General features: G+C 38.3%; 1 protein-coding gene across 1 annotated transcript; it reads left to right on the forward strand.

The window, feature by feature from the left end:
• Window positions 1–3,946: 3,946 nt before the first annotated feature.
• On the forward strand, window positions 3,947–23,063 carry LOC139697319 (anoctamin-6-like). The gene is made up of 13 exons (XM_071595991.1): window positions 3,947–4,405; window positions 8,735–8,949; window positions 9,036–9,202; window positions 9,812–10,038; window positions 12,295–12,318; window positions 12,385–12,459; window positions 13,171–13,314; window positions 15,175–15,335; window positions 15,740–15,891; window positions 16,566–16,771; window positions 19,431–19,536; window positions 21,639–21,811; window positions 22,928–23,063. The coding sequence occupies exons 1-13, from the start codon at window positions 3,947–3,949 to the stop codon at window positions 23,057–23,059; spliced, it is 2,241 nt and encodes a 746-aa protein (XP_071452092.1). The 3' UTR covers window positions 23,060–23,063.
• Window positions 23,064–72,089: the final 49,026 nt, after the last annotated feature.

Below are 72,089 nucleotides of genomic sequence, written 5' to 3' on the forward strand. Positions count from 1 at the left end.
AGTGAATCTTCATGTTGAGGCCAGTAAATTCTCAAGCAACTCTCGTATGAGATATGCAGTTTCAAAATTTATATTCTGCTGTATGTATAGCCTGTAATTTTTCATTTCTCAAATCAATACGTTCCTTCATTAAAGCAGATCCAATAAATGAGAGTAAGCTTATATTTTTAAGTATACTTTTAACTACACAGCAGTCACTAATGTAGTTCACCAGGGACCCATACGACATTAAATGGCGATGCTTCATTATTATTATTATGTTATGCGCTTGAAACTTGCCAAGGGAATGCCACTGGTACAGATCTTTCAACAAATGAGTGATCTTTTCAACAAACCCCGTTCCAGTCCCTCAGGGATTAGCCTAAATTTGATCACAGCTGCGTATAGTTCAGGTTTTTATGTAGCAGTGCCAAAATATTTTAAATTTCAGCCTCAGCTGGCCCACTTGTTCTAGCTGATGTGATGACGAACTTCTTGCCATAGAATATTACACATAAAAGAACCTTTCGAATACAAAAATTCTTTCTATAAATTTACCTATTATAACTATTATTCTGGCATCCGCCGGCGCCAGTGAATATTCTTTGTGAAAATGTGCGTACCATTTGAATGAACCTGTCTGTATTAATTGTTAGATTAAACGATGCAAAAAATATTTCTCCATTGATGGTCTTAAGAACTACCCAAGTAGCATGTGAAAGATCAAGAACCGTGGGGGCGGAATAGCAATTTTGGAAATGAAAACTGAGAGTTCACCATTGTAGTGTTCCACACGTGGATCTTGTAAAATATTTTATAATTTTTATATTTAGTTCAGCTCTTTCGGTGGTTAGTGTTGTTTGCTAATGAATACCGTATCGTGGTTATTCTATGATCGCCGTGGTCCGAACCTTAAACTGAGAATTATTATATCGCTAGGCTATGTCATGCCACATCGATTTGGAATCATTGACATGACCCCGAAGAAGATAAGTGAAGGTACATTCAATTTTGTTTCAATAAATATATTAGAAATACTTAAAGATTTCATAGTCGCCTCCATAAATTTGAAATCTTAAATGATTCGTCATTTTTAAAGATAAACTATCATTACGTTAACATAAATAAGTTGGGATTTTATTTTGAACTCGCTACTAATAATTAATATTGACATCGGACTGGTATGACCAAAAAATAAGATGTCTTGTGTTTTTTTATATTGGTGACTTACTTACCTTGTCCATCTTTGATGAGTAATGAATGAGGAATCCCGGGATCTCCTGGAAGTTTTATCACCTAGATGTGTTTGAAAGCCGAGCTCTTGAACTCCTTCAAACCATCTTGAAAGTAAGGTCAAGGTAGTGAAGCGACTTTGTTCAAGTATTCCTATGCTGGAGAAAAAACGTGATAGCTTGACTCCCGAAACGTTTTTTTGAAGCACGTTAACCATTTCGACACTTGCGGGGAAAATGTTTCCCCACGCCGCGGGTTTTTTTCCTCGTCCTGTCACGCCATCACATTGACAGTAAACTGTGAGGATGGATAAATAAAGGGAGCATAAAGGAATATCCGCAAAGATAAACAAGAGGAGTATGCAGATGCTCCAGCGAACATGTGATTTCCAGATCATGTCGACCGAAATTTCATTCGCACCCCATTCCGCGAAAGACGTGAACATCAGCTTGGCGGAACTGTGGAGCTGTGGAAGAGGGGACATGTTTGTGGGAGGATCGGTCCTATCACACTGGTCGTGTAGAGAGAGAAAGAGAGACTCTGCGACCTTTATACTTGGCTTGTCTGCTGAAGGAAGGAATCTCCTCACCAGGAAGCTTTCCTATTGAGCAGTCCGGGGCCGATTCGATCAAGTCAGAGAAGTCCAATTTATTTTCCTCTGCATGTAAGTTCATTTCCCATTTTGAAAATTATTAAGGGATTTATTTTCCTCTTGTCGCCATCAATGCAGCGTAGTAACCTATTACTAGCAGAGAGCTTGGCCTCTAGTCAGAGGGTCACGGGTTTTTTTCCGAGTGATGTCTGGACACATCCGAATCGAAATCAATTGTGAATTTTTGGGTGAGTGTTTTTGCGTCAATGCCTGCAATGTATAATGGTACTCGTAGTCTAAATAGTAAATTCTGCCAAAAATCATCTTTATTAAAATTCAGAATTCAATATAATTTGTGAATACGAGTATTTTTGTCATTTTTATTAGGAGTCAGCAAATTTTCCTGCACTTGAAGCTCATATTTCAAGCACAAGAATGGGCTGATTCAATATTCAATTCAATAAACTCCCGAAACAGTAACAATTTCAGCGTTTCTCTCAAATATTTATTAGTATTTTTACTTAAAAGTACACCCATTGGGGTTCTTGGCGCTTTAAAGAGACGAAAAACCAACTTAACTCTGGATAATCACTAATGAATTTTAATAATTATTATTTATTAACATTAACTATTGATTATGCAGAGGTCGATGGGGTAACGCCCTCGCCGAATGTTCCAGAGGTCTCGTTTTAGAATCCCTCTTAGGCAGGTGTTCCTCCACCTAGGTCTTTGGTGCTTGCAATTTTAAAATATCTTCCCTCTAATTATTTTAAGCTTACCGTGATTCACCATATCCAAGCGGGTTCTGAATATCATCTTATCAATCATCGCTCTCTTTTATCTAAGCCTTCATAAGCAAAATGTTAAACGAGTAAAGGCTTAATAAAATAAAATTAAAACTCCTATTGCCGTAATAACTTAGTACGACTATAGGAGTTTCCATTTTATTTTATTAATTTAAGAGGCCGTAGAGCTCAATTTTTCATGACTAAAGGCTTTCCGAAATGCCAACTCTAATAGCACCTAAAAAGGCATCGTGCGTCATCAATTATCTATTCTGGGAACGCGTTAATGTATTCTGGGACTAGGAACTGAAAGTGACTTAAACCTGAACAATGTACAAGTTTTTATTGAACTTGAAAACATCGTTACTCGTCAATGCCGTACATGTAGGTAATTGATTAAATTGTTCTCACTTCTTTAGTGCTTTCTTGTTGCCTGCAGTTGGCGCTTTCCATAGCGAAAATTTTAAAATGGGCCCTTAAAGCTATTCTAAGACATAGGGTAATACATTATGTGAAATTTTTCTTCGCAATTTTAGGTTGTGAAATTTCCGCTCTAGAAACATGTCTAAGGTTGATGCGTAAGGCATCTTTCATCGGCCTTTGTCGAGTATTTGCCGAAAAGTCGGCGAATAATTGTATTAACAGATACCATTGACAGGATGCATTAAACACTAAATTGTGCGTCCATTATTCGATCGTTCGTCTTGGAACAATCTGGCCTTTACAGCTTCTCCCTCTAGTAGGTACTCACACATAACATGTATAGATCGAGAGTATAATCGATTTTTAATCATATCCCTCTCTAAAGTACCCCCTAGTCCGCCGAGAGGGTGTATAACGTTTTGTGTCAAGATACCAACCATAAACTGTACGACCCCAGTTCTCAGAAAGACAAGTGCCGGTGTTTGTAACGTACCTGGATACCAGACTTCATGTGTCAAGAAAAACAGCGTCAACCTTGCGATAGAACCGATGTCCATACTCAGAAAATACCTTCAATCGTTACAATATCCTCTGCGCTCCATTTGTGCTACTCTTTATGCTATGCACCCTTTATGCTACCACCAAGTTAGTCAGATTTCATGTGCCTTGGTTGTTAGCCTACAACGAGAGGGTAGAGGTATTTGTTTTTTGTCGTAGAACAATTTTGGAATAAGGATACTAGATATATTTGTATTCCTTTCATCGCTCCACGAATCCAATCAATCCTCCATGCTAGATTCCCTACGCAAATATCAGCGAGATCCTATCTCAGAGGCGACACACCTACAGTCACCTCTATGTAGCAATATTTCTATATTTTGTTTCCTTTGCTCTTAATAGGATGAAGGAAGATGCCATGGAAACCAAGATCGAAATGGGCGAAGGAGGGGAGCGTAAGGAGGAGGAACCAATTAAGCGCGTGGACTTTGTGCTGACTTTCGATGATACAAATCCTAACGAGAAGGAAAGGAATGCCTTCGAAGATGAGCTGAGGAGGATGAGACTGGCGCTTCACAAGCCGAAACGTTCAAAAGACAAGCGCGCTGACGACGTCAGCTATCTCTTGGTATACGTCCCCTTCGAAGTGATGGAAGAGTACGCCGAGAAGCTCTACATTCGCAAACCTTTGAAAGAGCAATCAAGAGGAGACAATGATGGTGCAACAAGAAATAAGTGGAAAAGAAAAGAACCGACTTACCATCTGTCACCGTATTGTAAAAATACCAGTCACCTCTTTGACATCCCGGATAAGGAAACGTTCTTTACATCATCTGAGAGGGCCCAAGTGATATGGCACATCATGAGGTGGATCGATTACGGTAAAAAAAATGAGGTGAGGGTTGAAATTTCAAAATGATCCGTTAGCTTGTATCTTTATTATTGTTGTATTGAAAGCCAAGTCAATTGGCATGAAGGGGGAGAAAAATTAAAATATATTTCTAAATGTATTCTTTATAAGGTATGATGTGCAAACGCGATCTTCTGACCTTGAGGTAAGATCCAAATTGCCAAAATAACTTTCTTATCTCTGAAAAAATATTTACAGATAGTACCTTCAATTAATCATGAAGTATTATTTGCAAACATGAGCGGAATTAAAAAAAACATATCCCTTCATATATATTCATGTAGTTATCATTCAGAGATAAGTCATTTAGTTATGATCTACATCTACATAATACCCCGCAAGCCGCCGCAAGGGCGTGTGGCGGGGGGTATGATTACACGAACTAATGCCTATCCGTTAATTGTTTCCCTTCACAGCGTTCGCTTTATTTACCCCAAGATATCAGTTCTTCAGATTCCATTGGGGTGGCAATGTAATATTGATAGCTGAGAACAACTAAAAAATTATTAAGTAATTAAGGGGATCTATTCGTACTTAGTTTTTCGGAACATATATTGATAATTAATTATCCTAAATCGATTCTCTCTCGACCTCTTTCCGAACATGTAAATTTTCTACGTCAAATATGACCGCAGAAGCGTAAAATTTCTCTGTGAGCGTTTTTTTTATGTATTCGTTCGAATAGAGTCTAAGCCAGTACGTCCAAATCATTCGTGTCAAAGCGTCATCACCGACGTTTCATTGACCCGCGTACTGGGCGCCATCGTATTAGTACCACGTATGCGACAAACCCGGGCACCGGAATCTGACGCCTGCAATCTCTTTTCCCCATTTTCAACCATATAGGTTATATTTGGGAGAGATCTCTGGCATTACTCTGTGACTAATATTTTCAGAGGCTCGTTGCGTAAAAATGTGATCTTTTAATTTTTACCATTTAGAGAGTTAATTTTCATAGTTAATCGTCGATAATATTGGGCATATTTAAGTCCCTGGGTCAGCATTTTATGTATAATTTAGTTCGTTTGAAGTGAAACTCCGTGATAATGGAAGAAGGTGCAGTAGAGAGTCGAACAGCGGCGAAGGGGAAGTTGTATGGGGGAAAGAGGGGAGAAAGCTATTACAGATTTTGGTAGGGGCGAAAAATTAAATGTGGGAAGAAAAATTAATACAGCTCTCGAAAATCCTAAAATCCTTGAAGAGGAAAGAGATTTATCACTGTCTCAGGGCGCCACCTGCCTTCTCTTATCATCACATCTCCAAGAGTTGACCAGTAGTTTATTGGAACGAGAAACAATCAAACTGGCATTTAGAGCTAATAGTACATCTAAGTTTTCACAGTTGCTGCTCTTGTCCATTGCAATGTTCAAACGACAAGGGGCGCAGAAGGCGAACTGTCAGGGTAATTTCGGAGGAAGGAACAGGGGTCGGGGAGGAAAGCCAAGTCGCTGTGTTCAGCAGATGTGCGAGACATCCTTTTTATCCCATAGGCTAGTACAGTCCCTGAGAAGAACCTTCCCTCTGATAGAAATTCCAGGGAGCCTTTATTACGCGGACGAAAAAAACAATATTTACAGAGCGCTTGAAGATCTCTTGGATACACCTTGTTGTTGATTGTCGCAATTAAAATTCGAAACCATAATACACTACATTTTCTTATATGCATTCCGAAGTTTCTTAAGGTGGAAGTGCAAAGATAATTAGTTAATTTTTTCCAAGAAAAGTATAGCCCGGTAAGTCTCTCAACATAACTCCTCTTTCCTCTTCCCTCCCGATTTCATTCTCGACGACGAAACTAGACATGGAAGATGAATGCCTTCCCTTCTCCTAGCATATCCGAAGCCTTAGCTTTAGTTGGTATTTCATTTGCCTCAGGATTGATATCTGGAGGCAATTTGATTAGTGAATATGAGCCATGTTTCGGCAAAAAGTTCGGGGGCAGCATGTTGTCACCTGCCGGGGAAGAGGGCGAGGGAGTAAGTCCTCACGGTGAAGCACCGCTTAATACCTGGTGGCCTGGTGCGTAGGAAAAGAGCGTGCCATGCATTAGCTTGGCCTGCGTTAGAGTTGGAAGGGATATGGAGCTCCAAGCCTCGCCTTCAAATCATCACTACTTTCTCTTCTCCATAATGGGCTCCTCTGTCCTCCCAAGGAGGGAGACCTCACCTCTTCCCTTTTTCTTCAACACCCACTTTCGTTTTTCTTCCCAGCATCGCCCCAAAAATCATGATTACACTTGATTATGCTCCATGTGAATGGTCTCTATTTCATTAAAATATGCGGGAAGAGTAGAAAAAAATTAGAGAGATACTACTTAGACATTTATTCATTTAGAAACATGGATTTAGGGAACTTCATGGTCCCAAAGGCTCCTTTTAGGGAACTTCATGTTCCATGTGGATCCTTCTTAAGGGAAATAACATGGATATACTGGAAAGGGAGAGTAATTTGGTACAAGATTTCACGTTTCTTATATCTTGTTGGCAGTGGTTATGATAGCCTTGAATAAAGTAGAGCAAAATTCCATGTATAAGTATTCCATTGCAGGAATAATGTATTTTTTCGTTAATATAATGCTTATATATTTGGCCGTTCCTGTGACTCTCTTTTTGGGGATAAGATAAATAAATAAGTCTATAAGTTCAAGTGTGAAGCAATTGACGGGCGCTCATTAAAGCAATGAAATTTTATTTCTTTTTTTCAGTTGGGCATCTATTACCTCCTAGAGAATAAGACATATTCAAGTGCCTTCCATCTGCATCATAATTTTTCAAAGGAAGATAAGGTAATTTTTTGGCATTGAAGTAATGACTTGCTTTCACCTTATATAAGCATTGAATTCATGTGTAGTAATTACCTATAAAGTATCCTTATTTGTTGATGATCAGTTATACATATGAAACCTTAAGTATCAGAATGCATTTGAAGCTTAACTAACTCTAGAATGTTCATGTAACATTTCATATTTATTCATGGATGTTCCAATCTCTTATTTCGTGACTTCTGATTACACTGCTCTAGCATGGTCAACTTGCTTGGTCACTTATAAGGAATGACACATATCATAAATCACTCATACAATACATGTTATTGACCACATAGCAGTCTGAAGAAGTGGTCTTTAGGGTGGAATCAACAAATTTTTCCATGTCTTCTCATGAAAGGATGGAAAGAATTGGGGACTCTATTTTGTCAGTCGACAATTAATATTTAAGCCACAGGGATATTTAATAAATATTAGATGTGAGAAAGTTCATTGACTGGCAAAATTTTTCTAATTATTACATTAGGCTCAAGCAATAAAGGGAATTATAGATTAATTTTTGGATACTTTAGATATATATTTTTGCCTTCTCTTATCTCAACATTCCAAATTTACCTTCGAAAATGCTAATTGCATATATTTTTCCATTTTTGGATTGAAGATATCTTCTCCTTCAAATTGCTGCCATATTATCTGAAAGAGGTCTCTGCAGCCATTTTTGCTTCAATAATAAAAGTTGCTTGGGAGGCACCTGAAGCAGAAGAACATCTAATAGTACATAAATCACGTGAACATTTTTGGATTTATATGCTGCTGGTTGCATACTATGCTGGTCGTATCTACATCCGACAGTCATAATCATGTTTTGATGTTGGTAAATGTAGACATATACAGAGACATCCTTGATGTGGAGTAGGCCTGTGACCATGACTACAATACTTTTTTAAAAAGGGAACATTGTTAACAAGACAGAAATAGATCACAGCAAAAATTAGCCCTGACCAAAGGCCAACAGAATGACTTACCTAATGGAGCCAAGATTCAAAAATGTTCCTTCCTAAGCAGCGTTTACAACCTGCTTAGGAAGACTGACTGGTCAAAAAAAAGCAATTAATGGAATAAAGCATAGAGACATTAATCAAATTACCTCTCAATAGAATGCCCCCTTGTAAGAAAACCATGTCTTTAACTTTGAATATGTTCCTGTTAGTACACATTCCTCCACCCTCTTTTAAATTTGAAAATAAAGATATTGAAGTTAAAGATTGGCCTGAGTTTTCTGAAAATCTTGGCCAGTAGAGCATTCAGACATGAATATTTCTCGTGATTGCATCCAATCAAACAATCAGGTAAATGAGACCTCTTTTAACATGTGGAGGAAAGTATTTACCTTTTCCTAGATGACTGCATGACTTGCATGTATGGAATTTCAAGTATTTCAATCAGCACATAACTCTATGAGTATCTGTAAACATAATTATTTTAATATTTTGTCTCTGGCATTGCCTCCCTATGGTAGTGTAAATAATAATTACCATGAACTACTTTAGCTAGGAACTAATCTACTGAAGGACTGGGCAAGACTAAGAAAATGGCGTGAAAAACAGCCACTCAATGATATCCGAGACTACTTTGGAGAAGAAGTTGCTCTATACTTTGCCTGGCTAGGAACATACACTGAATCACTAGTACTTCCAGCTTTTGTAGGGATTTGTTGTTTTCTTTATGGACTTCTGCAACTGAATGCATCTGAGAAAAAACCAATGTAAGAACTAGGGTAATTTTCTGTCATTAAACAGCACTTTAAAAAAAGCATAGAAAATATAAATACCAATTATTTTTTATTTGAAGGGAGGAAGTGTGCTATGGAGAAATAGGATTGGAAATGATGTGTGCTCACTGTTCAGATGCTTCATGTTCTGAAGAAGAGCTGAGGTCAACATGTGGAACAAGAATCCTGCTTCTGATATTTGATAATCTAGCCACTGTATTCATGGCCATATTTACATCATTCTGGGGTGAGGAGCTAGCTTATGTTATTCTCCTTCTGTGTCACATAACAAGAACTAAAAGTGTGTTACTAATATTACTAATTTGAACTGAGGACCTACTTTTTTTACACATTAATGAATCATAATCAATATGTGTTAATATTTTTGGGAATGTGACAAGTTTTTCTCAGATTAAGGTTCACATATCTTGGGAAAGATTTGCTTTGAAGTATATTATGTACACTCATTTTGTTTGCCAGTGAAGAGTTTTTTGTAAATGCAATTAAAAGTTAACAACTTATGATTTCTGTTAAGCAAACTAGGCTATCTCATTTTGCTCCTTGAACTCAGGGTCAACACATGCTTACTGTCCCTTCAAGTCCACTAAAGAATGTCAAGTTCTACGGTCCAGGTATAGTCCTATAGAGTTTCTAAAGCTTGACCACACTGCAGGAAATTAAGCTGCAAATATGCACTATTTTCAACTCACTCTGTCCTAAAAACATTTATTTAGTAAGTTTCATTTTTGAGAGAGGGGAGAGGGATATCAGTGATTTTATCAGTGAATACCAGTTTCCAATGCTCAGATGAATGTTATGAAATGCGTGAATTACATTTAAAAAAATTGTATTCCAGCTGCTGGTTTTTTAATGCATTGGAAAAGAACCCAGGCCCGCCTCAGTTTACAGTGGGGAGGGGAGGCAATGCTGTCAGCGGGTGGAACTGACCGGGACACGTGGGAAATCAGGCCTGAATACAAGTACCCAGAGAAAAAAAGTTGCCAGGGAAAGAAAAAATATTCTGTTCCCCGTTGGGAGAAATTCTTGACAATTATTGCATCAATGTCAGTTGTTTTATTCATGGTAAGCAATTTTAATGCCAGTTGGTTGTCTAAAATTATCTGATGATTTTATTCCCAAACTGTTATTCAAAAACAGATACCTAATGAATTAAGATTCAACAGATTTTAATTGAAGGGACCTATTTTAATTTATTTTCCAAATATTTCTTGTTCACATTAGAATGGAAATAAGCCCTATTTAGTCCTTTTGAAAGTTTAACTGACTGAAATATTTTTTAATCTGTTGAAAATCAATTTACCTCTCTTAAACATATAACACAGCTAGATAGGCGGAAGATTTTGTAAAGCTCATATTGGTGCCTGAAATTGTGAAAGCTAGTTAAGTACTCCTTTTTCCCTTCCTCAAATATTTCTGGGTGGACAAAGGATGAGGGTGTAGCTTATTAATAGGAATTAGTGCATTCATTCAGGAGAAAATCTAGAAACTGAAGTTTCAAATGTCAATTAATGAGCAGCATCTAAAGAGGCTAACTTGGTAAAATAGTGAAAAGACTGGGCCATTAGCTGTTATCAAATGAAGACGTTTTGTTGGTTTTCATAATATTTGGAAAAAATCTTAACTTTTTGCAGCATTCAAAAATCATAAGATTGAATATAAACCTCTGAATTTCAGCCACTTCTTGTAATATCATAACATGTAGCCCCAGCCATTGGCCATATTCACTAAATAACCTCACAGCTTTAGGGCATTTCACTTTGTGGTCCAAGAATAGTCTTATCAGCCACTTGATGAGAAACAGTATTCACACTGAACATCTGAACCTTTAATCTACAACCCTAGTTTACTCATAGTATTTTTTCCAATATTATTTCTCATAATACCAATAGTGTATGATGTTGCAACTTAAGGATATCTAGTTTAGATCCATTCCTATCGTACTATTTATTTTTTGAACTTGAAACCGCCTCTTAATACATTTTCATAATTAATAAAATTGTTTTTGGATTTGCATAATAAGTGTTAGACTGTTTTTTCTGAAAATTAATAAAGATTTAGTTATTAGAATGAGAGAATATTTTAATGCATGTGGTTTGGGCAGAAATGATGATAAGTCAATCCTGGCTTTGAATGGTAACCAGTGTGTTAAATCTGTAGCCAATATTAACAATGAGTGCATAATGCAATTTACAATTACATGCAGGCAAGAGGTAAAATTTGTGATTCAGAATCTGATTCTAGACGGGCATTCCTTTAGTAGTGATACCGGAAACTCTTTACAAAATAGATATAGAACTGGGATGCATAGTTGGTTTATCATTAGATTTGAAATATGACAATGAAAAACATTAGGATGTCAACTAGAAAACATGAGTGAAAATAATGTTATTTTGGTTTCTAAAAATAGGGCAACTCTGAAGATACAGCCAATCATTTGGGTCTTTATTCTGTAGAGACCCATCAAAGTAGTGGTGTGAACCATTCTTTTTTTTGTCAAAGAAATGTGAAATATTTCAGTTTGTCAATTGTACTTGGTTTTAATGTAGTTGCCTGTGATATTTTATACAAATACTGATTCAGTTGAGTTTATTATCATTGTAAAATCTCTATTTTTCTGACATATTTAGGCTCTGTGTACTTTTTAACTATGTTAGCACCAATTTGGAAGCTATTACTGTTTGCCTGATATCTATAGGAGATGACAGGTAGCTGGGGATATACTAAGTTGGTAAGTTGTAACCTAATTGTAGGTAGCCACCATCACCAATTTGAACTATATTGGGAGATGTCATCAATTGCTACCACATCAGCTCTAATAAAGTACCTAACTGTAAGAGTGTAAACATAAATACTGCGCTGGATATCTCCAGCTATAATCTCTACTCTCCTGAAGTCTCTCCTGTGATTTCTTATCAATAGTAAACCAATCCCAGAATCCTCTTTCATGAACAATCTTTAATAATGGTGAGCAAAATAAGAAGGTGACATGACCTTTCATCGAAATGATCACACTTAGAATATCAGTTTGGATTATGTTGCTCTAATTTGTTGTATAAAATTGAGAATTAATTTTCATAATAGTATTATGCAAATCCTTATCAATAACGTTTGCAAAATTTTCTCAGCCCCACCCAATGAAAATAATTCTTTTGCAGTTCTAGGACTGCAATGTCAGCCATTGCGGAAACAATATCAATAGACCTATGCATGACATATAATGACAAATTTAAAGTTATGTAGATATTAATTGTTTACATTTTAATTCCATCTTGTGTGCAACAATTTTTACATTTAATTTTGATTTTCTTATTATTTCAGTTGGCTATTGTAGTCAGTGCTCTGGTAGGACTGATTGTGTACTCGATATCATTGCGCTCATCTCTGTATTTCCATGAAAATAATTATGTTAAAAATAATTCAAAAACACTGACATCATTTACTGCTGCAATCATCAATTTGGTCATCATCATTATTCTCAAGTGGGTATGTACCTATTTATCCAGTTCCATCAAAATATAGTGTGAAAAAGCACTTTTCCTTAATTACATTGGATTGATTATTTAATTTTTTTAACTGCAAGGGGCTAAATCTTGTGACTAGGTAAATTTATATGCCATCTGTTTTTTAATCAGTTCATACTATTAACTAGTCCATGTGTGAATATGTGGTATCAATAATGTAGCTACATTTATCTGGATAAGGAGGAAAGTATGATAAGCACAAACATTTGTATGACCAAATAATGAAATAGTCAATTCATTAACCTAAACCTCTGTTTTGGTGTTGATAGTTAGTGAGCTGGTTTGCTATCTGTTTAATTTAGCAAGCACATTTTATTAACTTTTTACTTTTATTGTCACATATTGCACTGATGTAAAGGAATGCCCCTTTAATGCATATAAATATATGAAAATAAAATATAAAAAAATAAACATTTAAATTAATGATCATATAACGTGACAATCATATTGATTAGCTTTAGTAAGCTGTTTGACTGGCTACCAAAATAGGCCTGGGGTATTATTCTGGGACAACCCATATATCAACTTATATGTGCGGGGACATGCCAGTCATTTCGGCCCTTTGAGCAATTAGCCTCTGGGAAACTCCCGCTAGTCCAGTCTGCCCATTGCCATCAATAATTTTTAGACACTATATATCAACCATAGTATATTCTTTTATTTCTCCGTACAGATCTATGCCCATGTTGCCATTTGGTTGACTAATTTGGAAAATCCAATGACCCAGGCAGATTATGACAAAAGCTATATCATGAAGGTTTATGTATTTGAATTTTTTAATTGCTATTCATCTCTATTCTACATAGCATTTGTAAAGGTAAGTCGCTAATCTATCATTCATATTTATTTGCTTACTATTATGTTTTTACTCAATCAGTTCATAATTACTTCTTTGGTCTCCAGTTGAGATTACCAACTATCTGTTCATGCATGGCATCTAAATGAGCAATTGCTTCTAATGCATGATTTATACCATTGCATTTATTAAAGCACTTGGTCTTTACTAAAAGTTTGTTTTATTGCATTGCATGGCTCGATTATCAAGCCCAGTGACAAGGTGGGACATTAAGATCATAGTATGTATGATGTCTGAACTCAGGTCAAATTATCCTCTTTCAACCAAAGAAATCCTAACATTATATAGCCTTGTTTAAATCACATAGGAACCTATCTTTTGCTAGCAAATGGGAAATAATATTCATTAAATATCTCCATATTTCAAGTAAAACACAGCTGAAATAAAGTATTAGAGAAAATTACAAGAAATGCCTACTGATTTACATCTATTTTTACTTGCTGCAAGACAATAATCTTTGTCCTTTTTGATGCAACCCGAGGATCCGGGTTTGAATCCTGATGACGGCAGATATTTTTCAGTGGTATTCCGATCCTTATTTGAGGTGGTTTGTGGAGGGAACTTTTAGTGAGTATACCGCCTGTCGGATGGGACGTTAAGCTGCGGACCCCTTGGTGACTTTTGTTAAGAGTAGACTAAATCTGATGCCAGGTTTCTCTCCACCCTTCATCCTTTCCTGTCCATCCCTAATAGTGCAAATTACCTCAGCTATTGGTTGCCTCCCCTAAAAATTACAAGCCCTTTTTAAAGAAAATATCGTCAATGCCCTCCTATAATGTTGGTGTGGCTTAGGTTTCTTTGCCAATGAATTTTTTCTGCACACTCAATGATAACAAGGTAGATGAAAGCAATTTTTTGGCCTTAGATATTGCTGGCATGAAAAATTCTTATTCTCTTTAGATGAGAATGAATTCTCTGAATGAGGATCTGAGATGGGAAAAATCAGAAGTAGGCACCTAATTGTGCAAGTTTCTGCATCTTAAAAACACTACTTTTCTGCATTCAGAGTAAACAAAAAGTTCACATCTTAAATATATCTTACTTTAAGCATGATAGTACCCATTCATACCTTGAATTATTGAAACTGCATTAGATCTAAAAGGCACAAGAATGCAATTTTGAAGTGTTTGAAGTGGCAACAGCCAAGTTATCACACCATGCAATACTATGCTCCAAGTCAAAGTGTTTGCTAAACTTTTCCAAACATCCTTTATCAAAATCTTTATCATCAACTCCCTCCTGCTTATAAAAGCTTCTTTACTAATGTTAGTCTGAAACACGTCCAAGGTAGGTAAACTGTGCTAAATGTGCCTATGTCCTTTAATTTTAATGATTAGCTTAGCCCTCCACTTTCACAAAAACCTTAACCTTAGTTTTTTACATCGATTCACATCCAATACCTGTCACACTGTTTTTCTTATGAACTCTACAATGATATTACTCCTTTGATTGATTGGTTGATTAATGCTTGATTATCCAAAAGTTGATTTTATGAATTCCCAACACTCTTTCATTCTTTATCCAGCTATTCTCATGTCTCATTTCCTCCATATAAACATTGAAACGAAGAGGTTCTCATATTTATCTTTAAATGATCAATAAGAAACAAACAGCATGAGCAGTGAATATTCCAATGTTTAGAATTACACTGAATTAATAATATGTGAATATTGATAACTTATCAATTTAGAAAAATAATGGAAATTTTTTTAGATAAAGCTATAAAAATGAAGAGAAATAATCAGTCTTCATTATGGTAAATATTCCACTAAGTTGAATGGAAACGCACAGGTCTTTAAAATTGGATGATATTTCTTTCAGGGATACTTGTACACATACCCAGGTGACCCCAAAATGTCCACTACATCTCTAGCTCAAGATACATGTGACTCAGGTGGCTGTATGGCTGAACTCCTCATTCAATTACTTGTAATTATGGGTGGAAAACAGCTTTTGAACCTTTTCATGGAAATAATTTTGCCGTGAGTTACATTGCTTTGAATAATTTTCCTCCTTTCATTTCCATTCATTATTGCAATTTATAATGCACAGTTTTTAAAATCATATCATAAATTCATTGAAAATATCATTCATGCCTGAAAAACTATTTGAACAAATCCTGTATATAATATTTAAAATTATTGCATACATTGTTTAAAGTGTGCTATTTTATCATACCTAAACTCCAAATACTAATTGTTGCTAATGCTGCTCATTCTAATTTGACATGCCCTACACTAAGTGAGGAATTTTTCTGTTGTAGTCCTTGGATAAATAGGTTAATATTATTATTAATTCATATCATTATGATTAAGAATCAATCAATACAGTACGTTCAGTATTTTTTGAACTGTGCATGGTTGCAAATATTGTCTTTTTACTTCAGTCGACTAGGAAAGTGGATGAACAGCCATCAGCTTGTGTGTAAAACTTCTGGAAACAAAATTGAATGCATCCATGATAAAGAAGAATGGGAGAAGAATTATCATTTATTGCCTGAAAATTCCATCACCTTTTGTCAAGAAATCCTGGAAATAGGTAAAATAAATTTTTTATTCTTGCAGAAGTTTTATACCAGAACATACTAGAACTTCATACTAGAACACATAGAAGTGTTCCATTATAAAATTAGATTATTATTGTGTGCGCATAACATATTGTGATTCTTTAATTAATCACTAATGAGAAAATTCATGGCTTATTTTTCCTACCCTGAGGGTCAGGCTTTGAATCCTAAAGTTGGCATGATTTTTCAGTGGTTTCTATTTCTCTTCTTGGTGTGCTACGTGGACAGCACTTCAAGTGGAGTATGCCATCTGTCAAATAGGCAGGTAAACTGTGTGCCCCTCGGCACCTATCATTTTGAGGAGACAAATGCTGATGCCGGGTTTCTCTCCATTCCACCTTTATTTCTTGAATATCCTAAGCCTACGGCATTACCCAACAATCCTGAATGGAGCAAATGACCTTAGCTCCCCGTGACCTACTTCTAAAAACTACTACTATTTCTTACTTTTTTCAAGAGTAGTGATTTTACGTTTGTTGAAACATATATGCAGGATTTTATTATTATTTAATTTGATACACTATCTGAGGGGTTTTTTGATCATGTATTTTAAGTATGATAATTAATGCAATACTTAAATGCTCATGTAAACATATGGGGTAGAGATTTTTCCCTGTGATTAATTCAGTTTCCTTTTCCTTTACAGTTATCCAGTATGGTTTTGTGACTCTTTTTGTGGCTGCATTTCCATTGGCTCCTCTTTTTGCCCTCATCAATAACATTGCAGAAATCCGAGTGGATGCTAATAAAATGTTGACTCAATACAGACGGGCATTACCTCACCGAATAAAAAAATTAGCCTCTTGGGACAGTATTCAGCAAGCGATTACATATTTGGCAGTTGCAGTGAATGTAATATTTTATTTTAATTTTTTTGATGGATGGTTGGTTATGCAGAAAGGACCTGTTAAATGTTTGTTTTTCCAGTGGGACCTCTAATTTCTAGCACTATCATTAGAGGGCATCTCCACATAAAGGGCAAGAAATACTTTCTCTGAACTGAGCCGTTAAATATCTACATGAATGAATGTACTTCTCACTAATGACCCCTATACTGAGGAACAGACCACCTGGACTATCTTTTGTCTGGCTCCTAACCTTCAACCTATCTGGCATGGGTGACCCTACCAGAAGCAATTATCATTACTCCCACCAGCACAGCTCTAGGGGTCCAATCCATCTATTTCTTCTTTGCAGTAGAGTTCTCCATATGGTTCTATCCTCTTCTGCTCTTCTATATACTTCCTCGTTAATTACTTTGCCTGTCCATTTAATCTTCAGCATTCTCCTCCAGCACCATGTTTCAAAGGCTTCTATTCTTTGCTGGTCCACTTTTCCAATGTTATAAGTCTTGGAACCATAGAGTGTCATGCTCCACACAAAGGTTTTGATGAATTGCTTCCTTGTTCCAGCTTTAGGTTCTTTGAACATAGTAATTGCCTCTTCTTCATGAATGCATTCTTAGCTTGGCTATTCTTGGCTTGATGTCGGTCAAACTATTCCATCCCATGTTATGCTGCTGCCCAGGTGGATGAAGGATTCCACTTGCTCTAGTTTCACCCCTCGAATGGGGATATCTGCATTCAGCTTCTCTCTTCTGCACACAAGGATTTTAGTTTTCTTCTTGTTGATATTCATATTACATTTCCCCAGTACTTGATCCATAGCACTTAGAGTTGCTTGCAGGTCCTCTCGCATTCCCGCCAATAATGTGATGTCATCTGCAGACCAGTGCATGTTCATTTCTTCTCCATTTACCTTGACTCCTTTGATACTCAATTCTTGTGTTTCTTTTTGCCTCTTCTAGGTATACGTTGAATATTGCTGGCAAGAGGTTGCAGCCTTGTCTTACTCTTTTGTTTATTTTGACTGCTATTTTTCTTCTATTTTTTGTTTGCATTATTGTAACCTGATTCATGTAGAGGTTATGGATAATTCTTCTGTCATTGTAGTCCAATCTATGTGCTTTTAGTATCCTGAACATCTTGTTACATTCAACTTCGTCAAAGGCCTTCTCTAAGTCCACGAATGCCACATATAATGGCTTATTTACATGTCTCATTTTATCACCAGAACTCTCATGCTGAGAATTGCCTCTCTTGCTCCTTGATTTTTCATAAATCCGAATTGGTTTTTTGAGAGGTTTCCTTCCATCCTTCCTTCTGTTCTTGGGCTAATTATCTGAGTAAGGATTTTTGATGCTTGAGTCACCAGGCTCAATGATCTGTGTTATTCGCATTATCTGTTTTTGGTTTCAATAGTATTGCAGTCATTATACTTTTCTCAGACCCTTCTGGTATCTTTCTGCTGTCATAGCTATCTTTGATTATTCTATAGAGAGCATCCTTTGCTTTGACCCCAAGTGCCTTGATTATTTCTCCGTTTATTTTGTCTACTCCCAGTGCCTTGTTGTCTCTCAGGTCTGCTGCAGCTCTCTTGAATTCACTTCTTAATACATATCACCGGACCCCGATTGTCTATACCTAACATGCTTTCACCTTTGATTAAGCCATATTCTGGTGGTTTGGGAGCTTGATAGAGTACTTCATCATCTATTAGCATTTTTCCATTAGTGGCTTGGATGTTTTGGGATTTTGTTTTTCTTTCCCTCTACCCAATATATATATATATATATATATATATATATATGTACCATATATATGTGTGTGTATATATATATATATATATATGTACCATATATATGTGTGTGTGTGTATATATATATATATATATATATATATAGGGTAGAGCATTGGACTGACCGGAGGGCTCAGGGTCAATTCCCAGGCAAGCCTCTCTGGGCACCTTCAGCTCCACCCAAGCTATGTGAATTTTTGGGCACCAGATCTTCCTGGGAAACCATAACCAGCCCAGGGAAAGAACTGGCCCCCCTACCCTGATGTGTAAATTTAACAGGCCATCGGGTTTAGTACTGGATGAACTCATCATCACCTACCAAACCAACCTTCGGGTTGATTACTGTGCTAATGGTTTTTCTTATATATAATGTATAAAATTTAGCACTAGTGCACACAGACAAAAACAAAAACACACCAAAAAGAGACTCACTAAGTTTCGTACTTTTGGTAGTTGCAGCCACCTTCATCTTCCTTGATGAAGGTGGCTGCGACCACCGAAAATTCGAAACTTAGTGAGTCTCTTTTTTGAGTGTTTCTGTGAATTTTTTTTGTCTGTGTGCACTAGTGCTAAATTTTATACATTATTCACCTCCATGAGACTTTCAAAATGTTCAAACGAGGGTATCTTAGTAAAACATGGGAATAACTTCACTTCCATTCCCAATATGGTCCCTCTCTCGCTTATCTGCCTATGTAATACAATTTTGAGCACTAAACTTAGTTAATTTTTCTACATAGTTAATATTAAAGGGATAGAAGGGATAATTTATTGATTAGAATATAAAATTAGAAAAAATTGCTTTCTAAAATCTTTACCCCTGTCATTATGAAATATCCTCTAATTTTATTTTTGATTTTTCCTAATTTTTCAGGGCTGCATTATTGCATTTACGTCAGAATTTATTCCACGTTTGGTTTATGCCAACACTGTGTCTGAAGACCAAAGTTTAGCTGGATACATTAACTTCTCACTTTCAGGTACATATCTATCTAATAATTTTTGGGACTCTTCACATTAGTAATTAGTTGTTATTGGTATACATATGCAATTGTAGTGGAAGCCTGATATGGCATATAATGGTAATCTTAATAAAATGAATGATGCCCAAGGTACAGATAATTGCCCTATGATTTGAATATTAAATAAATTAGTAATTTGACCCATATGCATATCACTCAAAGTGGTCAATCGACATTATGAGTGATTCAACACTTGGGTAGACATAGGAATTGGAAAATTGCATATTTATTTTATGATCAAAAACACATTTTCAGCCATCTTGGGCTGCCCATTCATTATTTGTGGGTAGGCATGCTTTTTGTTGCTATATTTACTATCTATGAGACAACATTTCAGTCATTTGATAGTTTTGCCGTTATTCAGAAATGGACTCAAATTAAAATTCTATGTGTCTCAGAATCTGCCTTTTTCAAATAATTTTTCCATTAGAGGTTAGCAGCTGGAATGGCATTTGATACCAGTTACACAACCAGCATATATAGGCCTCTAAATAAGGTGAATGAGATCACATCAAAGACAAGCAAAATATTCTGTCATAACTTGTGTTAGAGAAAATTATGGTTTGCTTGCCAAAGTCTGACCCCAATCCAGAGAGGTTCTTTAAAAAAATATCATAAATATTGTTAAAAAAAGGAGATTAAAAAACTATTCTACAAACTTTTCCTACCTATTTACTCTCTGGATAATATTCCATTAAAAGGTGGGGGCATGGAGGATTATGGCAATGTCCAAAAAAACAAACATTCCACTGTACACCGTTGTATTTATTTTATATTTCCTCTTAAAAGAAATTGGTAGCAAGATGGGCATAAAAATTTCTTCCAAAGTTTGTGCCTGTAATCTTTGCCCATCATTGGTCAGCAAATTGTATTAAAGAAGAAACTTTCTAACCTAGGGATCTGAGACTTGAAATACTACGGACGTTTTAATTTGCTGATATGAGTTTTTTTTAGCCCTACAGAAGTTTGCATATGAATAAAAGTTTTCATGCCCATTTTAATTGACTTCTCATTAGCAAATGTAGACCATAGGTAATTTTTCCCAGGAAATATGGCTGCAAATATGCCATGACAACAAATTGTCTAGTAAGAAATTTAAAAATATTACAACATTTTACATGTAATTAATGCATAGGAAAAACCTACATTTTAGTCTTTGCATTGAAAGATTACATTCCCAATTCATTTCAAGATGCGCTGTATTACTTCTATCCAGTGATGCACCATGGTCATGGTTTCAAACATGTATTCCATGGCCAGGTATGGCCAAGGTATAGCATGTTATGCTGCTATGAAAATACATGCAATTCAAGTTCTGAGCAGTGATAAAAATATATAATGAATCATTTTTGATAGTTTCCCAGTCAATATCCTTATACCAATGCTCCATAATACTCACTTCTATTATCCTAAATAATATTAATTGGTGGCAAATGGAACATCAGTTGTAATAATGGGATTGCATGTAGTGAGAGATTTTGTATGGACTGCAAAGTCCCATTATATTGAGATTCTACTTGATAATTGATATTCAATACTGGCATATTCTTTGGCATGCTTAGATTAGTGCCCAGTTCTGATGACAAGGACAGAGCTTATTCATTGAAAATCAGGTATGGATTTTTTATATACAAGTTGTGCAATTAAATTATACAATTGACATGACACTTAAATATTTCAATCTCCCCTGTTTCAAATTCCTAGACCATTTTTAAGGATTAATGATTTAAAAGATTAAAGGCCTTATTAAGAGTAAAAGGATTGATGAAATGAGATATACATACCTTTAGAGTTTAAACAAAAAAGTCTGGGGATGGGATGGATGAACCTGAGAAGTACCAACAAAATGTTTTTGCACACATTTTGGATGCCAGGGAATATAAAAGACTTACCCTTAAATATCTGGCAAAACTCTTGTTATCCTTGATATTTACTGAGTTTTGCAATTCTTCAACTTCTCTCAGAATTTCAGTCAATGTAAGGTGATCTTAGCAGTTTATAGCCAAAGTTAAAAAATTATTTTGATGCTAATTCCCCAATGTGCATTTTCTTCATTTCAGTTTATCGCAAGAATGAATCTTCAGGATTATTTTATAGTGATGAAGGAGATAATCTTGAATATTGCAGATATAGAGGATTTCGAGAACCTCCAGGAAGTGAAAATGAATATTCCCTGTCATCTGCTCACTGGCATGTGTTAGCATTGCGGCTTTTATTTGTAGTTGTATTTGAGGCAAGTATTTATTCTATTAGCAATAAAATTTTTGACCTAATATAGTTATATTAATCTGAGGTGAACATAGCCTGAGTTAGCCTTAAATAGAATAATCAGCATATAAATGATTAGATAATTCATGTAATGCATATTTTTTTTACTTGAGCATCACTGGGAGCAGCAATGTTAACTTAGACTAATGCATACCTACTGAAAGCAAGTTTTATTTTGCTCAACAATGCTTCTGGTGGCCTTGTGGATTCCTGGGACCCAGTGGATCCAGTCTTAGTTAATTTATCAAGTTCCCTTTGGCCCGGAAGTACTGGCTTTAAATGACTACCATGCCCAGGCTGAAGCAAAATACTATTTTTTAAATCTCATTTTTCAGGTTATTTTCTCAAAGTCTCATGCCAAGTGGGTTTTTTTACTTACCTAGTAGCATGTTCTGGTTAAAAATAATATTTGAATTATCATTTATTCATGTGATATATTTTCTTAGATTATATGCATTTTTCCTGACATATGTTGCTTTCTTAATGAGGAAAAGGGGAATACGAAATTGCTGAATGTGAAAGAAACTACAATTGCACAGCAAAAATTTTGTATGTAGTTTTCACTTTCATTTCAAGTCATTTGGATTCATATGTTATTCCTTAATAGGATTTAGCTCCCTTGTAAACATTGGTTTGTTGTTTAGATCATTAAGTATCAATTGTACATTCAATATATATACTTTGAGGTCTGAGATACACATACCTGGGTTATCTGTTGAACTTGTGACCATGGGGTGAGCAAGTTGGGGGATTAACCATTGGTCTAATCCAGTCAGAAAACAAATATTTCTCTGTTAGAATAAAACATTATTTACCATGAAATCAGTTACTATTGAAAAGTATTTTTCATATGTATAAAATAAATAGATTACAAACAAATTCACTAATTTTAATCTAGGAAAAACAAATTTTAATATGATATTTAACTTTTCAAGCCTTCCTCAAGAATCATAATCTTCTAAGGGGTAATCTTCCCTTAAGAGACTTAAGATTTTATGTGAGAGGGTATTGCTGAAATATTCAAGCAAACTATGTTGCCCCATTTTAATGATTAATGAGAATATGATGCATATTGTTGCAGCATGTGGTATTGGGCATGTCTGGCTTTGTTGCTTACTACATTACGGAGGTGCCAAGGTCAGTTGAGATGAAAGCCCATGAGGAACGAGAAGAGACTAAAGAGATAACTGCAGAAATATCTACATCTACATGACTCCATAAAGCTGCCCTAATTCTGGTTCTGAAGTATCAGAATTATGACTCTCTCAGAGAGATACTGATTTTTTCTAAAAGTTACTAAAAAAATAATAAATGGAACTGATCAAGAATGAAAGATATGTGTACTTGTCTTATGCCTTTTACTTAAGATGAACTCATTGATGTATATGCATATGTATATATACATATTTATGTGTGTATATTATATATATATATATATATATATATTTATATGTATTTATATTTATATATACATGAGTACTTTGATGTGGTGGAAGGGCTTGTGCATTCCTGATTGTATTCTATACCAGTATTACTCTCGATTAGTAATCCCATTACTGCAATGACATCACATGTGCCTCTCCCTTTCCTAAACCGACACAGATCATCCCCATTTGCCCTAACCTCTATCCTTTTGTTGATGATCCTGAGAATCACTTTAGCTGCATGGGAAATTAAACTTATTGTTCTGTAGTACTCACATGATGTGGCCTTTATCTTTTTGGGAATAGGAACTAACACTGATCTCACAAAGTCTTCCTGCCAGATTCCTTCCTCATAGATGCTACGAATTAGTCCATAAAGACTCTTTCTTTCACATTTTCCTAAACCTTTCAGTAATTCCTTCCTCTGCCAACTTTTCATATCCTTGCATTTTGTCTTCTACCTAGCTTCTTTGGCTCTATTTGTCACCCATCTTAATTTATTATTTGATTCTTTATATGCACTTCCTTCCACCTAACTGTGTTTACATTCTTCAATTTCCTTCTCTCATCCATCTTTCAAATCATCTCATCCATGAGCCATAGTTTCCTTTGCCCATTAATGGTTCCTATAGTTTCTTTTGCAGCTTTTGGTATCCCATTCTTGATACATTTCCATTTTTCATTGATTTTCTCTGCTGCCTACTGATACTCTTACCTAGTCATACCAGTTAATGCTTTTAAATTCCATTTCCTAACCTGCCTTTCCTGCCTGAAATTGGATGCTACACTTCATGAGCACTAAATTGCGACCAGAATCTGCATCGATTCCCGGGAAACTGTGCCCATCGATCATGCTGTTCCTAAACCTGTGTCCAACCATAATATAATCTGATACATTTCAGAGTTACCTGTCATTTCCCATGCATACCTATGCCTTTTATGGTTTCTAAACCAAGTGTTGGTGATAACTAATCCCTGTATCCTGCAGAATTCAATTGCTTTCTTCCCGCGGTCATTCCTCATACCTAAACCATAGTCCCCCACCTCATCACCATCTCTTCATTTGCCTACTGTTGCATTCCAATCTCCCATCATTATCAAATGTTTCCGTACTGGAACACGCAATTATGTACTCTAATTGATGGTACACCCTATCAGCTTCTTCTTTCTTGTGATTGCTTTTTGGGATGTGTAACTGAAAAAGGACCAAGCTCGTTGGTTCAGCTTTTATTTCTAATATTGAAATTCTATCCATTGCTTGCTCTATTTTGATTACACTTCTTCTATAGGTGGTAAACTCCACCTAAGACTGAATATGGCCACGATACCGATAGCGAACAAGTACTTTGAGGGAAAGTTGAAAAGCACTTTGAAGATAGAGTTCAAGAGTATGTGGAATCATTTGGGAGTAAAAGGGTAGTGCCCAAAATTTTATTATACATGGATATTTAGAAAAGACTCGTGAAAAATTTGATATTGAGCGTAGCTATGTACGGCGCGGAAACATGGTCATTGAAGTAGGAGGATAGACGTAGATTGGAAGCTTTTGAAATGTGGGTGTGGAGAAGAATGGAGAAGGGGAAATGGACCGAGAAGGAAAAAATGAGGAAGTACTTGGTATGGTTGACGAAGAGAGGGGTTTGTTGGAATAAATCCTATGGAGGCAGGAAAAGTGGATGAAGGGGGTATTGGCCGGCAGTGGGATGTTTATGACTGTAATTGAGGGGAAAATGTTAGGCAAACGAGGAAAGGGAAGGAACAGGATAGGGATATTGGACGTGATGAAGGGAGGAAGGAAGTACTCAGAGATGAAGAGGGATTTGAGGTAGAGTAGGATGCGGGATTTTGTGTTTTGTTAGGAGTAATAAAATATTTATTTGGTAGTTGTGTCCATCCAAAAACCTACCTTAACAGGTACATAACCTAATAATAATAATACAGACACATACATAAAAAAACACACCTACAAACATAATATGGGGCAACAATACTATAAACATGGTGACTACTCCACTTGCAACATGCAACATAAAGGAATACCATTCTCTTATTTGTTCATTGAGAAAGACTTAAGGAAAAAGACATCAAAATTCAATGATAAATGAAAGTTCAGCATGGTGATGCACATCCAGTATGCCTCTCCAGCAGTGAAATATGGACCAGGAAATCCCTGAACAGAAACCCTTCTGTAACAGACTCCCCTTGATCTGGTCAGGCTCTCAGAGTATTGATGCTAGAGGCCTTTGTAGAAATTAAACCAATGATTTTCTAGAGGTATCAATGAACTTTTGCAGAGTTCAAGTGCTTCTTTTGCATGTCATTGAGGCTAAATGAAAAAATGATGAAAAGTGGAGACCTTTGGTATTCATGGTGTACAGGTATGTTGTGTGTTGTGCAGGTCATGGTGTACAGGTATATTGTACCTGTGTATTGCATGTGGTATTTGGAATGTCTGGCTTTGTTGCTTACTACATTACAGAGCTACCAAGGTCAATTGAGATGAAAGCCGGATGGGATAGGATACAAATTATTTAAGTTTTAAGGTTTTCATTTTACTCTCCCTTCATTCTTTACACCTCATCTTGTACGTTTAGCCACATTATATATTTTCTTAAATGCAAATATGCCCTGCCTTGGTACTAGGAGCACTCCTCTGCATATCCATATGGAACATCACCGGAGCTTTGTGTATCCCCTCTTCCCTGTCTGCCTTGCCTTCCTCTCTTCATTTGCCATTAACCTCCCACCTCTCCCTCTTTTCTTTCCATCCCATAATTTTTCTGTCAAACCTCTGCTCACCATAGAGATGTTTGCCATTGTTTCTGTGCAGTTACCTGGAACAATATGAAGCATAATTATTATATTTACTTAGTTTATCTTACACAGTTCCTAAAATCTACATCATGTACTTTTTCTACATCTGAACTTGTGGCCTAACATCTTAAACCATATAGATCATCTATGCATTCTTTCCATCTCCCCTAAATATTTCCTGGCCCAATTAATAATATTCTTACCATATCTTTATGAGTGTGAATGGATTTTCCCTACTGACTTACTGATAGATCTTCACCTTCCTGTAAAGCACACATACTTCACCCTTCCATAAGTCCTAAATAATATATATATCTATAACAAAATGTAGTCTTGTTTCTCTTGTGTTCTTCAATATTCTACCAATGATGATTGGTGCTACTTTTGTTGCATGCAAAATTAAACTTAACATCTTAATATCCTCACATTCAAACGATTTTTGTTATTTGGAAATGGTGTTAAATGTTATCTAATTACATCTTCTGGGCAATATCTTTATTAATCCTATGACATTACCAAAAACTCGCTCTTCCAAACCAGTTTTTCCCTAAATCCTAGCATTCTAAAAAGTAAGAAATATTCTGGCTGCCTAGTTCAACTTCAGTTTGCATTGATTTTTATAGCTTGAAATATTCATTCCTGAGTTATTCACATTACATTCCTTTTCTATGTGCCTTAATACTTCATGTCTTGAGTAACAATGTACTTAATCCAAGTCTTAAATAAACTTATTTTTTTTTCAATGATATATTTAATCTTTTAATCATTATTATCTGAAATTATAATAATTTTTAAACCTGGCAATTGTTTTCTATCTTGTATCCTCTTTTTCCTGTCTTATTTCTGCATACCTTTGAATTACCGTTTCCCCTGTACGTATTGATTCACTTTCTATTATTTTCTTGCAATAGTTTGCTGCCTCTTAACTCCACTATCTACCAATCAATTTCATTCAATTCTTTCATTTATTTTTCTCTTTCTCCCTCCTCATAATCTCTCCTGTAGTTAATGGTTCCCAAATTCTTATCTGATTCTCTATTCCTAACTATTTTACTTGAAACTTAAGCAAATTAATTATGGCATTCCTTCCCTTATTTTTCTATTTAATGCATCTACATATCTTTCGCAAAAGTGCATTGTACACCGATTTATTTCTAATAAGTAATCATTAATATTGTAGAAATTTTCCAAAAATTGAATGCTTTCAGACCTCCCTCACCGTATAGACCCCGAGAAGCCGCAATAAAAAATGATCAGGGCAACCACATGTCACGAGAATTGCGGCAAATTATCTCCCCTTCTGGAATTCCTGATCCGCGACCACTGCTCCTCGGCGGGCAGACAATCGTAGCTCACATAAAAGGTTACACGCTCCTGTTGTAAGCAGTTTCAGATCTCACGCGATGGTTTTAGTACCGTCGCCGTAGTTTTCTCATTTTTGTTGTCATTATTCCTGAATTGAACGCTATGATTCGCAGACGGTCCCGAGGAAGGGCGGGACCGTGCATCCTCAGAATGAATGTCAGTCGTTGGGAGGGTGAATAAGAATGGGGGGAGGGGGATGGGCGGATGACCGTCGGGAAGAGCAGATGGAAAGGGAGTCAGGGAGGAAAAAAGCGAGCACGGAAGAGGACGGAGCGGGGGAAGGTGGCGGAGGGGAGGGGGGAAATGGTAAGATGAGATGTGAGGTATCTCCGAGAGGCGCCCTCGAAGGAAGGGTTCAAGGACCGGCCTCCGGAAGGCCACGGCTGATGCCGCTGAGTGAAGCGGAAGGCCGGGGGAAGGAGAGGGTAAGGGGATGGAGGAGGGTAAGGGGATGGAGGAGGGCAGAGAGGGAGAGAGACAGAACAGGGTGAGGGTGGATGCGGAACTTGGGGGGGGGGGGGGCTTGGCAGAAAAGGGCTCTGGTGTGACGTGAGGGGGGGCGGAGGAATGAAATGGGGAAATGGGTGGGATGGAACGAAGTTTTGGGAGGAAGACATAAGAGGGCCCGGAGGAGGGAGGGAGCAGTGGGATGGATGACCGGCAGAGTGAAGCCTACGACCATGGATTTGCACCTCACGGAGTCCGAGGGTCCGTTGTACGAGCTCCGCAGGGACTCCAAACAGAGTGACGACAAATCGCGTGCTTGTAATCACTCGAAGAACTCAGATGCGCACGCCGATGGGAATTAATCGGATCGGATTCACTCGCAAGTTTAAACGAAACTGTTAAAACTGTGAAATATGCACGTGATATTCTATTTTTACACAAAACCACAGAAGGATATTTTCCTGGCCTTTACTGCTCACGCTCGTTTACAATAGAAAGCATGACTGCAAATTGATAAGGACGCAAAACAGAAAAGCTATAAGGGGTGAGGGAATTAACACCGAATAGAAAAGAATACAGGGTTCCAGTAAACCAATCTTTGACTGATTTCCTGATGATGAAGAATATTCCTTGCACTTTACGCAACGGTATACAAGGGTTCCAAGCACCACTGAAAGGGAATTGTGCTAGGTAATAGGGCCTAGGGATTCGATTAGGATTGCAGAAATGAGGCTATTGAAATGTGGACCAAGCTATTTTTGAATTAACTTACTAACTATCAGTATTTGTAGATATGAGTTTGAAAATAAAGTTAATATCTTGAACATACACCTTGCAGAAACAAGGAATCCGAAATCTATAATTTTTTGGCCGCTGTTTATCCAATTTTAAATTGATCTTGATCCTATCGGCACAATCTGTCGGACTACCGTCAAATGAATGTGCATCACAAGATTCGAACTGCATGTGGAGACACTCCCTCGACTTTCAATGATTCCGATCAATCGTTTGATCTACTTACATAAAATATTTTCAAATGATGTTCTTAAGGTCTTTCGGTGATATTTTTTTCATTTGATAATATCGTCTTCAACGCATTCTCCTTTCAGAGCGGAGTGGCTGGAAATGCAAAGACGCAAAGGAGCGGAAAAACGTGCTTTTTCTCCGATGGGGAACTCTCACGCTCTTCCTACCAAACCAAGGCCCTACCATGCACACCCGAAAAAAATAAATGCATTCATCCACCCGTTTCCATTCCGGATGGGAAATCTTTTGGGAGCCCTGGGCTTCCTTTGTTGGAGCGTGGCTTGGTGCGCGGGAGGATCGTGAGAAACCTCTCTGTGGGGAGTCGCGTCGCGTACTCGGTTTATTGGCGCTCCGGTCAGTTTGACCAGATGTTGCGACATTTACTGATAGTAGTGAGGACGATCTGAGGGGTCGACTCCCCCACGGGCGACAATAAAACAAACCGGATTCCTAACGATGTAGCCCCGGAAAACCTGAAACCACGTTGATCAATCGAATCATGCTTACATAACATTCAATTTCTGAAATGAAAATGCAGAACATTCATCGCATAATTTGAATCGTAACCATGGGGCTCGCTTTATAGAGAGGGCAATAAAAATGAATTTTCTAATGAATATTGCTCTAATCAAATTTCTTCCAAGGTTATTTATCAATAATCCACGCAAGAATGCGTTATTCACTTGAGAGACGTGTACTCCTATGCGTGGTGGAGAGGTTTCGTGGGGACATTAACCTCCTTAAATCCATCCCCAAGGTCTATGAGAATATTTCATTTTGATTCACAAAAGTTTCCTTTTTTTACTTTATCCCACCCACCCACGTTTCCACGAGGCGATTCCCTCTGGTTTAGTGGTCTCGATACGTGCTTGCCTCGTCCCAGCTGAATTTTTTTTGTTAATATTTTCTCCAAGTTCTGCATTGAGGATGGACACTACACTGAAGAGTAGCGGGATCTTGATTAGAATGATAAAAGTGAATTGTGGTACTAGATTGGTATTATTACAGAAATATTAAAAAATTTATGGTATCCATTCCAATATGTATACGCAATTATTTTCAGTTCACCAAAATAATCCCATAAGGATGTACCGAAATAGGTTCAAATTGTAATAGTAGTTATATCAATTATAATAAAATTATTTTAAGTTTGTACCATTAATAGCATAGGGATTGAATTGGTAATTATAAGAAGAAATTGGTATGCAAATGTGGGCCGCCATAAAATTCTTCGAATTGGCTAACGTTTTACAAAACATTTATTTTCTTCATTTCATTAAATGTTACCTATAGTAAGTGTATAACTTTGAAAAATGTTATGGCACACCCGTTGAAACAATTTGTAAAAAGGTACATAGAAGTGAACAATGACGGAAGGTAGGGTATTCCAAATGCTTTTCACTTTCCCCATGCAGGGGAAAGTATGTTTTCATTAAAAATTTCGACTGCCAGATTTAAACGGAAATACGTGAACATGTTTTTAGGACCTTTGAACCATGCTAACCATTTTCCATGCGTCTGCCTGTGTTCACATCATAGTTTTTCTGTTCACAAGATTACCCAGAAAATATTATCAATAAACTAATCATCATGAAATGTTATATATTTAACATTTTTATTCATAGTAAATGAACTGGTAAGATTTTGGCCAAAAACCATTCCAACGGAAATTACCGCTTCGGACTTTTTTTCAATTCTTGGGCGTGTCGCCACCAGAAACATTATTTTTCGCATGAAAAAAGAAATGAATTAAGTTGATGGCGTCGGTTCTGAAGTTATTATTCAGATAAGGGATTAAATTTTCATATTGTGTTTTCAATTTATCGTATCTCGCCTGAAAAATTTATGAAACGTTCTTATTCAGATTTTGAGAGTATTTTTTAAGCCGTTATGAATGCAGTCACTCTAGAAATATCATTTTCGCCGCAGCCTCATTACCCTTAGCATAAAGATTGCCGTGTTCATTTCGCTCGGAATAGAGGGGATGTATAATTAAACTAAGTAAATAAGATGAAACTGTAAAAGGGAAGATTTCAAGAAAATTCTATAATTTTTTCCTGCCGAGGAATAAAGAAAAACTATTTAAATACACCGGAGTAATGCAATATGCTAACGCTAATTGCAACTAATGTTCTTATGATAGAAACAAAACCCTTCTTGGTAATTTTCCATACTTTTGATTACAGTACTGAACAGTCACGACAATTGACTGTCTTCATTAAGGCACAGCAACATTGATATGCTCTCATTTTTGCATGAGCGAAATCTCAAACTTAATGCTCTGTATTTGGAGTAGAAAGTTGTTAAAAGGAATGTATTGGGAACGGCACTTCAGCTAAAAAAAAATGATCATCATTAACATACTAACCAAATTTATGACCCTGAAATCATATTTTGAATGCTCTGGCCAGCCCTTAGTTTATTTATCCATGGGGCAATGGTTCAATAGTAGCAATGCAAGTGAGAGAGAGAGAGGGAGTGTCAACCATTCCCGCGATAGGCAATCTCATCTCATCCACCTATACATTCGACCTCAAGGTACTTCATGGTCTTCGGACCTCATGGTCTCGGAAGGGTTTACTTACGTATACCCTTCCGAGATCATGGAGACGGGCAACACTTATGAATGCTGGAGATTTCAAATCCATTGCTACAAATGGCACACTAACACCTGGCAGAATTGAGTGGTCCATATCTTACTTAACTGCAGCAGTCAAATTCTATAAGTTGCATTAACCTGTGAATGTGTGGTGAATTTCATTCCTCACTCGCCACCATCTTTCCTCCTGTGTATGATGATGAAAATAGACTTCAATTTTGGTGAAGTTGTAGTAGTATTTTGTGGGAGGTGACCGACAGGTGAGGTCATTTGCGCCATAGGGGATGGACAGGAAAGGATGAAGGGTGGAGAGAAACCCGGCGTCGGCGTTAGCCTACTCATAACGAAAGGCGCCAAGGGGTCCGCAGCTTAACGTCCCATCCGACAGATGGCGCACTCACTCAAAGTGCCCTCCACAAAACACCTCGAGTAGGGATCGAGATACCACTGAAAAATATTCAACACCGTCGGGATTTGAACCCGGGCCCTGGGTGGGAAGCAAGTGCGATAGCCACCGCACCATTGGAGAGAAACAAGTTGATACGTACAAGAAAAGTATATTAATCGTTACGCCTTGAATTTTACAGATTAAGTCAAATATCCTCCTCTTGAGCATGTTCACGCCAGAACAGAGCTTTTTTGCGGTTTTGTTGTTAGTTGTTTTGTTTTATGCCAGGGAGTTAACCCGTTCCTTGACACCATAACTTGAAGTTTACAGCCAGAGAAAGAAATCATTACTTCATGACGGTAGGGTATTTGATCAGATCCTATTGTTTTCATGTCTGTGCAGAGGCCTCGGCTGAATTTTTTAAAACCAGAGATTTTTTCTGAAATGTCACGCCCATGTTTGATTGGTGGAGAGGAGTTCAAGCTCGATGGAATTTCCGTTGGAAAGGACGCTGAACGCCTTCCGTAACTTTTGCGGATGAAATGGCCTGTTGTCATTCTTGGTACTGCAAACGCTCTTCTCAAGTTCTTTTGTTCCTACCTCAAAAATAACAGCTTTATTCGCACCTACATGCCACCGATGCGTGCAAAAGGTGTACCTTGCCCAGCTTTTTTTAAAAACAGTATTTGATTTCTTTCTTCTACCCTCCGCGAAAAGGCATTTTTTCTTTCTTATAAGATTTGTCCGTTATCTTCAAATGCCCTGAGTTATATACCCAAGTGTGAAGTCGGGGGAGTATTCTTTCCAGTAACTGCGGCTTAAGAACTCTTATTGAGCTTTAGGCATAAGCACCCAAAATAGATATCCTGTAAACACTTATTTGGACCCACAATGCCTGAGAGTTGATATTTTTTAGTTCTACCATTACTATACGTAGTCGACCGTGTAGTAGTATGTTTTAGAATGTCCCTGAAAACTATGCACAGCCTAAGGAACGTCTATCGCCTCATTCTTCTCCTTGTTTTCCACGAATTTTTTCAGCCACTTTCCGCTATTTCCTTCCCTACCTTGTCCGTTCGACATCTCTCTGCCCGATATAGGTTTTTTCATCATTCTTCAATTCCACGTTTACGTTTGAAAAATTTACAATCTACATTGAACCCTTCCCGAAGCATATGCATTCTCGAAAATAGCGAGTCAGGGAAGACCCTGCATGACTGCTTTTTGCATTATTGGGCGAGTAACTCGGTGATACGAGTATTTTGTGTTTGTTGGCAGCGATGTGAAAATTGAGAGAGAGAGTCATCTTTATAATTAGCCTCTCTTAAAAAGAAAGGTGAAAATTAGAACGATCCATTGTACGGACTGATTAATGCTATCCACAATACATGATCGACACCTACGAGGGAATCGCAATGCCAATGAAAAAATACGGCTCTGCCCGGCGATGGGGTTGAGAGTTTGGCGTGGGAGGTCAGGACATAACCATCAATCCCGTCATCTCAGAAAGTCAAGTACTACTACGCATATACTTCGTGGTGGTTGATGATATGCGATACGTTGGTATGTTAATTGAGATAACAAACAAAATCAGTTTAAACAGGAGAGCAATGGAATCAACAAAAACACCTTACTACGATCTACTTGCTTGTGATCATGGGAAACAGCATTCGAGAAGAAAAAAATGATGGTACGGGTTTTAGTTTTTCGAAGTCATCCCACCCGGGAAAAATTTTTTTTAATGGTGAAAAAGTGCGCAAAGCTTCGAAATTCCCATAGTGCGCGAATCCACATTTCTTAACCCTCGCTTACAGCCTTCTGGGAAACCTCTGGTAAGGTCCTACACGCCCAAGTTAGGTAAGAAATGTTCATCCAGATGACTCTTATCTCGTGCCATCGGCGGAAAACCGCGGGAGACGCTGAGGGAGGGGGAGACGAAGGGGGGAGGGGGTAACGGCGAGAGGATCGAAGGGGGGAACGGGACCCTTGGGCGTGTGTGTGTGTGCATTTTTTTCACCTTCATCCTCCTCTCCCTCCCTCGAGACAATGGGGGTGGCCGCTGCAGGACTCCTCTCCGCCACCCAACTCCTCCATTGCCTCCCCCCCTTCCATCTTCCTTTGGAGAGGCGACCGCAGCAGTGGGCGTGCTTCTTCTCCCTTCCCTTGCCACGCTCCAGCGGCTCTACCCGACGCGCGGCGGGCGGAAGCGAGAGGGGCAATCGGGTTCGCTCCCGTCCATTTGGGACGTTCCTCGCCGCAGGAAAAAAATAAATACGACCTGGGGGCGGAGAGGGAGGATTCCTGGAAAGGAGTATTTCACTCACCCTGGGAAATGCCGCAACGCGAGCTGTTGGTGGCGGCGGATCGAATACGAGTGTGCCTCGAGAGATCTTGGGTTGTTTGTTCGGGAGGTTCCACTACCCCATCGAGTTAACAGTTAGCAGAGAGATGAATGTGCCTGGTCCTGGATTTGAAAAAAATATTCTGGTCATTTCGTCCCAAAGTGCGTTTAAGGATACTGCTGTAGCTTTCCTAGGAAGAAAAGAGGAATCATGTTACTTTTCTCAGAAATTGTTTGAGAAGAACTGACTTTGTGGTAACGATCGGACGTGCCACGATGCCGCCCACACATTTTACCATTTCCAAATGAGTGACCAATGCTACCGTTTCTTTTCACATAAGGAATTACCATTATGCTGTCTAAAACCTGCTCTGTTATGAATAATAATTTGTAAATTTATCAAATTGCTTCTACTAGCAATGAAATGTATTTGCTGAAATCCCCGTGTTTAAGAAATCCTAAAATTTCTGTGCTGTACTATTTAATGTTGCATGTTAAAGTTTCGTGTTTGAATGTAATTTTCCAAAGACAACTCAAATTTGGTGCTAACAAACAGCGGACTAAACAGACATGTAAAACGGGCAGAAAGGCATAGTAGGCTAAACATAGTTGACTCAAAAAATATTCCAAGGAAAAACCAGCTGATTCCGTTCAATATATTTATAATAAACGAAAATTTCTTTTTAAATGTGTCTATGAATACCCAAGTTAAAACAACATGGCGAAAGTAATCCATCCCACTATTTTATAAATTATTAGATTCATTTTAAAATTAATTTATTTAGGTGCAAGCTCAAAAACACAAAGAAGTTTATAGCAATGCTAAGCCGTAACTATGGGTAATTATTATTATAGTATCAACGTTTGCAATGCTGTTCCTGTCATCATGATTGGTTTCCAGTGGCTGCTGATTTTTGTTCAAGACCATTTTGTGAAATATAACTTAGGGTACACGCTCCTTGTATAAAGAGATAAAATTCCACGCGAACATTTGTTAGATATAGGACGAGCACTCCTCATTAATTAAACAACAAAAAATTCTAAACTTGTTCTTTAATTCAATTTGTGAAATTTTAGATCCTTTTGGCTCAATAATTTGTTCAAACTATGATTATCAAAAATGGGAATGTATCAAGAAAGGGACATCGAAAGCCGCAAAAAACTATAGGATCCGGTAGTAGGAAAAGGACAAGGAAAACGTGGATCATGGAGTAGATGATTAGAAAGATGGATGAGAGAAGGAAATGGAAGAATGTAAACACAGTTAGGCAGAAGGAAGTACAAAGAGTTAAATAATAAATTGAGAAGGGCAGTAAATAAAGCAAAATAAGGATGGTGGAAGACGCAGTGCGAGGATATGGAAAATTTGCAGAGGAAGGGTGAAATTGGTTTGCTATACAGCAAGGTTAAATCACTATCGGGTAGTTAGAAGGGAAGGTCTATGCTAACGGTTAGAGATAAGTCGGGAAAGATAATAGTTGACACAGAAAAGATCCAAGAGGGATGAAAGGATTATATAGAAGAACTGCATGGTAAAGAACTTAGGCCAACAAGCTTCAACTTAGAAAAGGAACATGATGTAGATGAAGGTAGCTTAGGTCCAGGAATACTCGACAATGAGATATAAAGGGGATTAAGGGAGATGAAACTAAATAAGGCCGTGGGGGTGTATAACATTCCTGCGAAACTTCTAAAAGGTTTAGAAAAATGTGGTAGGAAGAGACTATATGGACTGATTTGTAGTATCTATGAGGAAGGAATCTGGCCGTAAGACTTTGTGAGATAACTGCAAGCGCTTATTCCGAAAAAAGTAAAGGCCATATCATATGAGGACTACCGAACAATAAGTTTGATATCCCACGCAGCTAAAGTGGTTCTCAGGATCATCAACAAAAGGATAGAGGGTAGGGCAAATGATTACTTAGGGGATGATCAGTTTGGGTTTAGGAGGGGAAGAGGCACGAGTGTTGCCATTGCAGTAATGAGATCACTAATCGAGAGGAATTTAGAATACGATCAGGTTGTATATACCTGTTTCGTAGATTTCGAAAAGGCGTTTGATAGAGTGAATTGGGAACAACTAATGAGTATATTGCGGAAAATAGGAATAGATTCGGGGGACAGGAGACTAATCCGGAACCTGTACATGTCTCAGTCTGCTCAGGTGCGAGTGGGGAACAGAGAGTCCGGATGGGCAGCACGTATTAGGAAGAGGTGTATGGCACGGTTGCCCATTATCACCGTTGCTGTTCAACGTATAGGTGGAGGAAATGATTAAAGAGGCATGGGAAGAATTGGTGGTAGGAATGAAAGTCGGAGGGAAATTCGTAAAATCAATTAGGTTCGCTGATGACCAAGCTCTAATTTATCAGTCAATCAAGTGGCTAAAGCATTGCTGAGTGAATTGGAAATTCAGTGCGGCAGATATGGGATGAGAATCAAGATAAATAAAACAAAGGTTATGCGATTTTCCAGAAAGAAAAAGGCTAAGCTAACCATTAAAATAGGAGGGCAAAAACTATAGCAGGTGGAACAATTCACGTACCTTGGAAGTGTTTTGGACCAACATGGTCAAAGTAGTAAGGACGTACGGAGAAGATTTGCTCTTGGGAAAGAGGCTTTCACTAAGAGGAGATAATTGATGACAGGAACGTTGAGTAGGGAAGTTAAGAAAAGATCATCAAAACTTTGATTAGAGCGTAGTTATGTACAGCGTTGAAACATGGTCACTGAAGCAGGAGGATAGACGAAGATCAGAGACTTTTTTTTTAGATCTTGAAATGTGAGGAGTAGGACGGAGAAGGTAAAATGGACGGATAGGTAAAAAGACGAAAAATTGCTGGGAATGGTGGGCGAGGAGAGGGGATTTTTGAAATAAATCCTAAGAAATGTGGGTGTGGAGAAGAATGGAGAAGGGGAAATGGACCGAGAAGGAAAAAATGAGGAAGTACTTGGTATGGTTGACGAAGAGAGGGGTTTGTTGGAATAAATCCTATGGAGGTAGGAAAAATTGATGAAAAGCATATTGATCGGCAATGACATGTTGATGACTGTAATAGAGGGAAGAATGTTAGGTAAACGAGGAAAGGGCAGAAATAGGATAAGGATATTGGACGGGATGAAGGGAGAAAGGAAGTACACAGAGATGAAGAGGGACTAGTAGAGTAGGATTCTGTATTGTGTTTTGTTAGGAGATAGTTATTTGGTAGTGTTGTTCATCCAAAACCTACCTTAACCGGCAGATTACCTTTAAAAAATTATGTTTGTACCTGAGATCTATCAACGGTATGCCATTCTCATTATAATCCCCTTGATTTGTAGGATTTAGGCTCCATATTAGTCTTGGTTAAATAGCTTATTAATTATTCTCTTTGTCACTGAAACCCACGTGCTTTGCAGGCTGTCATTTCATGCTTCGTGGACTGAGTAAAATAAGCCGCAGGGTTTCTGGGCCTCAAGAACACTCTTTGACGGTTTGAATGCAGCGAATTATCGAGTCCTTGGCGTTAGAGCTGTCGACTTCCTGAATTACCCAACGAACCCGAGTGATGGCGAGCGATTCGGGCATTTGGATGCTTGAAACGTTTTCGCATCAACGCTGAATCCGCTGCAGTACCGAAACTTTTCGTGAATACCGATACGTGGCTAAGGTGTGCGATGTCCATGGTTGCAATGACCTGCTAGGCTCAATGGAGTGCTCTACCATTCATTTTCTCTTGCGTCGCCATTGCATTTGCCACTTAAAAGTACTTAGGTGTAATCGAATGAAAGCTGAAGAAAATATTTAAAAACTAATTGGCTTAAAGTATTCACTGTGGATATTTTCTTGCATTGACCCTTCTCATACCGGATAGTCAAAGAGTGTACATATACGCTCCACATTAGTGATAGTTATTGGTTGAGTTCTATGAACAGTGAACACTCATCGAAGAGCTGAATCTGGATAAAGGATTTGTCAGTTTCAAATTTCACGGCGGGTTGGAGCCTTCTTACCTCCGGTCATCGCCGGTGAAATCAACTTAAAGAAGGAAGAAGCATCGAGTTTCATATGTCACCAAAGGTAAATAACCTTAATCTCATTGACGAAAAGTCTTTTTTCTTCCCTTCTATTCATTTTATAGAAATTAAAACCATTTTTAGTAGAATGAATTCAGCTAAATTCTTCAATTTCGCCGTAAGTGTTTTCTCTCTTTCTAAATGTTCAGTTTCCTCAGCTATACGCGCGCAAAAATAGCCATAGAACAATGACGGAAATTAAAGGCAGCGTTTGATTTAAAAATGGACGCTCGCAGGTAAAATGGTTCTTGGTAGTCTTCTTATAGATGAGTTTTGACGGTCATTATTGATTCATAGGGTGCAATAGGACAGATGCAATACTGATATTGAAAACTAATGCATCTTTGATTTCCTTGCCTCACTCATCACCGGGATTTTTTATATCCGTCCGCAGTTCCTTCCCTCATCCTTGAAGTGAATCATTGTGAAGAACTTAGACCTCGCCCTTTGCAATTTTCATCAATTTCCCGTGTCCGTCATCTACCCGCACCTTTCTGAATTCGAATTTGTGGGTTCTAAAATGTTTCGGGAGAAGAACATTAGTAAATGAATTTACTGTGTGTAGTATTTGTAGTTCGTATTTCGTTTAGAATGTATTAAGCATTAGTAGGTAATATTTATCTAGTAGTATTTTTATTCTAGGATTAGTAATAGTATTTAGGAGAGGCTACCGACAGCTAAGGTCATTTGCGCCATTAGGGATGGATAGGAAAAGATGAAGGGTGGAGAGAAACCCGTCGTAGGCGTTAGCCTACTCTTTACGAAGGGCGCCAAGGGGTCCGCAGCTTAACGTCCCATCCGACGGACGGCGTACTCACTCCAAGTGCCCTCCACAAAGCACCTCAAGTAGGAATCGAGATACACTGCCGGGATTTGAACCCGGGCCTCGGGGTGCGAAGCCAGTGCGATAGCCACCGCACCATCTCGATCACCTTATTCTAGGATTATTTTGTCTTCTAATTATTTTTGGTCTGTAAACAGGTTAATTCGTAATTTCGAAAAATTCCACATTTGACGTGACGTTTGAGGTATCCGTTCATTTCAATTACCACCCCTTGAAATTTTCTAGTATTGAGAAAGTGAAAGTATTTTCTTCACGAATTCTAGTTTTTACGAACTTCTCTTCTGCACCTCTTCGAGTGTATCTTTGTAATCAACGAGAATGAATTTTCGTATGCTTAAAAGTATGAATATTAAGTACATTAGTTCCTGAATCAAAGAGAAAAATTTCCAGGACGATCAGATTTTAACCAGCCAATAAAAATTACCCTGTCAATATTTTCTTGTAAAAGTCATCTGGGGGTTCGTGTGATTTCCCACTGCCTTTCTCTGACGCTAATACCTTTCACGCCTTCCCCTCGTCGCTCTATGCTAACCTTTTTTCAATCTTCTTACACTTTAAACCCATCCCCATCTAGTATTTCATATAGACGCTGAGTAAGCAACGATACTCGAAGAAATCTTCGCTCCTCGTTCGCAGGCATCGCGTTTTGCATCACTGTCATGGCCGACCGGATGCATGGCTCCATTAAAATTCCTCGCACCCAATCTTCTCCTCCATCCTGAGCCCCTATGTACTCACTCGGATGAAATGTACACTTCCGCGTGCATAAAGCGTTCCTCGCTAAAAGCACCAACAGCCATACATACCCCGTCGTATACACCTATTGCACAGATACTTCTATTAATCACCATGCCTTCCACCGAGAACAATTAGGTCTCCGCATCTGCGCCGGCAGGTGCAGACATTTACCAACTAGCCAAACAGAATAAGCAAAGCTATCAGTTTCAATGGCATATTTTGTCTAACAAAGCTTGACATATTACAAAATTTAACCGTGAACTGGACTTTAACCATGAACTTAAAAAAATGGTTAATTATATGCATTTCTCCACAATTCACGATTTTAAGAGTCGTAAAATATTGAATTTCACTTCTTCAATGCAAAAATGGATTGGAGATGTGCGCAGTAATCAAGGGGGCTATAGGTATCGTAAGCCATCCGATAGATTAATTTATTTCTAAGGTCTGGGATGAATTTATGTCAAATAAAGTTGGCCATCGACGCTATTCCATCAGTCAGAAAAAGTGTTTCATCTCATGCTGGTTGTGATTACATGATTTTTCCAAATGGCAATTGTTGATAGATGCTGCTACTTTAGTGAAGACTTCACGCTTATTTTACGCTTAAGAGTTATTTGGGTACTCATCAATACACTGGTTGGACTCTAGTGAAAACTGATAAAACCATTCAAGAAATAAGTGACTTACATCATCACCTTCTTTAGTCAGCTGTGGGTAGTTCTTTGGGTTGTAGAGGATCTGGAATTGCGCTTGATAAATGAATGCGAGCGGATTCCTAGTTTCGTCAAATAATTAACATGGGCTGATTTTATTTTCTATGTCTACGATCAATCAGGGGACGTGGAATGACATTGACATTGATATCTTATTTAGACTCACTATACCTTCGCTGACTGGTTCTCTGGGTTTCTCCAGCAGCCCCAGGGTGAAGATAACACCAATAACAGTAACGTAACACCAAGTGAACGCCAATGGGAGACGATTGCACTGCACTTTCTCTCGCTTCGTTCTCGCTTATGCCAGCCCTGACTCCGCCTGCCATCCAACCCCCGGGCAAAAATTTTGAGTCCGCTTAAATATTTCTAAGCTTGAGAGGCAGTTGAATTGGGAAATGCTATTTTGCCTGGTGATGGAAGACTGCTTAGGTAGAAAAGTGAGATATAGGATGATGAATGAGTGGATTATGATAAAATGTGGATTGGATATACACCGGTTAATAGAAAATATGAAAGAAGTGTTCTGTGCTGTTATGTTAAATGCTAAGAGAATGAATTAGAGTTTAATCACCAAGAAAATGCATGTGAGAAGTCTAAATGGTCTCAGAGGAGGAGCTGGGCCAATAGATTCACTTCTACATGCATAGAATACCCGTGTGTACCTATGTGCGTAATTTTTCCCGGATAAAGGTACTTCTTTGGAATATTCAGCGATGCCTCGTGATCATTGTTCCAATAGTACGCTTGCAATGGATGAAGGGAACACGTTTCTACCATCTTTAAGAAAATGTATATCGAAGGGTTTATTTTTTGCATCGCTCAAGTTCATTTTTCTGAAGTGAAAGAGGCAGAGGATAGGAGTTGGCTGTCTAGGTAACATAAAGAATTTCATTATTCCCACTCGTTGGTCGTGCGCGCGTCTAGTTGCATCGGAGGCGGATGGAGAGATCCCATCGCCGCCACCACCCATGGGAGCGGGATCGTGTCTCCCGGGCGCTAGAGAGTTCTTCCACCTTCCATATTCTCCCATTCCCTATCTTTCTTCCGCGCAGTATTTCCTGCCGCTCATATGAATCGCGCCTTTTCTTTTCGCCATTATGCGAAGCGATCTTCCGCGTAGATATTCGTTTTGGACGCCATTACATCCCGGTGGCTTGAGAGTTTATGGGCACAGAGAGCAAGAAGATGTCTTCCCAGCATGGAGAATACTCACCATTGTCGGGTAATATCCGCCATATTATTAGAATAAACAACATATATATAATATGGAGGTGGTCTTCCTTATCGCTCTGAGATTTACATTTTCCTTTTCTCAGAACTAATAACTTAGAGTGATGCGCGTAGTTGAGCCACCTCTGAGCATTTTCCTAGAACTTTGCATACGGACATTTTACAACTGTCTCTCTACTTAACTGTACTATTAGATAGTTCGGGACCAAATCTAGAGGCTTTGAAGCTAGCTAATGTAAATTAAAGATTGATACAGCGTAAACCCACTTCATGAATGCGAGATATATACGCAAAGTTTGCTCAAGTGCTGTGCTGTGCGTGCGGATTTGATAAATATCAGTTAATTAAAAAAAGAAAAATTTCACGTTCCCAAATCAAATATTTCCGTTTCTTTTTCATGTTTAGACTCCGAAATCGAACTCACGCCAACTAAGACATCTCAGTTACGGCAGTTCTTCATTTCCATTATCTAAATAATTGAAATGAATTACTTAAATTAAACAAATCTTTATAAAAACATAACTTTCAAATGCTGTGTCATAGGAACGCCACATATTTCACAAATGAACGTGGATTCAGATGAATATTAGTTGGTTGTTTCGCATGATGAATTTTAGGCGTTTGCTGCCTGATAACGTGACTGCATTAATCAGGGAATGAAAACTGAAATTAGATGTTGTATACCGCTAGTTAGTAGTAGTATTTAAGGGGGCGACCGACAGCTGAGGTCATTTGCACCATAGGGGATGGACAGGAAAGGATGAAGGGTGAAGAGAAACCCGGCGTTGGCGTTAGCCTACTCTTAACGAAAGGCGCCAAGGGGTCCGCAGCTTAACGTCCCATCCGACGGACGGCGTACTCACTCAAAGTGCCCTCCACAAAGCACCTCGAGTAGGGATCGGGATACCTCTGAAAAATATTCAACACCGCCGGGATTTGAACCCGGACTCTCTGGGTGAGAAGCCAGTATTACTATTATTATGGCCTTTAAAATGTACATCATAATATTTAACTTAAGGTAGTGAATAATAGTGCCGTATAGGTTTTAGCGAAAGCTGCTGTTCGTAGTGGTAATCGAAAGAAAAAAATTTCTTACCATGTACATGAGGAAGCCAGAGATGAAAACACAATTTTCAAGCAATCATTTCTCAGGAGGACAAGGTTTTGCGTGTACACATAGGTGGAATTAGGGAGAAGAAACTACGATACTGTAATTTTTTGAAGTGCTTCCCGATTGAAAAGGTGAAAAAATCATTATAAGGAGGCCGAATTTGAAAGTATTTTACTCGTGAAACTATTTGTCCGAGGAGTTCATCTGAAACGAATGCATTCAAAGATTAATTATCTCTGGCGTATTTGAGCTTCAAGAACATTTATAAATACGTGTAAACCACGCCTCGCGAGTGCGTGTTGGATGAAGTTAATGTACCATTAACAACATCCAACTCGTCTTCAATCTCTTTCGGTATTAAGCCTTTTAGATAGAAGTTTGTAATCACTGCACGAAACTGATTACCATCCATTTTTCTAATTAAACACAGTTTTTTATTTCCATCGACTATGGAAATGAAAACACGCAATTGACGTAACTTGAACTTAAATAGCAGTATATTGAGAGATAAAAATTACGAAAAGCAAACCTTTTCCGATACTACCAATGCCTTTTCTTGGTTTTTTAAAAGACTTATTGAAGGACCTACGTACTTACAGATTTTTTAAGAAACGACGGAACAACGACTGTGCATCAGTTGGTTGTGATAACATTTTTCATTGTGATTTTTTCCTCATGATAACCCCCTCGTGGCGTTTTTCACCGTAGAGTTGGTCACCAGCATTCCAGACGTCTTGCTCTTCTTCACGACATGCAATGGTCACCCAAACGCTGAGCGCACCCATTAATTTGCTTTGCTAGGATGGATGGGCCAAACCGGTGGATGCATCGGCGACGCGCACCGAGGTGCATCCGGCCCTGTGTTTCCTACGCGGCGCCCCGAGGGCCGCTCAGGTTGATCGACCCCCAAGGGGACCTTCCCCAACAACAGACTGCCGTATCCGGCCAGAAATCTTCCCTCCACTCCCTCCCTGACCTCCTACCACCTCCACTTTACTCCCGAGGCGGGATTCGGAGACGCGGGAAATGGCATCCTTTGTACCCCTGAACAACCAACCATCCGCGCACCCGACCCCATTAATTTTCCCACCACTCACACACCTACTTCCGCTGCGATACAAAATCCGAAACGCTGTCTCGCAGGTTATATACCATCTACTTACGGGCATGCATGCACTCGACACGAGCACTTTTCCTCCTCTCCCGTCTCTGTTATTGCCTCGCGTGTTCATGTGTGGTTGAATGTGTGCACCCGCCTCTCTCTCTCTTTCCCTTACCACACGTCCTCCTTCACCCTTTCGCTTGTTTCCTCTTCTCAAGTCCCGGAGCGGATTAAGAGCATCATCACCATTCCGCCGTTGTTGATCACCAGATTGAAAAATTAATCCTACTTTTCGAGGACGGGGTGTCGGGCGGGAGTCAGTTTTGCCGTCAGCGCGCAAGCCGTAATTGCCGGATAACCGGGTCTCCCTCCGAGAGAGACTTCTATTAAGAAAATGCGGAGACGCAAAAAAATTTACTCACTCTTGGGGAATAAACCACGTACGCATGATTATCCTCGCTGTTTCTTCCTCGCCACCGGTCGTCCTCTCTCGGCGGGGTTCATTCCTTCCTGCGCCGGTATCTCTCATCCCTTGTGCAAGTGACGCTTACTCCCTCCATCTCCACGGCAGGTGCGTTCCGAGACTCTTGTGGCTTCGCGAACAGGTTGAAAGGATGAATTGCCTGTGGGAACATTCGGCGAATAACCATTAATTGGCACTTTCGATTCAACTTGCCAATGGTTTGGGTGAGGTGAATGATTAAATAAAAATTAGCAGCGTATATTCTTGTGTAATCGCTATTTGGTCCTCTGTAGCGAAGAGTGGAACTCAAACGAGGCGTCACTGGAAGATAATGCTAACTATCACTTGTGCACGAGATGAATATTAATGATCTGTTTGTAGAGCTGAGAGATTTAATGATACACAATGAAGACAATGAGAATTAAATTCAAATGCAACAGCAAAACATAGCTACTTCCCACAGTTTTCCAATGCATTATACTGATAGTATTTTAAAACACGATCTTCTGCGCATAACTAATAGCGGCAAACACTACTCGCATGTACATAAGGAAGCGGTTCTAAACATCTTTATACATGGAGTTCACTTTTCTACGGTTTTGAGATATTGGCGATAGGAACAGCAGAGGAAAGACTAGAAGCGGTGGAGATGGTGGAGGAGAGTCATAAGAATGGATGAAAATGAAATCGATCGACAAAGTGACGAATAAAGAAGTGCTTCTAAGTGTAGGTGAAGAGAAAAGCCTTAAGGAGGACTTTTAAAAGAAGGAGAGGGAAACTATTTGAGCATAAAATGAAGCGCGACAGTTTACCGAAGACCATACCTGAAGTAAACTTATAAGAGAAGAATGACAGAGGAAGAAATTACTAAAAGCTGATGATGGGAGAGATCAACGCATGGAAACAAATACAACTACATCTACATTGTACCCTGAAAGTCACTGCTTGGGTGACAGTGTTTCAATACTAGGCATTCAACATAAAATATTAAGTTTTCCTTAATCGCAATAATTGTTTATAAATACGCAAAATAATTTTTAAAATTGAGAAAATGTTAATTACAGCATTATTCTCTATAAAAGTGAAATAAATCTATACGCATGCGAGATGTAGTGCAAGAAACAAGAAGAAAAATTAACTAAAATTATACGAAATATTGACTTCATATTAGGCTACTTGTAATGAAAAAGAAAAATACTATTTCTTCTTTCAGTGTTGCCGTTAACATTTGTTGTGATCCCTCATCGTCCGTGGGAAAAATACATAATGGAGAATGAAGAGTTTGGAAGTGTACAGGGAAGCTTGGAGAGCTGCAAGCCAATCTCCGGAATGATAACCCATGAAAATGATCCTCCGCGTTCCGCTAAATGTCAGGGATCGCTCTTAGGTCGTAGATTCACACCGCACGATTGTGAGTCAAACGTTTGTCATTGTTTCCTGCTCACGTCATTTTCCTACGACCTTGTTGCCTTTCCACGCGCTGACTAACATGCTCTAATTTTCTCCTACTCTTACCAGCTGTAAAGGACAACTGACTTGAAAATACTTATAACACTCTCGGAACAAGCAGTTGTTGGCAACTGCTTGTTTCTGTTACTTGGTTCTGCACTTCAGCATTTTCTCTTTTTCCTTGGCACCCCGAAGTCCGCGATCATTTTCAATGCCAACACAATAGAAAAAATCCACATGGCATGGCTACGGAAAATCAATACCTCAGTGTTGAAATGTGGCGTTACTACAGTAACTAAAGAAAGGGCCTATTTTTCTCTTTGTTTACTCACTCCCTTGTCCACGTGTACACAGTCCAACCCGTTAACCCCCTTTTCCAATATATTTATCTGATAAAATGGTACTTGCGCCATCTGATATCCGCCGGAAGTTCTGCATTACGTGGTACGGTATAATGTCAATCAAGTCAATGCTTCTTTTACATTTTATGAATCCGGCATTCGTGGTTGAGAGGTATCGTTGTTTAACTTGTATGGCAATAGATAAAACTGTATTTAAACGTCCATTCGAATGAAATGGGAGGTGTACTTCTACGTACAAGAAGAAGCAGAGTAGCTTTCAAATACTAGTGCATTAATAGTTAGAACAAATATTTGGTAGCTGAGGAAAGTCTAAGGGAAAGGGTATTTTTCGGTACTATCTTACTGCCGCTAGTTGATAGTATCGTATGAATTTGTTGATAATATTCACGCTTGCTGTTCTGTACTTCAGCATTTTTACTATTTCCTTTGCACCCCGATGACTGCGGCCATTTCTCAATGCCAACACAATAGAAAAAAGCAATCTGGCATAGCTGCGCTGTATCAATACCTGAGACTGGATTGCATCCGCAAGCTTTCTGTTGGCGAATGAATGGCTCTGGCTGGATACAGGCAGTTTCCGTTCACCAATGCATATACATACGTCAGTATGGAAAGTGTGCTTTCAGAATCAACCTTATCTTGGTAATTTTTAAAGTTTAATTAGATACAACAATATTTTTCCAGGAGAAGAAAAAAGATGTTGAAAAAGAAGACACCAGGAAAATGCGTGACGGTAAAAAATGAGTGTATAATGAACGTTCATAACCCTGAACTTTCAAATGATCACTTAAGGAATCACTACAACACGCTGCTTTGGTTATAATATTAGTACTCAACGTCATGTTGAGACATAACCCGACTTGGACGAACCGAGCAGCTTCCTTCAAAATTGTTCGATTATCTGGTTACGCCTATGTAGCGCTGCAATTTATGGTTAGCATTTACGGTCGACATCAACAGGTATATTTAACCCCTCTACACCATCCTTGAGCCTTTTTTGATTGAGCCTGCATCCACACGCAATCAGGCGGAGTGGAAAATTACGATGCTTAACTGTTTTCATAGACACTCAAAAGGTTTGGTTTTACCGGAGACTGCGTTGTCTTAGAAACGGAGCGTTAACCTCAGGAGAAACAAATTTATGGATGGATAGATTACAGGGGAGATTTCTGGTGTTTATCAATGATCGCTCTCCGTCGAATTATTTTCACTAATGAGAACAGCAAACGGTTAAATATTTCCTCTTATCAATATTTGAAGATAAAATTGGTTTCCATAAGGGATTCTATTGAAGGTAAGATTTGAGAAAAATTATCGTCTTATTAAGGTATCAATCTTTCAAGGATATTCAGAGGAATACACTATTACTCGTATATTGATTATTTTAAGGTCCGTGATTGCTATTTGGCTTATTAAAATTTATGTCACTAATCGTACGTTTAGGCTAATCCATCTCGAATAAAACCTGATTTTCCATTTTACAGAGTCATAACTTAGTCATGCCACGGCTATCTACATGTTTTAATGGTTTTACCTACTTTAAAGGTTTAAAGGCCTACAAGACTTACATGAACAGGTTGTGGGAAGTATCCGTCAACTTACTTTTTCACATTATTCATGGGACTTGGAACATATTTTGTCAAAAAGAAGTCTAGTGGCGTCAAATTTTTAATTATCAATCTTCCAAATGATAGTGCAAATTCTATCTCAATGTTTGTCTAATATTCATCTTTTACCCTGATGAATGACTTGATATTTTACTATGGTGCCGTCACATCAAATGCTTGCAATATCATATGAGTAAAATGGAAAAAAATACACCTATACCGGTTGCTGACGGAATTTTATAACGATCATGGTTACCTTTGCGAATTTGTGAGGAAAAACAGACTTCTCATATTGTCTGAATAAGAAACAGAAATTTAAAACATCGGAACAACTGGACTACTAACGGCTAATTAATGTGTAACGCTTTTTGGATGCTGCTACAATTTGTTGCGTTGAAATATTTTTTCGGAAAGTGTCAAATGAAACTTAGTGATTCCCATCACTGACTGCGTATTAATTCATTTAGGGTCCTCACGCCAATAAAACTTAGATTTCACGTGTTCTGCGCTCTATGGAAACAAATTTCTAGATTTAAAAATCTCGATATTTTGGTCAATTGATCGATATTGACATCTTTGGAATACATATAATCCTTCACGATGATAAAAATTATTTTTGTAGCTTTCTGCGTGTGAAGTTAATTATTTTCTTAATTGAATTAATTATTTTATATAATTGAATAATGTCTGGAGGAAGCAGACTTTCATTTCAGAGCGAGAGGTAATTTTGGATTGAAATAAATTAGTCCCTAACTTCCAACATGTTTCTCCTAGTGTTTTTGACCTTAATATAATTCTCTAGAGCGGCAACCGTTTACTATTGAACGATCACTTTGAGCGGAACGGTTTCCTCTCCGAAATGTCAAGGGTCGTATCCTGAACGTAATATTTTTTCTTTCTTCTTACCGGATAATAACTAAGCATAAGCTCACTCACGGTTCTCTCAATTACTCGTGAGATAGCCATTGCGCTTGTTAATCGCATAAGTTGATTCGTCGAAAGATTAGACTTTTGAAAAATTATTTTTATCAAGTCTGACTTTTATAGTGAAAGTCGTCTTCGTGTGTTAAAACTTGAGATATGCTATTTTAGCTTTTATATAGCTAGTCAAATTTGACTTATTATCAGCACCATCAGCCAAACGCTCACTGCTGATACTTCTGAGAAACCATTTCGGTTCGTTAATGGCTCCTTGGTAACCTCTCATCACCGCAATTTCTAAGCACCCAGGAAAACTACCATGCAAATTTTAGTATTATGGTTTTATTTTTGAAATGTATCGTAAAACATGTTAAACGGCATCCATATTTACAGAATCTTAGCATATTTATCATTTAGTACACCCCTAATTTTTTAGTATTGCTTCAGATATAAATTGCCAAGTTTGTTTCCGCTACCATCTCATTCTTTAGGATAAATAGTGGATTTAATAACAATTTAATTATAAGGATGAGCGCTTCCTTATAATTAATATATTATTATTCACATGCTTTACAATTCAAGAAACGTAATAATAGAAAAATGGATAGGATTTCCTGCTGTTGCGCCTTGAATGATTTATTCATCTTAATACTTCTAAAAATAGTCTTCTCCTTCTTGTTGGATTAGCAGCTTGTTTTTTATCAATTTATTATACTCACTAATATTTCTTTCTATCCCTTTCAAGGTTGCACAACATTTCGTTTTTCCTTCTGGGTCTTCCTCTCTTAAATATTAACATGTTGTCTTTCTCTCTTTTTATCAAATTATTCCACATCTTTCTTCGCTATTTAGTTCAATTATATGTAGATGTTAATTTACATTTATCCCTTATATTATTATTATCGATTATTCGACACCTAGTTCTTCAAAGTTTTATCTGAGGATCAAAATTTCGGTTTTTATATTCATCTATCTGTGTATGCTGTTATTACTCTAGCTAAATCATAATATTTATGCAAAGGAAATCTTTAACAGAACCTAAAAACGATGTGAAAAAAAATGTTAAAAAATAATAAGATCATTGAGAAAGTGGTATAAAATGCGTATGTAGAGTGAAAATAAGCTAGTGTATGCCACACCTAGGAGTGAAAACACAAATTGATAAGGTCAACATAGTATCAGGTGCTCTAAACGAGTAGTATATAGGATTAAGTGCATAACAAAAGAAACAAAAAATCTAATATATAAAACCAGAATTATATCAATAAAAATATATTGTTACTGAAACAGTGAGTGTGAAACATAAAACAAGTTTGATATTTATCTAAATGAGAACTCATAAGATTTAGAAGGAGAGTTTCCTACCTCTTCCTTTTACGTTACTCTAATCCTTTTCTTGTCACAAGAAATATAACAAAACTGTAATGAGAATTAAATCAAAACTTTGCGGTTTCACTATTAAGTTTGAGTCAAGGCACTGGGATTAAAACAATTGTACTCTCCTACTGAAACCACTGCCTGTGGTTTCAACGTTGACACGGTATTATCGCATTGCGATAATACCGTGTCAACGAATCACGAATATCCTTTTATCAGAATGGCTTGCTAATGCCGTCCTAACGTGTAGTCCTCGATTGTTGGCTAAAAGAATTTTTCCGGAAAAGTGAAACGGTTTTAATAGTACTCACAAAGCAGTTTAAATTGAATTTGCATCCCAGTTACTCGAAGGATAAGACTAGCACGGAAACAAGAATAAAATGGGTCCTTATGTCCAGATGGGGTTTGAATAATCCTCGTGTGGACATATCCAAATGAGGATTCTATAGGATTGAAGGAAACTGCGTATTGTGCTGCTACCTGTTCTCCGGTGAGAAAGCTTGCACTTGAAACACAGTTTAACCTCAGAATTTTGCAATTTTTTGGGAGGAGGAGAAAAGGTTTTCATCAAGAAATCCGTCTACCGTGGAGGAAGGTCGCATTCATGGAGCGGTCGATTTGTTAGCGTTACAGAAGGCGCCTGGGTACCAAACGTGTCTCTCCTCAGGGTCTCGAGCAAAGCCATATTTGATTTGGAAGGAAGGATGGGATGGGGGGACGAGGATGAAGGGGAAAATGAGCGGAAGGAGCTGTGAGACTCATAGGGTAATAAAAGAAGTCGGGTTCTAAGCTCTTTATTAGCGCGGATTTTTGCGACGCCACTCTCTCCAAGGGACAAAAAATGTTTTTACAGTCTTTCAGGACGGCGGACGGAGGACTTCTTCATTCCTCTCCCTACCTCTCGCACCCACCTTCCACCCACTACACGGTCGCGTTAAAAATTTTCCAGACTCCCGCTGAATGATCGAGACGACGGTGCACCCCTTTATTTACGAGAGACAGTTTATGGGTTTAGGAAATGCTCGCGTTAAATAGAAATTTTGCTACACTGCCGCGGATTTCTTAGACCAATTTCGGATTCTCCTTCTTTATAATTCTCTCGGTTTTCAAAGCAGAAAATTGCTTGTGGAATGGCGAGGAAAAAACAAGATTATCATCATTGTTTTTCGAAGTATTATGGCATGTGTATTTCGAAAGTGTTCGGTTACAGTCGTAAAAGATATTGGTCTATGGTGTGTCCGACCCTCTATTGAGGAAATAGTTGACATTTGAGTTAGTTACATAATTAAGAGAGCTAATCAATTTAATAGAAGTAAGTAGCAAATCAGTGGAACTTCTGAAAATAAAAAAAATAAGATTAATCTTAAAAAACTTTCAGAAGTGGAACTTCTGAACATGAAGAAGCTAAAGTATTAAAATAAAAATAAACCCATTCTGAAGTGAATCAAAAAGGGACTATTTTTGACTTCGATGGAAGTTTCGTAGTTTTTAACGGTTGTGCAAGGTAACGTATGAAAGTGTCAGGAGCTACTTAGTGACATAGCTTAAAATTGGAATTAAAATAAGTAAGCGTAACTTTATATCCTGCAAGCCACATCCAGGGAATTTGGAAGAGCCATGATTCCACATCAGACATGCCATATCAAAATCAAGTATTCGAATGATGTTCACAGTATGCTGCTTTTTCCTATACTTTCAGTAGCTGAGGAGCTTTTGATGGGTATTGAATGATTGAGACCGAGCATAGAGCATGCAAAGTGTATCACTTTATTAACCCACCGGCTTTTGTTGGACTACATTCAAACGATATTCTTAGCAATCAGTTTTCTGTTTCCCTCCCGAGAAATCGCCGCATAAACAAAGCGAGTGCTCACCATACGCCCACCAGTCTATCTCATTGATCGCCGGGGCGGGAGCCGACCTTTGCCGCCGGCTACTTCACCGAATTTGTGTGCGTACGAATGCATAACGAACGAGATGCCATTGCTCACCCCTCGTAGACACCTCGTGAGGGAGACCGTGCAGCTTGCCCGACGCAAGAAGGCCGTTGATCTCCGGCAGCGTTTTATTTTTCTTATTTTCATGGAGTCAAAAAAGCCTCTTGCGGAAGTTATCGATCAAAACAGGTCTGTTCGTATATGCACACTTTTATTTCTTCTCATCTTCGACTGCGCGAGAGGAATTGTTGCATGATTAATGAGAATGCTCGTAGATCTCGCCGTGAGAACATCACTTTATACTCAAGCGAATATCGTTCGTTCCTGTGAATGGAGCACTAAAGACATGGGCGATAAAGCTTCGGTACATTTTGGATGCTGGAGAAGTGAAACTCTAAAAAGATGCGTGAATTGGATTTCCTGTTTTTACTCGTGTAAATTTTTCAGTCGCCAAAAAAATAGATTGGAAACATAATGGTGTTATTTTGATGATATGTGAAAAATCTATTTTGTGCTTCAAATAAGAATTTGACCGCTTCAAATAATCATATGAAATTCGTCGTAAGTTTTCTATTGAGGCATTTTCAGGAATCCTGTTTTCCATAAACCGTCTTATATCTCTGAAACATTTCGCTCAAGCAGTTCATCTCAAATTCGTTTTTGTAAACGATACAGATATTGCTGCACCATGATGATATTTTGTTGAAAATTATGGCTCGATAAAAACTGATCTCTAATTAATTTAAAAATGAAATATCCAAGGACGAGACACCGCAAATATCTGCAACCCTTAAATAAAAATAAAACACATGATGGTGATGATGGCTCCAGTATTTTGACCCATGTCCTTCAGTCCTCCAATAAACGCTGACCATTATTAACAATAACAATCAAAATATTTCGCTGTGCAGGCAACACGTTGCTCTTTGAAGGATTTAGGTTTGAGGAGCAGAGTTGTTAATTTAGGTTTAGCTATACCTAAAACAAAAGTAAAAAGATATCGGTCAGCGTGTGCTGCAGTGTATCTAAGCATAGAAACTTCTGTAATTATGTTGGAGTACAGTCTTCGTAAAAGGCCTCGAAATTATAACGTATGAAAATATTGCTTTTGTAATTTTTAAGGATTCCTTAAGAAATCTAAAGGAATCAAGATGCGTTTAAAATTCTGAAATAAATAGCATTTTTACAGAAAATCGATAATACGATTAAATTAGCCAAATACAAGGTTCTAGGAACCCTCGTGTGTATAAAAACAATTGAAAAGGTATGGAAGTGAGAAATCACTCAATGAAAACCCAGCGGTTATTATTTTTTAAAATTCAAATGCGGAATTAGTGGATTCATCTGCCGCAGCATCTTGTGGTTAAATACATACTCCTACTAAAAGTTGTATTGTCCCTACATTTATCAGAATGCGTACCGCTACATGTTTTCACTTATTAGTTAATTTTTCCTTCAATATGTATTTCCATCGAATGGACGCAAAAATACCTATTATTGGAATTGAAAGTACGTTTCATACATCCTGAAATAGTTACATATACTACTGCTGAGCGAAATGTTTTGTTTAAGTTTCGCCGCCCAGCAGCTAACAAATTGAGACGCTCTCAAGTTTCGGCTAGGAGATTAACATAACAGGGGTTATTAAGTGCCTCGTGACGCCACAGAGGATTCGTATTTCGTCTCCCTAATTCAATATTTGCATTACTACCAGGTTTAATTTCTGATTCCAATTCATCATAGATTTGTGTGTTTTGAAATATTAACTTTAGAGTCATAAAGCAATAAATGTTCTCTGAAACAACAATTAAGATAGAAGGGAGAGTGACCCCACTAACTGAAGGAAGGAGGAATTATATTATAATTGAAGCCGATTCTTCGTGTATCCATTTCCATATTTATTTATTTATCGCACGAATACGAAGAATAGGTTTAAACATTTTACTTTTAATGTTTGAGAAACGTTTATCGGCAGAAAATGAAAATGAACATCTTAGTCAAAAACTTATGCGACGGATTTTTAAGTTACTCGGTGGAAAAATAGTATTATAATGGGCATAATTATTTCGAATGGAAATATTTGAATGATTATCCGGATGAAACAAGTTAATGTGCTCCTCAGGTTCTGCAGGAGATAGATATCTACGCAGATATATCCAGAACACTTATTAGAAAGATTGTAAAAAAACTTAAGGATTTAATTAGCCTGCGACCAATTAAGATAAACATCACCTACTTCTAAATTACACTGAATATATTGAACAGAATAGAATTGATGAATTTTCAGTCTCTAGCTACTTGTAATTTACGAGAGCCCGGGATCTGGTTTCAAAAGATATTCCCCGATCATTAAACTTTATAGCTTGTTTGCCGCCATGTAGAATCATCACTGACTTTCAGGAAGTAAAAACTTGCTTCTTTCAGTTCACGGAAATGAAACTGGTTCCAGCATGAAGTTAGCTTACACGGGCTCGCCGAAAGTTTTCGCTTTTCCCGTCAAGGTTTGGGGCCTACGCTACCACAATGAAACTCCAATCGCCGTCAGATTAAAAACTCTTTCGTGAACAATTAATAAATCTACGGAAATGTTTTTCCTAATTAAAAGTGCCAATTGGATTCTAGATGCCCTGAGTGCCACCGTCGTGTATTTTAAGATGAGTTTAAACCTGTCTGTGAGCAAATATTTAATCTTCTACATATCAGTTTTCGAATGCTCCTTTCATGAAACTGTTACATGCAAACCAACAGCGCAGTAGATTTTTTCAGCGTGCAAACTTTATATAAAAAATAATAATTCCTTGCTCAGATGTCCTTCCTTGGATTTATTATTCTCAGAAAGTATATATTTGTGAGCGAGATAACTAGAGAGAAGGATTGTAGCGATCGAACTATTACGATACATGTCAATGAAAATCGTCAAACCTATGTGTGTGGGAATACTCCGAGTTGAGTTTTCAACGTCCTTGGGTAGAATTTAGTTCATGATCACCTTTCCTTTTGGGGTCCCCAGGCAGATAGAAAACAGTGTTGGTATGCGAAATACAGATTTGTGACCTCTTACTGGGAATTAGCGGTTCGGTCATCGTGCCATTTACGAACTGCTTCTCATGAATAATTACCGTTAAGAGTGGAATTGAATAATAAATTTACGGAGAAAAAAATGAACGGCATGTTCTTTCCTGTGAAGCAGTTTGTTATGATATCGGATGGTTGCTCGACGTTCTGGAAAATGAATCATGAATATTGATATTATTTACATGCACTAAAGAGACGCAATAAAGCCTCCATTTTAATGTAACCACGGTACAGCATTTTTCAAATGAAAAAATTTATTAATTTTGCTCTTGTTAGTGTTCTTTAGAAAAGGCTAAGGGAAACAAAAATTTATTCTTTACCACAATTTTCACGATAAGCTGGATGGTTTCTGTTCAGAGCTATTTAATATCTTTTGGTTTCCTTAAAATTCTTCGTATTTTAGCTGTGAAATGTGAAACAAAATTATAAAATAGGCTGCATGAGGCAAATATTACATTAGTATTCAATCTTATTTTATACCTTATATCTAAAACATTCCAGATGTGCAGAACCCAAAATCTAAATATAACTGACTCACATTTATTTGCATTAATTTAAAATTAACTACATAAATACACTTTCATATAATTGATGTTCAGAGAAAGGCAATTACGAAATGCAAAAGTCAATTTTCTATCCTCCGTTTTACGTATACAAGGTCTGTAGGAAAAAATGAGCCTAGCCTTTCTATGCGCGAACTGCTTGACGGATCACAATAGGTGATGTGTCACCTTATAACGGCGTCTCTGAGAAGCAAAACACCGCCTTGCTCGTGTTCTTTCTTGAAATTGTCTCTGCACGGCAGCGATTCTTGTCTGAGTTTGCAGATGCTAACTCTACAAATTCTTGTGTCGGTGAGAATGAAGGTGTTCCTTGTGTGCATTGAATTTTGTTTTAACCTCGGGAAAAGTGCAACTAAAACTTATGCAATCCTTCAAGAGGCATTCGGCAATGAGTCGGACACAGTGTTGGGGGAAGGGGGGATGGAAGGAGTCATCTTCCCCACGATCCAGAAAAGCTCGGATCGCGCGATCGAACGTGAAGGTGATGTTCATCATTTTCTTCAATTGGGAAGGGATTATTCATTATGATCATGTCCCCAAATGACAAACACTGAATGGGCAGCACTATATAGATGTTATGAGAAGGTTAAGACACTATGCTGCGGAAGAAACTACAAATGTGGAAAAACAAGTATCGGCACTTTCATCATGACAACGCACCGGCGCACACATTGATTGTTACCGAGATTTTGGCCAAATACAGCACATCGTTGATCCCCGAGCCACCCTACTCTCAGGATATTGCTCCAGCGGACTTTTTTCAATTTTCTAAGTTGAAATCCACCTCGAAAAGATGCTGATTGGAAACTATTAAAGATTTCCAATAAAATTGCACCGCAGGCTTAAAGGCTATCCCGAAAGAAGCGTTCCAGGCGGAATTCGAAAGCTGGAAAAAACATTGTGAGCGTTTTATTGGCAGCCAAGGGCTATATTTTGAAGGCGATAAGCATAATTACAGGGTATCTAATAAAATCAAGTATTTTTTCAAGCAGTCTCATCTCTTTTTTGAACAGACCTACTGCTACTGCTAATGCTACTGCTGATTCGGCTATTTTTGATACGATAGTAATCCATGAGTACTTTCTCTGCTAACATCTTTACAACTCTTTACATCTCTGAGGATCCTACAACTCACGAGAATATTCAGTCAAAGCTGGCAGAATTTTATCAGAGAAACTTTCAAAAGCCGCCCCCGCAGCCACCTAGAAAATTGAAATTTGTAAAATAATTGTATCAAGTCTAACTAAATATTAGGTCATAGTTTTTCCTGCGACCGTATTGAATGTGCAGGAAATGGGTATTTGATACCTCTTATTTTCAGCTGATTAGACCATAAATTAGGACCATGTGCCTGTGATCGTGTGCTATTGGAAAATTTGTGACTCGCGGCTTACTTTTCATTGCATTGAACACCTTCAGTCGCGAATTAAATACCGCTGACATTTTGGCTGTGTACATTTTTTATCGTCACACGGATATTCGTGGCAAGTTTTGCCTCTGCTAACCCCAGACCCAACACAATTTAATCAAGACAGACTCTTGGACGAATGCCACCTTTGTTAATCCTCACACCTCCGCATGTGAATAGATATTAACAGCTAATTTGGTTGATAGGTGAGGGTAAAGTTTATGACCACGAATAAGGACCTATGGTGCATGAAAAGCTTTATCTTCACCCTCTCATACTCGTGTCACAAATGCCACCCCCTGCTCATTTTAGCTATGCCAAGCATGCCGCAGCATCAAACGGTAATCAGCAGAGACAGCGTTGTAATGAGCGCAGCCCCTCGACCCCGTGACACAACTTCCGCTTCCCACTCGTCCATGATGAGCTGCGAAGTTGACGTCGCGACTCGTGCTGGTATTTTTATGCTCGGTTGACACACATAATGCTCCTCTATTATCAAACGGGCGCCGTTCGCCCCTCTCCTACACCCCGTGCCCTCAGCAGTGAAAGGAACGGATTTATGTTTGATTTTCCTGATGATGCAATTGAAGGAAGTGGGTGTATGCTTGAATGGCGTTAACCGTTAAGTTAAAACTAACCAGCTGTCACGGGTTCGACGTAACGATCCCTGTACTACCCAGACTAAATTTACGAAAAATATAAATCGGGAGAATGGGAGGGATCAGGAGGTTCCGAGCCGTCGTTCATGAACTCATGCGGCGCCGAGGTGATTGAGAGATATTGCATTTTAAATTGGTTGCGAAAATTAAACAGGAATACTAACATTGGCGATTTAATTAATCATCTGGATATTCGAGTTTTTTTCATCGCTCATTCATTTTATGGGCAGCGTACCCAGTGGTCAGAGCGTTCTGAGATGAAGGCACGGGCTCATATCCGGGTGGCATTTCAGGATTTACCTCGGAGGAGAGATTGCGTCTCAGGAGAGGAACTAACCCCCGCCTACCGCTTACGTGTGAATATCACACGCCGGAGGGTAAGTACGAGGTGTGAATCTACCCTCGCCTTAGGGGTTGATTGCTGCGGTTGTTGTTGGAATGCAAGAAATTTCCAAGATACGCAAATATTTTTTTTCTCGCTCTACAATATCATGATGGAAGCAAACTACAGCGAGTACAAAGTAAATCGACTGAATAATGCATGTAGTTATGCTATAAATAAATCAATATGATCTTGGTTATGAAAAGAAGTGCGCTTCTCACTGTAAAATATGACACAAAATAACCCTATCCAAGTATTTCCGAAATATTATAGATAAAATATGAAGTTTGAGAAGGTAATGAATTCACCCTAAAGCGAATAAAAGTTTTTGCTAATTGTGAAAGTCTGTCACATTTCCCTTTGAAACACGAGACACTCCATGCAGCCCCTCCGAAGTATTTTTACGTACCGTGATTAAGCAATAACGATCTACCAGTAATTAGAGAATTATTCTCTAGGGAGGTATTGGGAAACAAACAATTTGTAAGTTTTTGCAGTGTGATGCAGATCATCTTTGTGTTCCTCCACGTGGATCCATATTCATATAAATATATGCTAGTTATAAACTGAAAGGTACAAATATACTAATTTTTTAATTAAATATATATATATATAAATATATAAATATAGGACGTACACAGGAGAGGTGGGGAAGACGGAATCAGGCAGATCACAAGTGCAAAAATATTTCCTAGACCGGGACTTGAACTCCGGATCTTTCCACTAACCAGGCGGATGCTATGACCCCTTGAGCTATCCGCGAAGACACCACAAACAATCACACGACACAAAAATCCACCTCCCGTCTCAACGCATGCCCGGAGGCGACTGAACTGAAGTACTGCTGGTGGACCCCTCTACCGAGCCACCGCTCCGTTGAGGCTACAGCGAACCAGTCACGATACTTTTTGTACGGATCCTGTACACACACACACACACACAAACACACACACAAATATATATATATATATATATATATATATATATATATATATATATAGCTCTGTAGAGGAATGTATTTTGAAGATTATTAAGTAATTATAATGATAACTACAATAAGTTTTGATTTTTTGAACCAGTCCCGATACTTATTGTGCGGATATATATATATATATATATATAAAAGTTGCCGTGTAATACCATCAAAAGGAGGAAGGAAAACAATTGTTTAAAGCTGCCAGTGAATGTGTGTTGTTGATTAATGTGTGTGTTGATGAATGTTGATTGATGCGTAATGCGCTGAAATAATTTGTTTTTATCATTCCTATGACACTTCTTTCCCAGGATTTTTTTTATATTAAACGCATAATGTTTGAATGAGTTTTTCTGTTATATTTGAACCCTCATCGATTTCTATAAGGCTAGTGAAAATGGTTTCTATGTAGCCTTAGTGGTTTCCTCTCCGACTCTTGAATACCCATGTTCATTATTTTTTCGTGAATATTTTGCATCGTCTCCTACATGCCGGTTAAGTTATCTATTAGTAAGCCGGTAAGTCAGTCATTTCCAACGCAGAAAGATGGTAAAATTGGTTTCCTTTTCATGGAGGATTATCAACCAACACCATGTTTCTTACCGTGACAATGCGGTTTAATTTGTTATGCCGTACGTTAATGTGTCTGCCAATAAACGACTGCACCGAGAAACGTGTATCTCTTCCATTACGTCAACACGAACAACTTTGGTGAAACTTTTGATTCGTCTTTGGCTTCCGGTATACATAGTTAAGATGCTGATTTTTTTTAATCTCAAAGGGCAATGCATTTCCTTAGCAAGAGATCAAGTTTTTAAAAATTAGAATTTATTTAAATATATTTTTCCACATAAGGAGAAAAATAAGCATCTGTTTTTCTTTTCTTGAATTTGAAATACATTTTTCATAAAATTTGTTCAACTTCATTTAGAAATCCTCAAAATGATATATTATTTAAGTCTTTTCCGTTATAAATGATAAGCAAAGAACTTGCTGTTTGAGGAGAACGTAGTGATACGTCTCCCAATAGTCATGTGATGTTTTAACTTTTGAATGTATTTTCACCGGAGGTACATTTTTTGGGCAGACGATAATAAATAATGAAATAAATCTGAAACTCAGAAACTTTTGGGTACAAAGTTACCCTTTCTAATTTTACAGGAGAGAGCTAATAATCAATCAGTTTTCTCAACAAAGAGAACAAACGATTTCATTTGAACCTAAGCAACTGTATCGATAACTTTATTTTTTACTGCCTTTTTATTTTTTATTACGATGTTTCATCTTCAGGTAATTTTATATCAACTGCAATAGTCCCTTGAACTTGAACACCAGATAGAATGATGTGAGCGAAAGTAGTTAATGTGCTCATTATAATTCAACCTTTAGATGTGTGTCTCGCGATATCACAATCTACACCCAAGCTTCGCGTTTCTCTCCATTTGGCGTTTGTATTCTGTAGATTTTTGATCTAAATTGAAAGAAAATTGCGGAATATAGAAAAAAAATCCAAGTTTATGAGATCGCGGCTAGATTGTTGTACTCGCACCGGACATTTAAGTTTTTTCTTGCTGTTCCAATAAATATCGTTGCTTCAATTTTCGATGATGGGAGTAAGAAGCGGTCTCTTCGCACAAAGGAGCTCTCAGTGGTGACCGAATTGGAAAGTGACGCTAATGGAATGGAGGTGTAATTTGTTGTTCACTTCCCGCGCGTTCAATTTGTTGAAAGAAATCGATTAGCGAGCAGGGTGCCGGGGCGTGAGAGCATCTCCGAGCGATCTCAGCGGAGAACACGCGGGGTATGTTCTTAGGCTGGTTGCATGCTCTGGAGCGATATCGTAAATGATTATGGCTGTTTAGAAAAAAATACAACTCTGCCATGAAGAAGACACGATCACATCACGTATGTAGAAGGAAAAATTGAATTCATCCGGATTGAATTTCTCCCATGGGAGAGAGTTGAAAAAATTAATGTCAATAATTCAATAATCCATGAATGGTATGTTTACGCGCACTCAGGAGAAATACTACTGATAGACAAGGTGATATTCGACTACAATTCTGCGTGAAAAGGCGTTTTAGGAATCTGCAAGATTCAAGCATTTTGAAAACTTGGGCGCATTTTGGAAGAATACTGCTAAAAGAAAAGATGGCACTTCGCTCTTTTATCGCAAAAAAGATGATTTCTTGTGTAAGTACGTTTCCGGTGCTCGTGAGCGTTTCTTGGTGGATTAGGAATTCATGTGTGACTGTGGGAACAGCTGAGCAAGTTTTGGGAGTAGTAAAATTCGCAGAATGGGCAACTTTCGAGCTTTGCCATGAAAAAATGAGTTTATTCAGATAATTCATCCCGCTTTTGTGTCTTCGTCTTTGTTTCACTTAGCCCCAAAACGGTTTCCGTAACAGCGTTAAGGATTCTGGTCATTTATGCTTCTGCTTCATATGGACGGTTTGCATAAAATAAGTGAGAGGAGCCAACTGATTGAGGGGCGGTGAGGCCTTGTCGGTAGCCACTAAGAGTTAGTAGTAACAGCGTCGTCAATACACAAAACCTCTCTGGAGCAGATTTATTCAGACCACAGTTTAGCTGTAATGGACTTAAATTTACAATTTAAAAGGGTTGGAAGGGGTAGAAATGAACAAAAGAGAAATGGAAAAGCTTGGAGGGGGATAAAAAGGAAGGAATGCCAAGAAAAACTTAATGAAAATTAAGAATCGATATAGGGAATGGAAACTGTCGGTGGTCAATGTTAAAAGTAGGACAGCAAGAGCTGCAGAACAAACAATAGGAACGGCAAATGTGAAACGAATTAAGAGGTCATGGATCACAGCAGAGAGGGTGGAAGAGAGAAGGAAGGGGAATATTATCAACACGAAATTGATTATTACAACGTATAGAGTACTGAATAATAATATTTTTATGTAGTAACAATATTTAGTTTCATGATAATGATAATATTTAGTCAATAAACCAACAAAGTCAAGGAAATTTGGTGGAGGGAACAGCGGGAAGAAATGGAGGCAGGCAGAAACAGGGAAAAGTAGGAACACAAAATAAGAAGGTGAGAAAATTGCCATGATGCAGCCAAGGAAAAACTACAGACAACATATGAGATAAGATTATAAAGTTATTATTGAACCTAGAGGGAATTGTTCAGTCAGTGTTCAATCAGATTTTCGGGCGATCAATCCAAGCCAGGCAGCCGAAGGGTCACAACCATTGCTAAGCGCATTAGAAACTCGGTTTGATTGGTATTTTATCAGCATAAATAAAAACAAAAAAATGTTGAGGTTTTCGAGAGGGAGGCTAAGTTAAATGTCAAACTATAAAGTTAGAGTTAGAGGGATAAAGATAAAGTTAACAAAGAGGATAGATAAAGATAGATAAAGATAAGATAAAGAGGACAAAACCAGAGAAGCTGGAAGATCATTGGACCAAAATGGTCAAAGTAGTAGAAGTTAGAAAAAAAATAGCGTAAGGCAAAGAAGCTTTCATAAGGAAGAGAGAATTGATGACAGGAAGGTTGAGTTATTATATAAAGAATAGATTAGTGAAAACTCATGTACTCGTATAGAGCGCGGTTATATACGGCGCGGTAACTTGGTCGTTGAGCCATGAGAATAGGCGTCAATTAGAAGGTATTGAGACATGGGTTTGAAAGAGGATGGTAAAAGTAAAATGGAAGGGAAAGGAAATAAAAAAAAGTTCCAGACATGTTTTGGGAGGAGAGAGAAATTCACTGGAGGCAGGGAACGTGGATTCATAGCATTTTCATTGGGGATGGGACGTCGAAGTCTGTAATAGCGGGGAGGCAAGGTTAGGCAAGCGTTGAAGCAGTAGGAAAAGGATAGGCACGTTAGAAGAAATGAAGGGAGGAAGAAAGTATGTAGAATTGAACAAGTATTTATTCTAGTGTAGCGTGCATGCTTGTTTGTTTCTAGGGGGGCTCAGAAATGTAAGCGGTATGTGTCCATCCGAAGTTACGGGATAGCATGATATTGACGGCTTCAATAAAAGAGAAATTGTGAGGCAAGTGGGTAGTAAGGTAGGGAATAGGGTTTATGTACAGCATGGAGGCTTTTAGGAAGTACGTATGCAAAACTGAAGAAAGAAATAATATGGAGCAAACGATATGAAGTCCAAGCGATACATAAATACGACGAATGATTCTCATGCACAATGCAGTAGTTTATTTGTAAGGGCCAGTCAGAAATCTACCTTTGATGGGTAGACTGCCTGTACGATAATGAGGCGTAAATATCTGTATCGTTTTATTTTATTAATAAGTAGCCAGAGTAATTTTTGTGCGCATGTAATTTCTTGAGTGATGAATTTAATGCCCCATTACATCTGCAATGGCCATGACCACCTCAGCTTTGATTCAATAATTAAAAGTTTATTACGGGTTTACAGGGAAACTTTCTATCAAAAAGTAGATTTCTCCCACTAAACCCAAATGTTCAAATTTGTACTTAATATTCAAAATAGGCCGATTTCGCCCAGCCAGCTTCACTCGATCGGCCTTGGGATCGATAAGCCCGCCAGGGAGAGAGGAGTAGTGCCTACATGCGAATACTATATGTCTGTGCGGTGGTGACAGCGACTTCCACTTCCATTCCATTTCATTCCACTTCACGTCCATTCTCCCCTGGTATTCCCAACTGCAATCAAAACGTGATTAGCTGGTCTGCCAAATCCACTTGCTCACATTTCTCTTAAACTTCATTTTATCCACGGGAACGACGGGATGGCGTGTTTCTAATTATCATTGGAATGACAGCACTCGGTACTTTATACAAAGAAGGAACGTGCGATGAAGGAAGGAAGAAGTAAGAGAGGAGTACTAACCGGTCTCTTCCGCTACCTGGAAGCCTCTCGTAAGTGTACAAATCATTTATTATCCATTTTCTGCCCCGTTTATGTACTCTTCCTATGAAACTGTTTGAATCCGATAGGTAAAGAGGGGGAACATGATCGCTGTATGATGGCGTGGGACTTGCAACAATGACGACTGTTATTGTGTTTTCCTCACTTGATCGCGGAATAGTTATTAACTATCTATTACCTTCCCGGACACTTATCTAGTTGAACACATAGGTCAAGACTGTAAGGAGTTGTCATTGTACTAAGTAATTGAAGTAATCACGACGTGCAGTCTCTTAAATTATCGGACATTAACCTGGTATACCTATTGATTTAAACCTCCTCTTGATTCAATTACCCCTGGAGGATTGTTGCTAGGGAAAAACAAACAGACCAAAATGGGGGAAATCTATGTTTTTTAGTTATATAGAGGGTGTTTCCTTCGAAGGAATTCTCAGTTAATGCGGTTGAGTCTTTTGAAATTGAGTTATAATGGCTTAGTCACCATGGCGCATTCCCCGATGTGATTCAGTCTCCTCCAGGAAAACCTCTTCTGCTCGTTGTCGTGATTTTAAAGTGCATTGATTGTTGGGGGTATTTATGACGACAAAAAGTTCTCACTTATTGTAGCTGAAGACTCATCGTACTGCTTTCGCAAAAAAATTACGACGTTTTAGTAGGAATTTAGGAGGAGGTTTGACGAGGAATTCTCTCCACTGGGGTCCCATCCCTTGTTGTAGTAGCTTCCCATTCCGTTTTCTTTCTCGGCGAACCCTGTCAGCTCATCACGACATCTCACCTCAGTAACTGTTGATAATCCATATGACGAGACCTATTCTTGATCAGGCTTTTTTACTTACTCCGTACTTTTATCTTTCTTTCATTCCACAACGCAAAGGAACATTCCAAGTTCCCGTTGTTTCTTGAGAAGCAGCAAGACGTGTTTCTTTACAATAGCGAAATTTCATGTGTTGAATATAAACATGCATAAGGCTTGAATATTTTGGGAAGGAAGCGAGGGCTGGTGGTGGAAAGGTGGTTGGAGGGGAAGGGGTTCCAGTTTGAGACTTCCTTACCCGACCACTTTGAATTCAGTTCTCGTAACCTCCGGCTCTACAGAAACATTATGCAAGTTTGTCATGTCACACATGAATGCGCTACAATGCACGGAAACTGGTCATGCTGTTTACCAGTGAAATTATGAAAAATTGCATTACACCTTTTCATTAAGGTTACGCCGTAGGTGCCTATACCAGATATTTAGTTGGTAACTATTAGAAGAATTTGCTTCTGGTGCTACTCGTATTATAACGTATGTACTCATCATACCCTTCTTACCGCTGCTATTGGTTGTGAACTAGCATTATACAGGCAACCTGTAGGTTGCAAAATTCCTCGGATTGACCATATTTCCCTCTTTATATTCATACACAATTTTTACTCTCGTCTTCTGAAATATTTTGTTTCTTTTTTGGTTACATGTTCATACATTTACGAGTGATAATCATCTATCACCCATCCCCAAGAGGCCTCTTCATTCGGTTCTTTTTTCTTTACTATCATCGATGCGTGGGTCGTGGAAGTCCAGGGTTAGCGTGTTGGACGACTGACCGGAGGGCTCGGGTTCGATTCTTGGGCAAGTCTCTCTGGGCATCTTCTACTTCACCCAAGCCATGTGATTTTTTGGGCACTAGATCTTCCTAGGAAACCATTACCGGTACAGGGGAAGGAACTGATGTTTGAATTTCACACGCCGTCGGGCTTAGTACGTGTATTGGGTGAACTCTGCTATCACTAACCAAACCAACCTTCGAGTTGATTAATGTGTTTTTTTATAATCGCTACGTCGTCAGTGACAGGATGTCTGTTTTTCCATGTAAATGTAAAAGTTAAAAATCAGTGGTGGAATGCTCACGGCCACTTTTCAATCGCCTCGCACCCTTACTCAAACGACTTCATTTCTGATTATCAACTGGATTTGATAATTGATTTCTTTAAATAGCTCTAAGATCTTCTGTTGTCGCAAGCTACTCTCCTTATCTTTTTTCAAAAAGGTAAACTGGTTTCGGTTTGGATTTATTCCGTTCTCCGTTCTCTTATTAATAGCTCTTGCCAGATTAATGAAGGTTTTGTGATGTGCAATAAGCATGAAATCGTACGCATGCTAAGAAAATTAGGCCCCATTTTCCTTCACTAAATGGTGTATCTCAAACGGCCACTGTCAAAATGATATCTAAGGTCTGGTGAACCAGTGCCAAATTATACAACTCCTACTATCGCTGTAAAAATGACATGGGTCTGGACACATTAAAACGAGGACTTCTAAAAGGTCCTCGTCATTTGGTAGTAAAATTCATCATTGGTAGTAAAATTTATTTTAATTGATGATTTTACCAGGACGTTTTCCTGCTCCTGCTTGTGCATAGACATTAAACACAATAACACGCACGCAACTACTTGCTCATGTCTGCAACTCAATAAAATGGCCACTGCGCATCACAGGACGGAAAAATTTCATGATAGCTAAAGTATATGGTACTTCATATACACTAGTATATGGTGCTTCTTGGTAAATGGTATGGTAAAAACTCGAAATGCATTAAAGAAATTTCATTAATTTATTAATTTTGACTGACGCGCGAATTAAAAATCGATTGTGGCCGTAAATGTTATTGCAGAGGGTTAAAATTTACTCTGGTGCGAGGCATAAAAAAATTAGAAAAATAAGTAAGATTGATTTATTTTAGGAAAGACTGAAGGGTATGTAAAACATTTTTTGCCTTGTTGCCTAAAGGTGGTTTACGTCACGGCAAGTTACGCTGACTGGGCATCATCCCTACGCGCAGTCGCACGAACCATTCAAATTTCTCGACTCACTTTGCTCCCACCGTCTAACGCAACACTCGATGTATTTGTGCATTATCATTTGTTGCGCAGGAATAGCAAACCTTTACCGGAAAACGCATTGTGTCCACAATCTCAAATGATTCCAATTTTGTGTGAGAAGTTCACGAGCTATAATAACTATTTAAAGTTTTTCGCTGAAGATCACTGTAGTAACATCAATGGGTGGATTTTTCATTGATCGCGAAAACTATTTGAAATGTAGAGAAATATCAATTGGAGGAAGGACAAATTCTAATGCCGATATTTTGGTTATCACTCATTCAGAGAGACATGTGAGGAAATCAAAGCACTGCCCATTGTCGACACATTCTCTCTTTAAGTAGAGAAAGATTAATAGTAGTAGTATATAGGGGAGGCGACTGACAGCTGAGGTCATTTACACCATATGGAATGGACAGGAAAGGATGAAGGGTGGAGAGAAACCCGCCGTCGGCATTAGCCTACTCTTTGCGAAATGCGCCAAGGGGTCCGCAGCTTAACGTCCCATCCGACGGACGGCGTACTCACTCAAAGTGCTCTACACAAAGCACCTCAAATAGGGATCGAGATACCTCTGAAAAATACTCAACACCGCTGGGATTTGAACCCGGGCCCTCTGAGTGGGAAGCCAGTACGTTAGCCCCCGCACCATCTCGATCCACAGAAATATTAATATTAGACACTTTTCCCTCTTACTGAAGTTATCTCTAGAATAAGGATGCCCCTCACTTTCGCAAGCTGTCATAAATAGAAGAAAAATGCATCGCCATTATTCCTGTAAAAATACACTCATATGAATAAAAAATTCGACCATTTCTTCTCACCCACGCCCATTTCATATCCTGGTGATTATCGCTTTCCATTAGTTGTTGGTTCTACATCATTACCTAGTTACCATTACCATTATTTAATAATAGTTATCATTTTTCAGTCTATTATTATTGCTTGGGAAGGGAAATTAAACTTCAAGGATGCGTGCACGTAACAGTAAATGACCGAGGCGGAAGTAGGTGCGATTGGCTCACAAATACAATCAGTTAAACGAGGCGTTGGAGCGGTCAATGGCCCATGCTATTTCCGTTGGTGATTTCTGTCGATAGGGACATTCTCTTTCTCTCTGTAACTGAAGCATTTAAAAACGCACAAATGGACTTACTTTATGGAATCTAATGGTAAAAAGAGTGCTGAGGAAAAATATCATCGAATGGTCACGCACATTCTTCATGAAAATTTATCCCAAGATAATGAAATTGGTTGATGTGCAATATTTTTATGAGACATTATCCCTACCTCTAACTTGTTCATGCAGAATTTTCCTCAGTATCAATTACTTCAGAATGCCATTGCTTCTCAATGTGCCCTGCATCCACTTTTCCTACCCTCATTAAATATTTATACCAAGAACCCTATCTCCTCTCCTAAAATACCTACCACTTTTTCTATTTGTTTTTATTTCCGTGCATTGTCTTGGGCCTTCTCCACATGCACAACTCAAGCTTCCATTTTACGTTTATTCTCTTGCCTCAACGACTAAGATTCAAATTAAAAAAAAACTACATCTCGCATCAAAGATTTCACTAGCTTTTCAGTTTACTTATAATCCCTGTCATTAACTCCCTCCTTTTTGTGCGTAAATAGGATTAAATACAGAAACAACAATATAAAAATGTCATTTTTTCCACTAAAAATATGCTTCAGAATACCTGCAAACGATGGTGTTGAAACACAATTTAACACCTGTTGAATGGCCTAATATGAACTCATTTAACCTAACTCTTTTTCTATAGTCTTTAACATATTCTGGTTGTCTCAAATGTAGAGAGAAGTATTTTAAACTAAGATAAACTAATTCATGTAAGATTTTTTAAACATTATTTTAATAATTTCAGTCATTTAACTCTCCCATTAGTGACTGATACATATTTAAGCTAGATTTAATGAATTCCGTCGAAATTATCAAGAAATAACGTGTAAGTGATCTTTTTATGTGTTTCTATATTGTTTGTTGCTGTCCAATTTATTATTCAACACTTCCGTGTTAAAAAAATCAGCCACGTGTATATATTAATACACCTGTATATATACATACATACACAGAAATACACACATACACACACATTGGAATCCTAATTACTATCATCAAATTTATTATGCTATGAGTCACGCGTACCCCTATCTATACTAAAACATATTATCTTCCCCAACGTACATAATTATGCCTTATTTTCCATCCTTTTTGTAGATAATCCTTATTGCGCTTTATGTCACGTGCTGCAATGTCCTGTCAAGGAAGCGTATATCACGGACATACTCCTGCTTTTCCTTTCATTGAGATTGGAAGTAATACTGATCGATCTTCTGACCAAATTCCACTATCATCAATGCTAAAAATGAGCCCAATAAAACTTTTCCTTTCCCTTTTCTTGCCTATTCACTTGTTCATGCATAGTAAGTTGTGATGCTATCCACTCTCACAGCTTTGTTTGTTTTCATTTTCTATTATGTCCTTATTATCTCGCGGTCAAGCAGTACGTGACCTAATCTATTCCCATCGATACCATCTTCACTTTCTATTTCTAAACATACTGCCCGAATACCTTAAGCGTGACTTATTCTTTACTCCTTGGCTGAATGTTTTCTTGTCCGTACGTGCCTAGTCATTTCCCTGAAGGAGTGAACCAATTTTCCTTACTTGCACCCTTAAGTTCTTTCACCATCTCCTCAGCAACATTCATACATTCCTCTGTACATTTACCTTTCCATATCGTCGCAACACTCGCGACGTTTACTTCGCCCATTTAGTTTTTCGCCTTAGCTTACATCAGCTTAGTACACCTCTTTGTAATTTTCTAAACAGTTCTGCATTTATGTTCTTCCGTTTCATTTTCTCGTTTATAATTCCAATAATTGCTTCTATAATCCGTGGATTTCAAATTATTTTCTTACATGTTTACCTAACCTATTGATTTTTTCGAGGCTTGTGGAATCGGGAACAGGCAACAGAGGGTACACATCTTTGGGGTTGGCCCGAGGCGATCCCAGCCTTCACTAATGAAACTAATTATGACATTGCTGGCAGTTAACTCGTTTTATTATTCATACCAGAAGGACGCAAGAGCGCATCGATGAATGATTGGATTTTAGAGTGAGAAAACACCATTAAAACTAAATATGATAGTTAAGTCGGGGACATTTTTTACTATAATTTCCCACGAGAAAAACTTTATTCAATCTCCTCAGCGAATAATCCTAAGAATTACATTCATATAAACGATGATATCGTTATTGATGTGTTTTATCTTTGAGACTGCAGGAAATATCTTCTATTGCAGGAAAGATTCTTATCCCAGAAATACCATTCTACCAGAAAATTATGCTGGTCCTTGAATATTCAGTTTAACTTTTATATTAAGTATCAGACGAAATAAATAGCCGAGGTAATTCCGCCACATTCGTCAGGGGAAATAGGAAAATATCATTACTATCACTAATGAGCGGCAAGAGTTGAGGGGACTTTTTAAAACTTGCCATCGTAATATAGTACGTGAATATTCAAGTGAAATTCAAGAGAAACAATATATTCAGACTTCCTTGGGATGAATTCTTTTAATACTTTCAATGCGTCAACTTATTATATTACCATCTTATCTACCAACTGCCCCATATCACGCCAGAATTTCGTCAATACATTCTTTATTAGGAGTCCACGAGTTTTGAGCTGGTGGATTGCAATGGGTATGAGCAGTGCGGCGGAATGCTCCCATCAACGGAAGAGATGCTGTTGTACAAGTCTTCACGACGACGAACAAATCATACTATATTCGGGTAGATATTTTTATTTTCTGACTTTGCCCTCCTTTATCCGTGCGAAGTATGAGACCGTGAGGAGAATGTAAATCACATCAGCCGGTCGATTGAAGGTCATGGACGGAGTTGCCGAACACTTTCGATCTCCACCGAGATTCCTATCCACCGGAGCGACAGGGGCGATGTTATACTTCGCTCACTCCCGGGATCGAAAGGGGTGGCTGTTAAAGGGAGGAGACAGAAAGGAAGGATCATTGGGGGAGCGGGGGAAATCCTGGTACAAAATATTCTAGGCGACGGGAGAGGGTACCTCCGTAAAGGATGAATTGCGTGCGTTTATCGTCCTTCAGGGAATTTACGGCTCCGGCACCGCGAGAAAGGGAGGGAGAGAGAGAGGGGGAGGGGAAGAAGGGAAGGTCCATCTGGGGATAAAAACGGGAACCAACGTCCGTCGGACGAACAAAACGGCTCGATCCTGCCGTGTACAAACTATCCACCTCCTTCCCCTCTTCCATTTTTCCCTCTTAACTTCAACCCGTTCGCCCCCTCCACCTCAATCCCCCCTTCCTTCTCTTCCCACACGAATTCGCTCTCGAAGCGCCGGCAGAAGAAACTCCTCTTCGGGGTCGTCCAAGCGTGAAACACTTCCGTGTGAGACAATTTTTACACCCCGTACCTCCCTCGCCACTCGCTCTCTGCCCGTCCCTACAGAGCGGCCTTCGTCCGCTCCCTCCCCCCTCCCCGCCACCCGCGCCCCTCTCTCCCAGTAATCCCAGGCCATCGCCCGTCCTTCCCACTTCGCCCTCGTTACCCTCCCACCCTTCCCCTCTGCCCCTCTCTCACGCGCGCTCCTCTTGCTCGTCACCCGTCCCCCGTGCCTCCCACCCCATCTCTTCACTGAGGGTCTCAGCCACACTCAAATTTTGCGGAGATGGTTTCGGTGTCGAGAGTGGTTTCTATCGGTGAGGTATATCTTGCCGAACTGAAATGACTTTCATAAGCGATCTTAATTGGATTTTATTGAGGCACCCCGACAGAAATGGAAGCCGCCTGAAGATCCGGTGTTGTTAGGTTTAAAATCCCGGCTTGATTTGCAGTATTTATTACAAACATATATTGAAGTTTTGAATATTAGCCATCTGGTTACAAAAACTTAGTTTTCAAGTCTTGCAAAACGCAAAAATATAAAATAATACGTATATTTTGTAAATGTATACTTCTGAGCACCGCAGTTCACATTTCCAGGTTCTTTTTAGATCGATACCTTCAATACTTGTTGGTCATTGCAAGTCAACATTCACTTG

The sequence above is a fragment of the Hetaerina americana genome, unplaced genomic scaffold (genome assembly GCF_022747635.1).
Source record: "Hetaerina americana unplaced genomic scaffold, ioHetAmer1.1.p SCAF_1, whole genome shotgun sequence".
NCBI classification, from domain to species: Eukaryota; Metazoa; Arthropoda; class Insecta; order Odonata; family Calopterygidae; genus Hetaerina; species Hetaerina americana.

Bases quoted from the DNA above. Each gene is read 5' to 3' on its own strand.
- LOC139697319 (XM_071595991.1), top strand. From the start codon at position 3,947: ATGGGCGAAGGAGGGGAGCGTAAGGAGGAGGAACCAATTAAGCGCGTG. The intron at 9,203-9,811 runs GTGAGGAGCTAG...ATTGTATTCCAG, and splicing joins CATATTTACATCATTCTGGG to CTGCTGGTTTTTTAATGCAT. The intron at 12,319-12,384 runs GTAGGACTGATT...AATAATTATGTT, and splicing joins CTATTGTAGTCAGTGCTCTG to AAAAATAATTCAAAAACACT.